This window comes from Anolis carolinensis, chromosome 5 (genome assembly GCF_035594765.1).
Source record: "Anolis carolinensis isolate JA03-04 chromosome 5, rAnoCar3.1.pri, whole genome shotgun sequence".
Taxonomy (NCBI): domain Eukaryota; kingdom Metazoa; phylum Chordata; class Lepidosauria; order Squamata; family Dactyloidae; genus Anolis; species Anolis carolinensis.
Window position 1 is genome coordinate 81554699 of NC_085845.1, and position 72089 is coordinate 81626787.

Consider the following 72089-nt stretch of genomic DNA (forward strand, 5'->3'; position numbering starts at 1 on the left):
TCCGGCAGCACTGGGATCTGGCGGGGTGAGGGGGGGGGAGAAATTTGGCTCAAATTGCCCGGACGCTCGGACGAGCGGGGCTCGATTTAGCGGGGTTTTACTGTATTATCAAATCTGCACATCATATTTTTGTGACAATTTGGCCAGCACAGCGGGAAGCTGTACGGTGATGCTTCCCCATGTGGATTAGGGAAGCGTCAGCTGCAGGTGAGGTGGGGTGCAGAGTACTGGGATTGCCCCACTGCCCTACTGATTAATCAGAGGGTGAATGAATTGCTCTGTGGGACCTCATCCATGTGATGAAGTCCTTTCTCAACCTCCAACAGCGGCAGTGGCAAACATTTTCCTGAATACTTCTTGCCAAGAAATCTTTAGAATTGGAGCTCCTTAAATCATGGTTGAACGCCTATAACAAAAGCAAAGCCCAATTTATCCCATGCATTTTGCCAACGTGTAGAAATGCATAGAGCTGCAACCTGAAGCTCACCTATTCAGTATGTCTGACAGTGAACACAATGAAATGTGCTTTGTTCCATTCCAGATGACAGGAAAAAGAAATGAAAGCAAGAGATAGCAGGCAGGGATTCTTTTCCCGTCACTTCTAGGCCAAACTACTCAATTGGTAAGGTTAATTTGTGATTTTTCTAATCTAGTTACAGAATAATACAATCAGTGCCCTTTGGCAAGAAGTGGGAATTGCATTGCTCAGAGCTAGATCTGGTAACTGGATTCTCTCTAATTCCTTACCGCCTCCAAAGAGTGACTGGAGGTATGATAGCTGTGCTGCATACCGTGTTTCCCCGAAAATAAGATAGTGTCTTATATTATTTTTTTGCTCCCAAAGATGTGCTAGGTCTTATTTTCAGGGGATGTCTTATTTTTCCTTGAAGAAGAATTCACATTTATAGTTGAACAAAAAATGAACATTTATTATATACTGTACAGTAGTTGTCATCACAAACCAGCATAACCAGACAAACTGAATCCTATCAAGAAATTCTTTCTTGTTACTACCATTATTTCCATGTACAACTGGTATGTACATTTCCAGTCCTGCATGCTCTGGTGTTCTGTTTGGCAGGCACTGGGCATGCTTCCAAACAAAAACTTTGCTAGGTCTTACTTTCAGGGGAGGCCTTATATTTAGCAATTCAGCAAAATTTCTACTAGGTCTTATTTTTCGGGGATGTCTTATTTTCGGGGAAACAGGGTATGAGAATCAGGGCTAGGAGGTGGCACAGATTTGAAAGGGAGAGATCAGCCATTCACATGAGCGAAAAGGGAGAGCTTCTAGCCTCCATGAAGAATATTCAGGGAATACATCTTTTCCATATGTGCTCCAGGTGTTTGGATTACTATTTCCAGTATTCCTTTTGGGGTGGGGATATCATAACTGGATAAAACTATCAGGATTTTAATCATGCAGCATCACCTCCCACCAAGTAGAAAACCTTCAGTTGCCCTTTGCGTGTACCTACACCCAAGGTAAAGGTAAAGGTTTGTCCCTGACTTTAAGTCTAGTCGTGTCCGACTCTGGGGGTTGGTGCTCATCTCCATTTTTAATCCAAAGAGCCGGCATTGTCCATAGACACCTCTAAGGTCATGTGGCTGGCATGACTACATGGAGCACTGTTACCTTCCCGCCAGAGCGGTAATAATAATAATAATAATAACAACAACAACAACAACAACTTTATTTTTATACCCTGACCCATCTCCCCAGTGGGGACTCGGAGCAGCTTACATGGGGACCGAGCCCGAAACATACAGCAATAAAACGAAAAAACAATTATTCCAACAATAAAACCATCATAAAAATCAACATACAGCATAAAATGTTAAAAACAAGAGACTAAAACAAGGATCTGGGCCAAAGTGTAGAATATATCAAAATGGGAGAGGTAATTTCTCAGTCAAAGTAGTCCATAAAGTGCAAAGTAGTAGTGACAGTACCTATTGATCTACTCATATTTACATATTTTCGAACTGCAAGGATGGCAGAAGCTGGAACTGACAGCAGGAGCTCACTTCCCAGATTTGAACCACCGACCTTTCGGTCAGCACGTTTAGCAGCTCAGCGGTTTAACCCATTGCACCACCAGGGGCAGCATACCCAAGCATGCCACCAAAATCAAAATCTTTCTAGAATTTGCGAAGGTTACTTTTTGGACAACTACCCCCAGAATACTCCAGACATCCTATTTCCCAAGCCCTGAACTTATCCAATTTGTCCTGCTTAGATTATAATATCCACTTGCAGCCTCCGCCATGCCATCTTGGCCATAGCAACCCATGCCTGGAAAGGGCATCTAAGTCTGCATGAACCAGAACAGGCTTGGAAGTTATTAATGACTGCACAATATGAGTGGTAAAACAAATCGATTCACATTTTTAGTAACACAACCTACCATTTCTGTGGGTTGAAAAGACGCAAACAATCCTGGTGTAGGAGGTTGAAATAATACCAAACAGCTCAGTAATTGTTCTATTCCCATCACTTACAAAGTAAAACAGGATTGGAAAGGGAGATGAGAGGCGGGGAAGAAGAGCATTGTATTGAATTGTCACAGTCCTGGGAGAAGCTATTTTAAGAACTATTTTTAAATACAACCGGCTTTTTAAAATTGAATTCACCCTAGGAAGATGTAGGAAGAAACTAGCTTTTATACAGCTCTTTTAGCATTCATGCATACAAATAGCATAGCCTTTTGGTGTTGTGCCATAATTAAATACTAGCTGTGCCCGGCCACGCGTTGCTGTGGCGAAGTCTGGTGGTCTGGGAAATAAAGTATTGGGGAATTGGTGGTAGTTAAGGTCAAGGGTCAAGGTTTTCCCCAGACATTAAGTCCAGTCGTGTCTGACTCTGGGGGTTGGTGCTCATCTCCATTTCTAAGCCGAAGAGCCGGCGTTGTCCGTAGACTCCTCCAAGGTCATGTGGGATGACTACATGGACCGGCGTTACCTTCCCGCCGGAGCAGTACCTATTGATGCACTCACATTTGCATGTTTTTGAACTTCTGGGTTGGCAGAAGCTGGGGCTAACAGTGGGGGCTCTCTCCGCTCCCCCAATTCAAACCTGCGGCCTTTCGGTCCAGAAGTTCAGCAGCTCAGCGCTTTAACACGCTGCGCCATCAGGGGATATTATTTCCTAAAGATTGTGAATATACAATGTTTCTGATTGGTTTTTTTTGTTTGTTGGAGGCAAGTATGAATGCTGCAATTAGGAAAAATGATTAGGATGTAATGGCCTTGCAGCTTTAAAGCCTGGCTGCTTCCTCCCTGAATTTTTTGTTGGGAGGTGTTAGCTGGCCCTGATTGTTTCCTGTCTGGAATTCCCTTGTTTTCAGAGTGGTGTTGTTTGCGATATTTTATGTGCTTCTACTGTCTGTGGCCCTGAGAAAACAGAGGATTTTCCAGACTTTGATGATGGGAATACTTTGTTGGGAGGTGTTAGCTGGCCCTGATTGTTTCCTGTCTGGAATTCCCCTGTTTATTTACTGTCCTGGTTTTAGAGATTATATTGTTCTGCATTATTCTATCCCAGTAATTATTTCATATTAAAGTAGAATCTCACTTATCCAACATTCACGTATATAATGTTCTGGATTATCCAACGCAGTCTGCCTTTTCATAATCAATGTTTTTGTAGTCAGTGTTTTAAATTCATTGTGATATTTTAGTGGTAAATTTGTAAATACAGTACAGTAGAGTCTCACTTATCCAACATAAACAGGCTGGCAGAATATTGGATAAGCGAATATGTTGGATAATAAGGAGGCATTAAGGATAAGCCTATTAAACATCAAATTAGGTTATGATTTTACAAATTAAGCACCAAAATATCATCTTAGACAACAAATTTGGCAGAAAAAGTAGTTCAATACACAGTAATGCTATGTAGTAATTACTGGATTTATGAATTTAGCACCAAAATATCACAATATATTGAAAACATTGACTACAAAAATGCGTTGGATAATCCAGAACGTTGGATAAGCGAGTGTTGGATAAGTGAGACTCTACTGTAAATACTACATAGCATTACTGCGCATGGAACTACTTTTTCTGTCAAATTTGTTGTATAATATGATGTTTTGGTGCTTAATTTGTATAACGATTACCTAATTTGATGTTTAATCGGCTTTTCCTGAATCCCTTCTTATTATCCAACATATTCACTTATCCTGCCGGCCTGTTTACGTTGGATAAGTGAGACTCTGCTGTATATTTCTAATCTTATATTATCTGCTCAGAACTGGATTATATGAGGCCCCTTCTTCACAGCTGTATAAAATGCACACTGAAGTGGATTATATGGCAGTGTGGAGTCAAGATAATCCAGTGCAAAGCAGATAATATAAGATTAGAAATGGGTTATAGAGCTGTGTGGAAGGGCCTTGAGTCTACACTGCCATATAATCCAGTGCAAATTAGATAATCTGTGGAAGAGGCCTAAGTGAGGCCTAAATCTGCCTGTCCCCTAACTGAAGCCTGGCTGTCCCTTGGCTGGTTGCTAGGCAACCAAGTGGGCAGAGATTAGCCCTCTAAACTGGCAGCAATTGGATAAAAAGAATTATTGCTCTCCCTCTAATTAGGACTTTATTTTTCTTTTCTTTTTGTTGTATCAACCTGGAGGCGTGGATGATGGGTTGTGTTGTCAAATTTCGAGGTTGCGGGGCCTGTACTTTTGTTGTTTTGTCCACTGCCCTGATGCCATCACTCTTTTATATATATAGATTAATTTCCATTCTTAAAGCAGAATGATTTACTTCCAGGTTTGAACTCTTGTTCATGTTTTTTATTGCAGTAGGGTCCACATATTACATGAGGGATTCGTTCCAAGACCCTTTGTGTCATGAGATTTTCATGTATACTCTGGAACCCCATTTTTCTTACCTGAAATGAGTGGTCAAAGCATACCATGGAATCACACGGGGGACCTAGTGATAACTATAGAAGAGTTCTCTCTATACCTCATTACGTTCTCCTGCACTATTCAATGATATTCAAAGCTATTTTGTATAACTGAAACCATATTCATTGAGCCTGCATTATATGTGAGCCTACAGCCCTGTACATACCGTATTCCCATTCCCCAGCCCTATTGCTTACAACCTGGCCATGTTTATATTACTTATCGCCATTGACGGATGAGCGCTGTTTTATTCAGAGTTTTATGCTGTTGTTACGTGTTTTATTCAATTGTATTTTATATTGTGTTTTATGTCATGTCATGCTTTTAGGCACCTTGTGCCTTGTGTAAACTGTCCTGATTCCCTTAGGGGAGATGGTGGCAGGATGCAATAATAAAGTTGTTGTTGTTGTTGTTGTTGTTGTTATTGTTGCTGCTGCTGCTGCTCTTCTTCTTCTTCTTCTTCTTCTTCTTCTTCTTCTTCTTCTTCTTCTTCTTCTTCTTCTTCTTCTTCTTCCTGTAAGTAAGGACCAAGGCAGTGACATCAGCCAGCATGCCAACATCTTAAATCAAGAAACAGTTTTCTACAGATCTACAGAGATACTCACAGGAACACTTCAGCAAGTGAGAGTCCAAAAATGGCAGGCTAAAACCCAGAACCTCAAGCCATGGCTGATACCGAATGGGAGATACAGAAAACTGGGTGACTTTGAAGGCACTGAATAGCCTGAACACTGGCACCATGAGATGCAGAGCCAACTTTAAGAAATGGGGCTACAAAGTGGAGTCCATGACATGCAAGTGTGGAGAAGAGCAAACTACATATCACCTACTACAATGCAGCCTAAGCCCTTTCATGTGCACAATGGAGGACCTCTTATAGCAACATCAGAGGCACTCCAAGTGGCCATCTACTGGTAAAAGGACATTTTAGTATAATGCCAAGTTTTTAATGTTTGTTTTTTTGAATACATTGCAACTGTACCCTTGGCCTGCTTCTGACACGATAAATAAAATTACTGTTAAGTCCAACTTTACCTGTATCAACAGATTTCTGAGTCATCTACAATCAGTAAATCTAGCATAAGTCATCTAAAACTATTCCATCAATTTAAAAAAAAGGTTTAATTGTAAATTGCTCTCAAAGCTTTTTTAAAGGATATTCAAAAGATTACTATACCTGGAATGGTCCAATGTGAAAAAGCAACTATCTCAAGCTCTGGTCAATCTCCCATAAAGGATTGCAATCTGTAAAGAACTGCTCCAGCAATAAAATCTAGGCACGCCAGGGACTGTATTAGATATGACTAGTAACAACAATAAAAATACTGGTTGGAGTTGTTAAAAATAAATGTTTTATTGTGCATTTCCTCCAAGGAATTCAAGATGGCTTCCTTGGATTTTATCGTTAGTCCTAGGCAGTTCATTTTTTCTGAAAGACGATGAACAGTCACAGCAGAGTGAGGATTCGAATCCCTATCCTCCCAGTCACATCATTGTGCTATATCAGTGAAACCAGTGGCTCTGCACATGTTCATCAGAGCCCTAGTTTGGTTCTACTTTGGGTTAACTTCTTGTTCCTTGGGCTTTGCCCCCATGTAAGCCGCCCCGAGTCCCTTCGGGGAGATGTAGGAGGGTTATAAGAAAAAAAAAATCTTATTATGATACAGCAAACAAGATAGATATGCTGGATTTCGTATCACAAAATCACAAGTCGAACACTTCCCAAGTGTCTAGGACTGTGTGATGCATTTTCGGATGATGCGCGCAGATCCCAGCAGGGTGGCCTTTTGCAGTTGACAGATCGTAATTTTGTCAATGTCTATTGTTTCCAAATGCCGGCTGAGATCTTTTGGCACGGCACCCAGTGTGCCCATCACCACCGGGACCACCTGCACTGGTTTCTGCCAGAGTCTTTGAAGTTCAATCTTGAGGTCCTGATAGTGGCTGAGTTTTTCCTGTTGTTTTTTGTCAATGTGACTGTCACCTGGAATGGCAACATCAATGATCCAAACCTTTTTCTTTTCCACAACTGTGATGTCTGGTGTGTTGTGTTCCAGAACTTTGTCAGTCTGGATTTGGAAGTCCCACAGTATCTTTGCATGCTCATTTTCCAATACTTTTGCAGGTTTGTGATCCCACCAGTTCTTTGCTGCTGGAAGGTGGTACTTGAGGCATAAGTTCCAATGAATCATTTGGGCCACATAATTGTGCCTCTGTTTGTAGTCAGTCTGTGCGATTTTCTTACAGCAGCTGAGGATATGATCAATGGTTTCGTTGGTTTCCTTGCACAGTCTGCATTTTGGGTCATCAGCTGATTTTTCGATCTTGGCCTTAATTGCATTTGTTCTGATGGCTTGCTCCTGGGCTGCAAGGATCAGGCCTTCTGTCTCCTTCGTCAGTGTCCCATTCGTGAGCCAGAGCCAGGTCTTCTCCTTATCAGCTTTTCCTTCAATTTTGTCAAGGAACCTTCTATGCAATGTTTTGTTGTGCCAGCTCTAGTTTGTAGTGTGGTTTTCTTGTACTGGTTTATTATTATTATTATTATTATTATTATTATTATTATTATTATTATTATTTTGACAGTCATAAAGAAGCAATAATTAGTGTTTTGCTAACACATAGGAAAAATTACTTTGTGGAGCCACAATCCCCAGCCAGTATTTTTAATGATCATATCAGCTGTGAATTTCTGAAGGTTGTAGTCCAGAAAAAGAACAAAGTTTCCAAGCTGTGCTGACTTCTATGTTCTTTTTAGATGAGTCTGGCATCTTATGGAAATATAGCACTAAAAATCCTATTATGGCCAATCAGTAATCATAGATCAGGAGGAGGAAACCTGGTCCTGAAGTGATGATTTTTAGAGTTCAGTTGATTTTTAAACATCAAGTAATGTGAAAAATAGGCAATGCCCTTTTATGATATTTCAAGTTAATCCATCATTTCAAGAACTTGGCATAAATCTGTACAGCCAATTCCTAGAGTCTTGCTTTCCCTCCATATCCCAGAAACGGTTGCTCTGCCTCTCACATCCCTAAATCACACCCCAAAGCACAGAGTGTAAAGAAGAATAAAGCTTTCATTTCCCAAGAAACAATGAAGGAAACATTCACATAAAACTGCATGGCTTAATGAACACTGCTTTTTTAAAATGGCAGGACCAGATCATATTAACTAACTGTGCCTTGGTAGCAGAAGAAATTTTCTCTCTCTCCCAGGGATGAGTGTGTGGGCTTAGTTTTTATTTAGCTTTTCTGTGTTTAATTACATAAAACAGCAAAAGAACAATAAGAAAATTGCCCTGCTCCCTTTCCTTGCTGCAAAATAAAATTTGGAAGGAGAATGTTGTAGTGGAAAAAGAAGTAAGTGGAAGGGAAGTTGTTTAATCCCTTTTTAAATGCCAAGATATCCCTACCCTACACTTGAAGCCCACGTCATGTGATGAACACAGTAGGTTGCCTTTTCTTAAGTAGCTGGCTCAGTAGTATTTAATGAATGTGATGTCTTTTGTGTTTCCAAAGGCACTGTTAGCTTCAGCAGGTAAGAATGCTGTTTCATCAGTTGCAGTTCTCTCTGGACAAAGTGGAATTGGTTTTAGTTACACCCCACCCCCACTTAGAAAGAGATTAGGGGCTTGTCTACACTCTTCATTGTGCTACTGTTCTGGGTCTGGTTCTGATGGCAACATGCCATTCTCCTCTGGCTCCTGAGTGACAGGATAGTCACAAGGGTCAGCGGGCTGGTGGCAGCAGCAGCAGCTAGAAGGGAGGACTATGCTAGTGGATGGACTGGGAGCCAACCCAGAAAAGAGACTAGGTGGGTTGTGATCCTCTACTCACACTTACTCACAAAAAAGGCAATGGCTTATGATTTTGGGAAAGCAGAAAAAAAACAGTGGTGATTCGAACTGGGATGTAGATAGCAATATGATTTCAGTGTGGTATATTACAAATGGGTGTGATACTAGCAAAGTAAGTACTTACTTACTTACTTACTTAGGCGATCCCTCGTCGTTCGAGGATGATAGTCTTCCAACCTTGGTATCTTGGGTGTGTGTTCTTAGGTGGCTGAAGAGACCGATTCTTGACCCGCATATTCTCCCGCAGTGAGGACATCGGTTTCCAGGTGGAAGGCGGTCCCGGTCGGGGTTAGCTTGACGCTCCTTCCTCTTGGCACGTTTCTCCCTTAAGCCCTCCGTTCGTGCCTCTTCGAACTCCACAGCACTGCTGGTCACAGCTGACCTCCAATTGGAGCACTCAAGGGCCAGGGCTTCCCAGTTCTCAGTGTCTATGCCACAGTTTTTAAGGTTGGCTTTGAGCCCATCTTTAAATCTCTTTTCCTGCCCACCAACATTCCGTTTCCCATTCTTGAGTTCGGAGTAGAGGAGCTGCTTTGGGAGACGGTGATCAGGCATTCGGACAACGTGGCCAGTCCAGCGGAGTTGATGGTGTAGGAGCATCGCTTCAATGCTGGTGGTCTTTGCTTCCTCAAGCACGCTGACATTTGTCTGCCTGTCTTCCCAAGAGATTTGCAGGATTTTCCTGAGGCAACGCTGATGGAAACACTCCAGGAGTTTGGTGTGACGTCTGTACACAGTCCACGTTTCGCAGGCGTAGAGCAGGGTTGGGAGGACAATGGCTTTATAAACAAGCACCTTGGTCTCTCTACGGATGTCCTGGTCATCAAACACTCTCTGCTTCATACGGAAAAATGCTGCACTCGCAGAGCTCAGGCGGTGTTGTATTTCAGTGTCGATGTTGACTTTTGTGGAGAGGTGGCTGCCAAGGTAGCGGAAATGGTCAACATTTTCTAATGTTACACCATTAAGCTGTATTCCTGGCTTTGCAGAGGGATTAGCTGGTGCCTGTTGGAAGAGCACTTTGGTTTTCTCGATGTTCAGTGAGAGGCCGAGCTTCTCGTATGCTTCTGCGAAGGTGTTTAGAGTGGCTTGTAGGTCTTCTTCTGAATGCGCACAGACTACGTTGTCATCAGCATATTGGAGTTCTATAACAGATGTTGTGGTGACCTTGGTTTTGGCTCTCAGTCTGCTGAGGTTAAATAGCTTGCCATCTGTCCGATAGATGATTTCCACTCCGGTGGGAAGCTTCCCATCAACAAGGTAAAGTATCATAGCGATGAAGATGGAAAATAAGGTGGGGGCAATAACACATCCCTGCTTGATACCTGATTCCACCTTAAATGGGTCACTTTGGGAGCCGTTGCTGTCCAAGACTGTTGCCATCATGTCATCATGGAGGAGCCGCAGGATGTTCACAAATTTGTCAGGGCACCCGATTTTTTGGAGGATGGTCCAGAGAGCGTTGCGGTTCACTGTGTCGAATGCCTTTGCAAGGTCAATGAATGCCATGTACAGAGGTTGGTTTTGTTCCCTGCATTTTTCTTGGAGCTGTCGAGCAGTGAAGATGATGTCCACTGTTCCTCTGGAGGGGCGGAAGCCATTCTGGGATTCTGGGAGGGTGTCTTCTGAGACAGGGAGAAGGTGGTTTGCAAGGATTCTTGCAAGGATTTTCCCGGCAGAGGTTAGAAGGGAGATACCACGATAGTTCCCGCAGTCTGTTCTGTCCCCTTTCTTGAAAAGGGTGATGATGGTGGCATCCTTGAAGTCTGCTGGGATTTTCTCGGTCATCCACACCTTTTCAATGTTCCTCAACATTTTCGGGGTGTTCTGTGGGTAGATGATCTTTGAGTGTTGTTTGGAGAAGGGCTCGTTTGGAGGGCTCCTGAAGGGCTTGGTTGTTCATTTTGCGCCTTGTTTTTCTTCCTTGGAGTCTGCGTTTGGGGACGATCTTGATAGCCATCGTGGATCAGATTAACCTGTGGTCTGTCCAGCAGTCATTAGTACCTGTCATGGCTCTTGTGAGAAGCACATCGCGGTGGTCTCTGGCACATGTGATAACATAGTCCAAGAGGTGCCAATGCTTTGACCGAGGGTGCTTCCATGATGTCTTGAACTTGTTTTTCTGGCGGAAGAGCGTGTTGGTGATGACAAGGTTGTGCTCTCCGCATTTGGTGAGAAGCAAGATGCCATTCGAGTTGCTGTTTCCGACCCCGTCTTTTCCTATGATCCCTGGCCAAAGGTCAGAGTTCTTTCCGACTCTTGCATTAAAGTCCCCCAGGAGGATGATTTTGTCCTCCTTAGGTATCTCCGATAGGATGGTGTCCAGCTGACAGTAAAATTTTTCCTTGATGTCTTCGTCAGCATCTAGAGTTGGTGCATAGGCGCATATGATGGTTGCCTGTTGGTTTTTGGCAAGGTTAATTCGGAGGGTTGAAAGTCGTTCATTGATGCCAGTGGGTGCTTCAGTCAGGTGCTTCACCAGGTCGTTTCTGATCGCAAAGCCAACTCCGTGTATTCTTCGCTCTTTTTCAGGCAGTCCCTTCGAGAAGAAGGTGTAGCCTCCCTTTTCTTCCTTCAGCTGCCCCTCTCCTGCTCTCCGGGTCTCCTGAAGGGCTATGTCAATCTTAAAGCGTCCCAGCTCCCTTGCAATGATAGCAGTCCTGCGTTCGGGGCGTTCGCTGTCAGTGTTATCTAACAATGTCCGTAAGTTCCATGTTCCAAAGTTCATTTTTCTTTTTTGGCCGCAGAGTGGTGACCCCTCTGGACGCGGCAGTCCAGTCAGGGTAGGAGAGGCAGACTATGTTTAGGGCACCTTTTCTAGCCCCTTCCCCATGTGGGGTGAGCAGAGCGGATCCTAAAAAGGGCTGCTCAGTCATGGATATAGCTGCCGGACTACTCAACTGCCTCGGTCCTTGAGGTAGAACGACTGAGTCCATATCCACCGCCCATGTGCCAGTCTGTGACGAGGGGCTTCCAGATTTCACAGTCCTGCCCCCGTCGCCATTCGCTGATCGCCATGGGACTTTTGTAGGTTTGTTTTTATTTTTGTTGGAAGACGCCTGTGCGTGATTTTTTTTAATGTGTGGAGATCGGTGCACGGCCGGTCAACACACAGTCTTCACAGAGTGAGGTTCCAGCAGTGGTGTGGTTGGCACAATGAAGAGTGGCTTCTCAGTCTGTTGCAGCCTTCTTCCGCCTTCACAGCCATTGTAACATGTACCATGTTATCCTCCGCCTGCTCCGCCGTTGAGGTCTTTGGGTCTTCGGATTGTGCTTGGTCTGGAACCTCCCCTGCGGCCACTCCTGGGAGTGCATCACTCCAGTGGTTGTGCCCACAGGTTCATCGGAACACGCAAGCCCCCTCACCACGGCAAGGTGACAATCCATTGAGGGGGAGCAAAGTAAGTAATCTGAATTACAATGTAGATATTATGGTGGTAACAATGATTACAGTAACAATGCTCTCAGGACACGGCTACTTTCAAAATTTTACATGGTACAAAATGCAACTACCTACATAGTTGTTCTCACCTTGTGGATCCCCAGGTGTTTTGGCTTACAACTCCCAGAAATCCAAGCCAGTTTTCAAGCTGTTAGGATTTCTGGGAGTTGAAGGCCAAAACATCTGGGGACCAGCAGGTTGAGTACCACTGACCTAGTACGTGGGGTGCAAGCAAGCTGTCTGCAAGTATCTCATGAGCTATTTGCGTTGCCTGCCTGCTTGTTCCTGAGTTCATTTTAAAGTAAGGGTTTTGATCGGGCAGGAGGGTTGGAGGTAAAAATTAAGAGGGAAAGAAACAACAGAGATGTCACTGTGGGGGTTTGCTATAGATCTCCAAGCTAGACTGAGGACCTAGATGCTGTCTTCCTAGAACAGATGACCACACAGTCAGACACCCCTTTACTATCAGATGTGATAGTAATGGAAGATTTTAACTACAGTAGAGTCTCACTTATCCAACATAAACGGGCCGGCAGAACCTTGGATAAGCGAATATGTTGGATAATAAGGAGAGATTAAGAAAAAGCCTATTAAACATCAAAATAGGTTATGATTTTACAAATGAAACACCAAAACATCATGTTATGCAACAAATTTGCCAGAAAAAGTAGTTCATTACACATTAATGCTATGTAGTAATTACTTTATTTACGAATTTAGCACCAAAATATCACGATATATTGAAAACATTGACACAAAAATGCATTGGATAATCCAGAACGTTGGATAAGCAAGTGTTGGATAAGTGAGACTCTACTGTATTCTGATATTTGTTGGAAAACAAACTGCCAGGAATATCAGGTCCAAAAAATTATCACTTGCCTTACCGACAATTTCATGGTCCAGAAGGTGGAAGAGTCAACAACTGGATCAGTTATTTTATATCTGATCCTAACAAACAGTGATGACCTGGTAAATGGGGTGGATAGAGTGAGTTCCTTAGGTGGGAGTGACCATGTTCTACTAAAGATTGCTATACAGTAAAAAGGGGAAGTCAAGTATAATTAGACACACACATTAGACTTTAAGAAAGCTGACTTCAGTCTCTTCCAGCTTTATGGTACTATGATTCTAAGCTTTAACCTGCTAGCACATCCTGGCTGAAGCAATCTGGAAAATATAGTCCAAAAATAACTTTTGTAAGTTCTAGTCTATGCACACTCATCTGAACTATCCTGGATATTGATACTGGTTTCAATGCTTCTACTCTCTAATATCCCAAATAAGAGAGATCAGCTTGGGTGATACCACTGACTGGAACTTTTCAGCAACAGACCCTCAACAATTGAATTCATTTCCTCTGAGGTTATGCATGGTCTTCTCGTTGTTTTTCTTCAAGTGTACTTTAAAATGCTTTTGATTCTTCTCTGCCTTTCAGTAAAAATTTAATTGGCTTTTAGTGCCTACTGTTTAAAAATGTTTTTGACTTTAATGTATTCTTTTTAATCTTTGGAAATATCTCCAGTCTGAACGTTGTAAGCTCTGCTATAAGAGTTCCCTTTGACAAGTGGGCTATACCTTAAATAAATATATAAATAAGTTATCTATGACTAAATAACATTTTATAATATGCAAATAGGGCTACTTGGAATTTTGGGCCTGAATTACTGGCACCCCCCCTCCCCACTGCCCCTAGGGGCTTCAAAATAGTTCGAGATGTCCCATTGCTAGGTATCTAGGGATGAACCTACTTCTGTGCCTGTAAATGTAGCATAATTTTTTCCACCTGTAACTCGGAGATAAGCTATAAATCTCTGCAGGGCCAGCTGGGTACCATACTGCTCTTTAGGCTTTTAACCACAACAGAGGCTCTTGAAATGTATTACTACATTCCATTTAGTCAGAGGTGTTCTGCCTTATTAACGGATGGCATATGAAACCCTCACTTTCACAGGACAAAATTGATTCCCACACCACTTAGGTAAGAGAATGCAATCCTAGAAAGGTCTTTATCAAACTATCCAAAACAATTTGCTTTTTGATTAGGACAAGGCATAAGAAATGTCAGCCTGAACGGTAATGCATAAAGAAAGTGACAGTCAATCTCAGGCCTGTAGGCGAGATTATAATATGATGCATCGCAACAGCCTGTCATTCAAAATGAAAATTTTATTGGAAATGTTATCAAAAGGGCTCCTGCCTTCTCAAGCATCCCATCCTTTTCCTGAAGCACGAAAGAGCTTCCTCTGGCAGAATAGTAACTGAAATATTACAGCAAAACAAGCCTGCATTTTGTAGATTTAGTAATACAGGCAAACCATACAAATTCCCCTTGGAAGGATATCAGGAGAGGGGCATGGTGCACTACTGTAAAACCAACAAAACTCAGCACATAGCTCAAAATAGCCCAAGCCAGACATATCAATTGTACCAGGATCCCATGTCGAAAGGTTGAAGAAAATGAGGACATAACAAGTCTGCAAGGCAAAGTGAAGCAATTGCCTCAAGGAGGCAAATTTTGCTGGGCATCAGTGGCCGCTTTTGGCCACTGAAGGCACTTGACCATTTTTCTTTCTTGGAGGAAATAATTGTGTGTGCCCCATGGCCTAGCCCATAATCCTTGAACTGTCTGCTGCTTTGTGTGTGGCAGAAAATAATACTGGTCAACTGCTTGCTCAGTCAGCTTTTGAAATGTAGTGGGCCACCATTGTGTCCTTTCCTTCACACATCAACATGTATTTGGCTACTCTTTAATCTGGAGAAGGGATTGTGAAAAGGTGATGTAATCACCAACTTCAAATATTTGAGGAGCTGTTACAAGAGCCCTGGTGGCAGAGTGTGTTAAAGCACTGAGCTGGAGACCGAAAGGTCCCAGGTTCAAACCCCGGGAGTGGCGTGAGCGGCCGCTGTTAGCTCCAGCTTCTGCCAACCTAGCAGTTGGAAAACATGCCAGTGTGAGTAGATCAATAGGTACCGTTCCGGCGGGAAGTTAACAGCGCTCCATGCAGTCATGCTGGCCACATGACCTTGGAGGTGTCTACGGACAACGCCGGCTCTTCGGCTTAGAAATGGAGATGAGCACCAACCTCCACAGTCAGACATGACTGGACTTAACGTCAGGGGAAAACCTTTACCTTTACTTGCATGAATAAACTGAGCAATGGAGGCTTCCAGTTTCGGCTGTGAAGGAGTGAGGTCCTGTCCTTACAACTCTCTGAGGAGAGGAAGCAAAACACAGTTGTCGTTGTAATAGCAACAATTGCTAAACAGTGAGAAATCGTCCCCTGATATGGGGCGGTTGCTGGGGACCAGCGTGAGCCTCCAAAATGGATGTAAAGTACTTATTCAAGGAGTACATGGAAAGTTGGAGGGAAACCCTGGAAAACAACATTGAATGAATTGTTTGAATTGCAGCAAGGCGGACACCTTGGAAACAAAGCTTCATTCAAAGCCAGAATTCCAGAGAAGAAACCAAACAGCAAGATTAACACAAGGAAGTCCTTTGAGGTAGGTGGTCTAATTATGGTACATTTTCCATCAAATAACAATTCTTTTTATTTTAAAAAAAATTGAATACAAGATAACATAATCTTTGAACAGATAATAAATGTCTATTGTGGGTTTAAAAGGTAAAAGTAAAGGTTTCCCCTGATGTTTAGTTCAGTCGTGACCGACTCTGGGGGTTGGTGCTCATCTCCATTTCTAAGCCGAAGATCCGGCGTTGTCCATAGACATCTCCAGGTCATGTGGCCGGCATGACTGCATGGAGCGCCATTACCTTCCCACTGGAGCAGTACCTATTGATCTACTCACATTTGCATGTTTTCAAACTGCTAGGTTGGCAGGAGCTGGGGCTAACAGCGGGCCCTCATTCCGATCCTGGGATTTGAACCAGGGACCTTTTGGTCTGCAAGTTCAGCAGCTCAGCGCTTTAACACACTGTGCCACCAGGGGATTAACAATGTGATAAAGTGTTTCTACGTTTCCTGTTCACCTTCTTTACAAGTTCATTCTCCTAACATGTTTATTTTTTCTCCCACCTCCCCCCGCCCCCAGCCACATTTTCCTCTATATCTTTATCTTTAACCAGGAACACAACTTTTTAAATCTTTGTGCAATATCTATGCTGGTTTCTCCTTCTTCTACTCATTTCAAATAAATTGCCAATTTCTCTTTAATTACAAAAAATGTTTGGGATAAAATAATTAGAAAAATCAAGAAACATCAAATAATAATTCTACTGGCAAGATAACAACAATGGGAATATAAGAAACTGGAGGAGAAGAACTAAAGATATTGTCGTGGCTTGTGAAGAATCTGATGCTTCAGAGGATGAGGAAGGGGATTTTGTGGGGTTTCAGGAGGGGTTTTGGGGGATGGAAGTGGCATGGAGAGATGTGTTAGTGATCCTGGGAGTTCTCAGGATCTTAGAGAAAGTAAAATCTGTTCCTATGAGAATCTGCCAGAGTTTGCTCCTGAGAGAAATGGGGGAGTGTGAGTCTTCTCCTAGGTCAGAATGGCTACAGCTGCGCCACAAGAATGTGAAAGAAAGACAGACTCGCTTTTCCCAGCAACTTCGAGATAAGTAGAGGAAAAACAGGTGTATGAGAAGTGCTGTCATGTTTTACGTGGGCTTCAAGCATACAGCTCTTTGTGAGAACAACGTTGCCGTCAAGTGGATGCAACTCCTAAATTCTATGGCCTTGCTCCAAGTGTCCAAGTTTCTGGATTGTATGTCTTGTTCATGTTTTCTTGGTTAAGTTTCAAGTTTCTTGATTATAATTCATGTTCAGGTCTTCATTGCTTTTGGTCTGGGTTATGCTCTGTTTTTGTTCCCAAGTTCTGGATATAATTTTGATCAAGTGTATGGATTTTGCCTTGTTTCCTTGCATCACCTCAAAGTGCAGTTTCAAGTTTTTGCAGTCCTGTGATTTGGTTCATAAAACTGAATGTCACCTATACTCAGCAACTGTGTGGTTTCTGGATTTGTCTTTTGGATTGTACTTTTTATTGTGCTTTTTCTTATCTTTTTATGTTTTTCTTAATAAACTTTACTTAGTGGATTCTCTCATCCCTGTGTGGTGTCTGGGTGAAAAGGTGTCCCACGGTTGGGATGCAACAGGTATCTTTTTCTTTATTTTGTACATTTTTGACCTGGACTGGGGTTTCTAAACATTACTCTCTCTGAGAAATATTAGTGTTGTTTAACCTTTGGACTGTTTCTTCTCCTGTTTTGATAATTAATATTATAAGGATTTAAATACAGTAGAGTCTCACTTATCCAACACTTGCTTATCCAACATTCTGGTTTATCCAACGCATTTTTGTAGACAATGTTTTCAATACATCATGATATTTTGGTACTAAATTTGTAAATACAGTAATTACTACATAGCATTACCATGAATTGAACTACTTTTTCTGTCAAATTTGTTGTATAACATGATGTTTTGGCGCTTAATTTGTGAAATCATAATCTAATTTGATGTGCAATAGGCTTTTCCTTAATCCCTCCTTATTATCCAACATATTCGCTTATCCAACATTCTGCCAGCCCGTTTATGTTGGATAAGTGAGACTCTACTGTATATAAATAGGCTATAAATGCTGGAGAATATTGAAATATTTCCATTATACAATTAACCTGTTTGGTTTACCATCAACATTATATGGAGCCAATAGACAACTTTATTTTGTAATATAAAACCAAGTGTTTTTTAGATTTATAGTTAAATAAAGGAAAGATCTTACTTGAAAAAAGATCTAAGCAGATAATCTTGCACTGTGGAGCTGAAGGCTAAAAGTTCAGCTTTTGATATTTAATGCATTTTGATCAGAAATGTCTTTAAAAGGCGGGTGCGATCACTAGTGTGGTGAACTATTGGTGGTCTCAACCAGGGCAGAATAATGGAAGTAGAAAATGATGACTCAACACTTAGGTACATCTCATTGATACATCTGGTTATTCTGAGACTCCCATTAGCAGGGGTGAGAATCAGGTAGGCCACCAGATATTACTGACCAACATTCTCACCAGCCTTGGTGAACGGTACTGGGAGTTGCAGTCCAAGGGCTGGAGGGCTGCAGAATTCTTCTCCTTGACTAACATGACCTTCAAGAGAAGACTTTCTGCAATTTTAGAAATTTGTAGACTGAAAGAAAATTTCATTGAAGTAGACAGTACTTATTTGAGACAAAATGATCTCACTCCCCACCCTATAGCTACGCTCTTCGATTCCATTTTAAAACATATATTTCTTGAAGATCTCCAGTGACACTTAAGATCACATCATGCAGAAGTAAATTATCTCTTCTTGCAATATATATGAGAAAACTGTAACTGCATTCATGACTGCGCTGAATCTGTGGAAGGCTAAACTCCATGCCTTCAGATCTGTCAATCTGAATTGGCACAGTGATAAATTTGCTTGACAAACAGAAAATCATTTCAAGCCACAGCCTGAATCAAGGATATACGAGAAGCTATAATAATGTGAGAGCTGAATTGCAAAACCAGCGGCATTGTCACTTAATGCTCTGCCTTCCTTGGCTCTGATGTTATCGTCTTCGGGGTTTACAGGATGCAAGTTCTCTTATCTTCTTATCTTATATTTTTCCTTCCTCTTTTTCTGTATATATCCTCTGTATACATTCTACCGTACTATAAAAATAAAAACCAACAACACACACACAGCAGGCGCAATAAGGTTGGGGCTCCCTTTTCTGGAAATCTAAAATCTGAAAGACTCCAAAACCAAAACTTTTTGCTGCCCCCAACACTTCCATCTTTGAAGAAAAGGGGCTAGTAACACATCCAAGGCCCACTGCATTCTCCTTCTGCCTGTCCAATGTGTGTGCCAGGGTGGGCACCCTGTTAATGGGACACAAAAGGCAAGTGCGCTGTAGATTTCCTGAGCAGTCAGAGCTTTCCAACATTTCCTGAGCCCAAGGCACTTTCCCCTACCTTGACATCTGCTTTTTACAGATGTGTTGTGTAAATTAATCCATAGGACCGAAACTCCCCTCTTCTCTTCCCCTTAACATTTCTGATAGTGATGGAACAAAAGCTCCTTGAAGAAAAACTCAGTAGGTGCTGGATGTGTAGCTAGCCCTCTTTCCCATACAGTGTTCCCTCACTACTTCACGGTTCACTTTTTGTGGATTCGCTGTTTCGCGGTTTTTCAATAAACTCTAAAAGACTATTATAAATCATAAAAAATTACAATTTACAGCCTAAGGAAGGGAGGAAGGAAAAGCCAAAGGGAGAGAAAAGGAGCCCAAGCGGCAACGGGAGGAGAAGGAGCCAATTTATCAACACACAATTGGTTGATAAAGACTTAAAATAGTGTATAACTACTAAAATATTGAAATAAATATAGTGTCCCTACTTCGCGGATTTTCACTTATTGCGGGTGGTCCTGGAACCTAACCCCAGCGATAAGTGAGGGAACACTGTATATCCCCTGTTCAATGTGTGTGTACAAATTCCAGTAGGAAGATGCAGTATTGTCTTAATTCCTCAGTTGATCCTGTTGGCTCTGCAGTTTGTCTTGAATAATACTATGTAACAAAATTTGAAAAAAAAATCTGTTCCTGGTTATAAAAGTCATTTTCTAATTGTTTCTATCATAAAAGCAATGATTTTTTTTAATTAAACTCCAAAAACTTTGTTTTTGCACGATATCCTGCGGCACATTTTGCTTTAGTTCTTCAATGAATATCTGATACAGTCTCAAGTAATTCAACATAGTTTGTGGCAGCCACAAAAATGAAGTTTCTGGAATATAACACCTGCTTTCAAAGTAAGTACCGCACAATTTGGAGCGAAATGTGCTGCAGGATGTTCAGCAAAAACAAAGTTTTTTGCAGTTTAATAAACTTTCCCCATGTTTTTATGATAGAACCAATTAGAAAATGACATTTATAACCTAGGAACAATAACTGTGTTACATAGTGTAATCCATGCTTGATGTATATTAGATTCACAGTTGAGATGAGCCCAAATACTAATGATCTATGGTGTGATGCCTCATGGGCCTTGTAGTCCTGTTCCTAGTACTATTGTGGCAGATGAAGATGAAAACATGGGGTTTTCGCCGGTTCAACAAGAGCTGGAGTCTCTTCACCTGCTGGATGTTGACGTTTGCCCTCAAGAATTCAGTAAACCAGGCCTTGGGCAGTACTCCCCTCCGTTTCCCAGGAAGGAATCTTATTCTAAAGACAGGGGAGTCGGAGAAGCTAGTCGGAGAAGTCTAAGAATCGCTGCCAAACAAATGGCTGATTAGGTCTGCTTCCCTTGGGAAATTCTAAGGAGTCTTGCATCTGGACAGAGTTGGGTTTCGCTTCTCGTTCTCTAGGGAAAGAGATTGTTGGCGGGAAACGAGACCCAATATAGGGGTTTGGCGCGAGAGATTCCTTGCGGAGTCAATTGATCAGCTTCAGGAGAGAGATCGTGTGTGGACTTCGTAATCCCAGTTCCTTGCTTCCCGGATCGAGTTTCAAGCCTTGCCCAGCCTTGCTGTTTAACCACGGACCCTGCTCCATGCTTCACGTTTTGCCTTGTCTCCAGTCTCGGACCTAGCCAAGAATCAAGTTTATTTCCAGCCTTGTTGTCAAGTTTCAATGGACTTCTAAGACTCTGACATTTCCCCACACTATTGCTTGGCAAGTGTGTGTGTTTCGGTCAAGTGGATTAAAACTTTGAACTCTAATATCATTTATTGGACAATACATTTTTGGACTATATTTCACCTCTTTTGAAAGGTCTGTTTCTGAACTATATTCTTCACTTGTTTTTATTGATTTTATATATTTCTTTAATAAAGATATTAGATAGAGACTGGCCTCTGTGTAAGGTTATTGGTGCCCAGCTGCCAGGGTTCTGACATATGGCATGAAACAGTTGCCATAGCATGTGTGTATAGCATAACTGTAGAAAGATTTGGCAGTGTTGTATTTTGGAGTCTGTTAACTATGAACCCACCTGTCATGTATTCAAACAAGGTTTTGTGTGGTGCACAGAACTCAGTTTTTGTGGCCTCAAAGAGCGTGCGGTTAGCATGGATGTTTGGTGTGGAATATAGAGACAATATGGGAGGGTCATAGTTAACATAGTGAGAAACAGTGTGGTGTAGTGGTTTACTGCTGTAGTTTGCTTTACTTCTCGGTATGGAAACCTGCTGGGTGACCTTGGTTGTGTCACACTCTCAGACCCAGAACACCCCATGATAGTCCTTCGGGTTGCCATCAATCGGAAATGACAGAAGGCACACGACAACAACCACAGTTAACACAGTGTCAGCTTACACACCAGTACTATGCATAGGTACAAAATGATTGCTTATAAAGGTGCACAGTGCCAATTAATGGAGCAATTCTTTATCACAAGAATCCTGCTGGAGGATTAACTGGAGATAGAAAACCACGGAAATCATTTACCTTGAAGCTGCCAGCAGGAAGGTTTCCAGACTGCCTTTTTGGTTACTACAGGGAACTAATTATTTAAGGCACATCACCACTTCGCTTTCCCCTTCTCTTTTTGTGCGGCCCAGCTCTTTGTTATATTTCTATTTTCTGCCATTATCTCCACAGCACTGTCTCTCAGATGACAGCTTTCAGCGTATTCCCCCCAGACTTCATTATTCTAAAAGGGAGTAGGGAAACATTTTGCTAGATCTTCCTTGGTATGTGGAGGGAAACGCATAGTCTGAGCCAAAAAAAACAAAAACATACTTAAGCAGAGCAATTGAGCAAAACGGAACAATGATGATACCGGAAAATATTAAACTGGGAAAATGACATTACAGTAAGTGACTTTGTAAACAAAATTAGTGAACTATTTAAAAATGGTACCATTAACATAACTGTCAGGAAAAGATAAGTTTCCAGAACTCTAGTTTAACATCATTGCAGTAAAATGCTCAGTTTTACAGTATATGGCTGGGAACTGACTATTAGGGTTGTGCACGGATCCCTTTTTCAAAACGGGATCCGGATGTTTTAGCTGTTTTGGCCCTTTCGGCCAGCCATAATGGTATGGGCGCAGTAATCATCTTTTTTCCAGCCATAACAGACCACGCAGCTGCTGTCCTTGGCTACTTTTGGTTTCATTTGGCTACACATGGCGAGCGGAGAGCCATGCACCCACATGAAGTTTCTCTGTGAGCCTTGTCTGTTGAGCCAATCAGGACAGAAGAAAGCCATGACGTGCCTTTCAGCCAAGCTGGGCCTCCATTTTTCTATTTGTGGTCTAGTCCGTTGCTGATCTAATTTTGCAGTGCCTCTTGCAGCTCTGCATTGCTTGGCTTGTTTTTTTTTTACTCCAATAGCAATAAATAAAAGTTTGCTTTCTACACACTTAAGGAACTGGCACCAATGGTGCCCTTCCTTTATTCCTTTATTCCTTTATTCCTTTATTCCTTTATTTATGGGATAGAGGTATCATGCCATTTCTAAAACTGCTATAAAATGAGGAGGTAATTTATATCTTTTTAAAAGAATGGCGGTGGTGTGGCTCCCACTGAAATAAGTGTTTGTAAAGGATGCTTTAACTCAGTTTCATTGAAAGGGTGTTGAGGAGAAACAATGCCAGAATGGGTGTTTTCTTAAGTCTAATGCCTTAAACCTAGGTCTTATTGAAGGATATAAGGGGAAAGGATCCCAGAAAGGGTGGTTTCCTAAGTTTGATGTCTTACCACCTCATCACACGGCCACTGGAGTTGCTCCACTTCGTTTGTGGGGAGGGAGACATGGGGAACCGATTTTAACCCCATATGAAGAGGTAGTTAAATCCAGTTCTAGTTGAAGTATATGAGGAGAAAAAAATGATAGAAAGAGGAGCCTGTGAAGTTACACCATTGCCACCATTGCCATCTCCCCGGATCTTTCAGCTGTTGAATCCAGTAACAGAATGTTGCCCACCAGAATTCAGAACACTCATGAAAAACGGATCAGGGTGGCCACTGAAATCTGGACACCAAAAACGGTGCAGGGTTTAACTGCATTGCAAACCCCTACAGACTATATCTTTTATGGTTTTGTTTTTAATTGTATTACTAATTTATCTGTATGCATATTGTGTTTTAATCAAGATTTTGTTTTTAATCAGCATTTGGCTATGGCTACCAATCCCCAATGGGTAATACACATAAAACGGTAATATGCATAAAGTAAAATAATGGTATTTACAATAGATCAAGATGAGAAATTCAAATAATTACATATTACTATAATAATGAGTAAAAGATAAGACAGGACTATTTTAAACAGTTGCCTGTAAAACATGTAGAAAACAAACAGAATGAAAGGTTTCTTGCTATGAAAAGGACCACTAGATCCCCTGCCCTATTTGAAATGCAGAAAATGGCTTTTGTTGGGGTGTTTAGGGAAATTAAGGGGCCATTATAATATGCAGTTAATCATGGATTTTTTTGCCCTTTGAGGTTTTATTTTGTTCACATTTTAAACATCTGTTCATGAGTAGAAAGTGGAAAAAGTAATTCTTTTGACTATAATCCTCAGAGTCCCAACTGCTAGAATCCAGCAAACAGCAAGGACACCAGCAAGGCTGGCTGAGCGATTCTGGAAATAGTTGTCCAAAAAAAGGGGAAAAAAAGAGCATTACAAGATATTTTTGTACATACAAGGTAATATATACACAATTTTAGTAGCACACACAATAGTCATATTTCTCTTTTTAGCTTTTGTGGTATTCCCTTCTCCCCTCTGTAGTGACCAAATCCACCAAATCCACCCTGTCGTATCTCTGTAGTTAGATGCAAAATGATGAATTACAGCATCCACTGAGACCTCTGGAAGACCTAGTGGACTTCAGCAGAGAAAATTTCACATCTGGCTGCAGATACGTAGGGTACATCTAGATTGTAGAATTAATGCACTTTAACTGCTATGGCTCAGTAGCTTTATTAGTTTTATAGGTTCTTTGGCTTTCTCTGTTATAGAGTGCTGGTGCTTCACCAAACTATAAATCTCAAAATTCCATAGCATTCAGCCATGGCAGTTAAAGTAGTATCACACTGCATTAATTCTACAGTGTAAAGCAGTGATGTCAAACTAATTTTCATCACGGGCCACCTTAGCTTTATGTTTGCCTTCAGAGGGCCGTTGAATCAATGGACGGTGAATCCATGGATACAGAGGGCCAACTCTCTCTCTCTCTCTCTCTCTCTCTCTCTATATATATATATATATATATACATACACACACACACACACACACACACACACACTAGCTGTGCCCAGCCATGCATTGCTGTGACTTATGGAAATCATTTCTTGGGCAGGTGGAATAGCAGTGAATAGCCTTGCAGTCTCAAAGCCTTGCAGTTTTCTTCTTATGCAAATCCTTGTTTGGTGAGCTGGAATACAATGGAATAGGCTTGCTGCTTAGAGGGTTGGGTACTTGCATTCTAGGGAAATAATTTTTTGGGCTGCTAGAATTGCACTGAATAGCCTCGCTGCTTCAAAGCCTGGCCGCTTTCTACATAGGGGCATCCTTTGTTGGCCAGGTTGAATGGGATGGTGTAGCCTTGTGGCTTCAAAGTCTGGGGGTTTTCTATCTAGAGGAAATCTTGGTTGGCCAAGTTGAACAGCACTGAATAGTCTCAGTGTGGCAAGTAGGAATGTGTACTCAAGATAATTCAGTTCAAAGCAGATACTGTATCTGGGTTACATAGGTGTGTGGAAGGGCCCTGAGTCTACACTGCCATATAATCCAGTTCAAATCAGATAATCTGTATTTTATAGGCAGTGTGGAAGAGGCCTGAGTGAAGAGGCCCTGGGCGCCATTCTGGCTGAGTGGGTTGCTAGGAGACGAAGTGGGCGGAACCTACCCTTCTAACTGCCAGCAAGGGAAAAAAACAGTTCTTCCTCTTCCTCTAATTTATTGCTTTATTTTTCTGTGTATTTTTTAGTTTGAAAGACATAGATTGGATGACTATGTCTTTTGTGGCCAAATTTGGTGTGATTTAGCTCAGTGGTTTTGTTGTTTACTCCATAATAAAATGTCACATTACACACACACACACACACACATATATGTAACATTACATAGTGGTCAGTTCTCTTTAGTTTTTACCCAACTAGGGTCCCCAGATGTGATTGAATGACAACTTTTGACTATCTGCCATGTGAGCTGAGGATAAAGGGAATTGGGGTTCTGAGATTGGGAAAAGGTTAAAGGACATTTTAAAGTCAGACATCATATTCTCAAGCGTTGTGCTCATAGTATCCTGACTAAACAGAACAAATTGTAGCCTTCCAGATGTTCCTGTATCACAGCTCCCATCAGCTCAAGTCATGATTTCTAATGATGGAGGAATACAGGAGTTGTAGTCCAGCAACTGAAGGGCCTTGACTTTGACAAATGTGGTGTAGATGCACACCCATAGTGAGGCATGAATTGGCTGACAACGGGGAATGCAGTACGTTCCAAATAAATGGCCAGCTGTGGTGTAGTTCTTCATGCAGAAATACCGTTATGCTAAGCTGTACAGGGTAATGGCCATAGTGTTTATTTAGATTCAACAAGGAAAGTCATGGACAAAGTCAACAGTAACAACAAATGTGTATACATGGACTGATTGTTATTTAATAGGATGGCAAATTTAGTCACATATTCCCCCAATAGCAATTTGAAGTGGAATGATCCAGACTCAGATTTGATATTACGTCGGCTGTTTGTGAGAACCAGACTGATGTTTGTCTAGGTTGTCCTATAATATTTGCATGCTAAGTGGCTATATTATGTTGTGATTAAAAATGAAGCTAAAGAGAAGAGCATCTGTGGTATTTCAGATCCAGTTCTCTCCTTCCTCCAAGTTAGAGAGCTTCCTTTGAAATAGCCGTCCTGTTATATGCAGTTATCAAATAAGGATAGTCCAAGATTAATTCCTTTTGGGGGTGTATTCATTATAATTGACAAGCTTTAGATCAGCAATAAATGCCAGGGCCAATGTACTAGCCTTACAGGGTAATCCTAACCCCCAAATGTCTATTACTGATTCATAGAGGCCAAAGTTAGGATAGCCCTAAGTAATCTCCAGCATCCCTAGCCTGAAAGGAGTTTAGATTCAATCTAGGTAGAGGCTGATGGAGTTCAACCTCACATTGCCCAAATATGCAGTCCTCAATAAGGAGTAGTTAGATAGCTTTAAAATAGGCCGAGGGTTTCCCTTCCCCCATGTCACCTGTATGACAGTTGGAACGTACAGTAGAGTCTCACTTATCCAACCTTCGTTTATCCAACGTTCTGCATTATCCGACGCACTTTGCCTTTTAGTAGTCAATATTTTTGTAGTCAATTTTTAATACATTGTGAAGTTTTGGTGTTAAATGCATAAATACAGTAATGGCTACATAACATTATCGTGTGCTGAACTGCTTTTTTTCTGTCCATTTGTTGTAAAACATGATGTTTTTGGTGCTTAATTTTTAAAATCATAATGTAATTTGACATTTAATAGGCTTTTCCTTAATCCTTATTATCCAATATTTTCACTTATCCAACATTCTGCCAGCCCATTTAGGTTGGATAAGCGAGACTCTAGTGTATCTAATTTCTTCTCTCCTCTCTGTTTCTACTCTCATTCTGCTTGGTTGTGTCGAATGGATACTTTTCTACTGCAAGCCTTGACTTCTACTTTTGCATCTGAGTGTGTGCTATGTGTGAGATCTCTTTCTGCTTGTGTGTCAGGAGAGATGTAGTGAATTGAGATTTTTCCCTCTCTTTTGAACCCTAGAAGAGATGGAGTTATAGAGCAGCTAGGATCCAGCGCTTTACTATGAAGAAATGTAGATATGTTTTTGTAAACAAACCTTATATAATCTTAAATATTGACCTCTGGATCTTTTCCTCCTAAGCTCTAAATACTTTACAGCCACATGGTACTTCATGCTCTGCTTTCTGTGAGCTGAATGCTCAACCATAAATATCCTGTGCTTTTATATTTTCTGATGTATTTTAGGGTAGTTTTCCCTAACATAAAGAAAATCCAAACAGAGGCCATTCTACTTCTTGGCCATGTGGGAGTCGGGGACAAGGGGCAATAAAACACAGGCATTTAAATTTTAATTCTATTAACAACACAAAAGTAACTTAGCTTGAGATCCAGGCTACCTGTCTTCTGTGAACAGCTCTTTCCTAGAGTCAACATAACTTCAGCTTGTCTTGTCTCACCTGAACTGATCCTCAACCATTTCTGTATCTTTGTGCTGAACTCTTCATCTTTCAATGGATGTGGCTTTCACTCACAACTGTCTGCACAAAGAGCTTGCATGAGGTATGTTTTGTCTAAATGAGAAAACAGATGCCACAATTAAAAATGAAACACGACATGGTTATTTTGAGCCAACATCGTTACTATTAACTGACACAGTAGCTCCCGCCCTCCACCTTTTCTTGGAGTCAAAAATATGTGTGGTAGAAAAGCAATATTATATCCCTGCTGTTTATGAACGGCTTATGAATCACGACCAAACACTCCACCACCTGCACACCTAATTTGAACGGTGTTTAAAATATGATAAGTTCCATCAATTTTAATGTCACTAACTTCCTACGAAAACATTTTTTCCAGAGATATATGCTACCGAACAGGTGCAAAATAAATGGCTTTTAAAAAGGAAGCAAGATTTTGGTTTGCAAATCATATACTCCAGAGTGTAGTCCCTTCAAAACCAATGATCATGCTTTTTTTCTGTAGTGGATTCCTTCTTTTAATCTATCCTCTGCATATTTACTATGTGGTTATTAACAAACTACAACAAAAAACAATCCTAGACATTAAAACAATATTTTTTTCACTGTCATTACTGATCGTCTTGAAATTCAGAGGAAGCCAGAACAGGTTAAGCTTCCTTTACCCAAAATCCAGAACACTCCAAAATTGTCCACATGGGTGACTGAGATAGTGATACCTTTGCTTCCCGATGGTTCAACATACACAAACTTAATTTCATGCACAACATTGTTAAAAATATTGTGTATTTCAAGCTATATGTACAGTGTTCCCTCACTTATCATGGGGGTTAAGTTCCAATAAGTGAAAATCCGTGAAGTAGGGACGCTGTATATTTATACATTATTTTAGTAGTTATACACTATTTTAAGTCTTTATCAACCAATCGTGTGTTGATAAATTGCCTCCTTCTCCTCTCGTTGCCGCTTGGGCTCCTTTTCTCTCCCTTTGACTTCTCCTTCCTCCTTTCCTTAGGCTGTAAATTGTAATTTTTTATGATTTATAATATTCTTTTAGAGTTTATTGAAAAACCGCGAAACAGCAAATACGCAAAAAGTGGACCGCGAAGTAGTGAGGGAACACTGTATAATAAGGTGTATACGAAACATACATAATTTTTGTGTTCAGATTTGGGTCCAATCTCCTATATATCTAATTATGTCTATTTATGTAAATACAGGTATTCCAAAATCTGGGGGTGGGGGAATCCAAAATCCAAAACACTTTTGGTCCCAGAAATACTCAATTTGTACCAAGAGAAAGTCAAAGATCTTTCAAGGAGAAAAAAATTGGGTATGAGACACCTAGAACAAAATTAATTTTATTTGTGCAGAAGTGGGGAGCATAACAAATGGTACATATGGCAACCTTTCAAGTACATTCACAAAGTCCCTAGCTCACAAGCCAAGGTTAGTCATAGGTAAAGTTGTTACATACTTCTGTTTAGGCATAGTTATCTGAAGATGAGGAGACAGAAGGATCCAACTACTATCAAGATCGTAGTCTGACTGTCCTAGTAGTGATTATTTTAATAGGCAGCTGGGCAAGTGGTAATTTGCTGGCTATGGTTCCATGGAAATGCATGGTCAAACTGCAGTGGCGAATCCTATCCTCAAGTAGCTGGATTTGGTTCATGTTTCCATTGTATTTTGCCACTGGTGCTATTGTTCTTCCTACTGATTATTTGGTTGAATATGCATTTAGACACACGAAAATAAGCTGGTAGAAAGAGAGAAGGATCATATTACAGGTGAAAAGACTCAGTCAGGGAAACCAAAAGACCTGAATTTGTAGAATTTAAGCATAGTAAAGGTAAAGGTTTCCCCTGACATTAAGTCCAGTCGTGTCTGACTCTGGGGGTTGGTGCTCATCTCCATTTCTAAGCCGAAGAGCCTGCATTGTCCGTAGACACCTCCAAGGTCATGTGGCCGGCATGACTACATGGAGCGCATAATTAAGCATAATTGAGGATTATTGATAACATAGGATCTTGTAGGTCTCTCATGCATAGGGTTATCATATGGTCAGCTGACTTAGGGCTTCATCACACAGGACTTTTCCCCGTGTCCTAGGATGCTGCTGAGATGCAGCCAGGATGAAGCCCACTGGAGCCCATCACATGGCGCAGGGCTACTTCTGGTGGGACTCTGTCTTGGATCCATCTCAGCAGCATGGTCAGAAGCAGTCCTGAGAACATGGGTAACTATCTATGCTCGCATTCACTAAATTGGGGACAGCGTGGGAGGAAGCCAGGGGCAGCCGGAAAACGTTGTGTGAAAGTAAGGGGATGAAGTGATGCGCTATCTCACAGATTCCCCCGCTGTCCTTCGGGGGACCATCTGATGAAAATGTATCTAGCCTCTCTTTCACTCCACCCTTAAATGTTAAATAAAGAGTTGCAGGAAACTCTTGCATGTAGTGCAGGAGGGATACCTTAAAACCTGGCAAAAACACCATCCATGAGCAGAGATCCACTTCTCCTTAATATTCAGAAATCCCCCTTCACCCTGCCTCACAACTTACACCATACAAGTATTTCTAGAAAGTATCTCTGGAAGTAAGTTGGATACAACTCAGCAGTGTGCCCCTTCAACATCTTACTCTTATCCTTCTTCCCAGAATATGGCTTGCAATTTTAAATTTTAACATACACTCACACACATTTAATCTCTTTTTAGATAGCTTTCAATGTAATTTTTTGTGTGTCAGGAGCGACATGAGAAAGTTGCTTCTGGTGTGAGAGATTGTCCGTCTGCAAGGCCATTGCCCAGGGGATGCCCGGATGTTTGACAGAACATACAGATTCTATGCAACTACATTGGATTTGCAAACAACCTACATTTTCACTCATCATTCACACACATGCACATTCATTCATCTTCATGCATCCAAAGATTATCATATCCCTTTCTCATTCCTTGGAAAAGCACCTTCTAAGGCAAGGCCCTGCTTTCCCTGCAGCCTGCCAACACCTAGTGCAAAGAACTCAGGCAGGGGGGAATCCTTTGAAATCCCACCGCTGCCACCAATTTGTGGAGATGTCAGGAAGGGGAGAAATCTTTTTTAAAAAATCCTGCCTCTGATACCAATTGCGGAGATGTGAATGAGTTTTTTATTAATTATATTTATATTGTTATTATATGTTTTATATCCGCTTAATGGTTACAGTAACTTCTTTTTAGAGGCACTTGGACTAACAGTTGCTAAGCTGTGTTAAGATGTTTCAAACTTTAAAATTCCACTTCTTTCTTGACTGCTTTAACTGCAGTCACCCTGTGAATTTCAGTCACAGACTATCTGTTCCTTATCGGGAAACAGACTACCTTAAAATAAGCCACCAAACTTATTTTAAACTGACTCAAAATCAAACATTTGAGTCTCCCTGATTCTCCAACTGAGAATCAGTCTTCACTGTAATTCCTCCAATTAGACTACCTTAAAATAAATCACCAAACTTATTTTAAATTGACTCAAAATCAAACATTTGAGCCACCCTGATTCCTTCACTGAGGATCAGCCTTCTCTGCACCTCAGAAGGGCACAGACTGAACTCTTTTTAAAACATTCCCTCTTTTTTCTCCAAATGGCGGTTGGCTCCGCCCTCGTTACTATGGCAACCTGCCTCAGAATGCTGAGCTGGCTACCATCCCCCACACACTGGGAACTCTAATACTTACCCTTTCAAACATAGTTAAACATGACTTTTAAAACGCAGTTAAACATGACATCTGTAAACTAAAATATTCACACTTCTTTACACATAGTTCCAAAACGTCAAAATGCAAAAACTTCAAATCTCCAAAAATAATATAACTCCAAAATGCACTCTTTCCTCTTTCCTTGAGAAAAGGAGGTCCCAAAGTGACCAGACTCCTGCTGTCCCATAGAAGATCTGACATTCTCCAAAGTACACCATCTCTCTCCTTCCCAATGGAGCAGAGCATGGCGTGTGAGCCAGACTCCTCTGGATTGTCATAAGGTCACTTATATAGCAATATTTTGCTGATGTTGTCCACTAGTAGTAAATGAATGATAGATGTCTTCCATCCTGGCTCCATCTCAGTTTCCTGGACCAGATGTTGACTCTTCTTGATTGGTGTTAGCAAACACAAGCAGCTCTGTGTTGACTTCCTTCTTAACCTTCCTTAACTTGATGTAAACATTTCTCTCATCACTGTCACAGTTCTTATCACAGTTTACTAGGCACATGAACCATTTCACTTTTCACAAGCAACTTTTAAATACAATTCAGCAAGCAGGCAGTTAGTCCTTGCAGGTCTTAATGTTTTAGAATGGTGTCTCCAAAATGATTAGCTCTCATTCATTCCTTCCATACAGTTCATTCAAGCCATACATATTAAATCCATATTTAACAAATCTGCACATCATATTTTTGTGACAGAGACACAAAGAAGGCTCTCAGCAGGATATCTCCTTGTCATTTCCAAGATTAAAGCTCATCATATTTTTACAAGTCCCATCTGTCCTTTCCTTCTTTTTATAATTTTTATTTAAAAATTTATTAATCAAAATGTATAAGTATACATTCTTTTCTCTTTTTACAATATCTTATACAAAGGAATATGTTGTATTGTATACAATCAGACAGTAAAAAAATCAAACACATCTTTAAGCATATTTCTTATCAGTTTTTAACTTTTCCATTACAACTTTACTACATATCTCTCTACTACAACCTTTCATCTACTTATACAAATTATTATTATTATTATTATTATTATTATTATTATTATTATTATTACTTTCCCCCCCTCTTCCCCTTCCCCTTATTTTGTGCCCCCTTAACCAGGACCAACCAACTCATATTATCCTTTCCTTCTAAAATATATATTTTGGTCCAAAAGTGGCTATGCTGGCTGGGGAAATTGGACTTGTGTTCTCTAAAAGTAATTTTTCCAAGCTCTCTGTATTTTTTACATGCTAACATATGCATGTATTCACACATACTAAATGTAAAGACTCCACCTAGAATAGCCAGTGTGGTTTGTGAAGGTATGCAGACAAATTAATGATGTTCCTGTTTTTTTGTGCTAAGAAACCTGATTCAGGATAAAATTCAGCACCTTGGATAGCTCCACTCAACTAATACGAAAGTTATGAAATGCCAAGACAAAATGATCCGTCTCACCCCCTACTATTATCATTGGCTTGCATCCTGTACTGCAGTTATAGATAGATAACCCAGAACAATGGCTCCTTAGCTGTTCCATATTCATTTGTACTACATATTCATGACCAAGGTATTATTGGCATGATCGTAAAGGTATCTGAAATCCCTTAAACCTTAAACTCCAGGAGGTTACTTGAAACAAAGGAGGTCTGTTCTGCTGTCAATTGGGGTCCATAAGATGATGTTTCCATCCCTTTTCTCCCAACGGGTGACACTGAAATAATTAGAAGCAGGATCCCTGACACAATTTCTCATTGTATCAGTTAGTTACACTTTCATAACTAAGGACTTTATCTCACACTGTCCTCAACCCTTTCTAAATGCTTAGAATCCATTGAGGGAATGATGTATGATGGAGCTCATCCCACGATGCAGGGGGCTTCCTGTCAATGCACATCATGCTTCAATAGAGAAAGTCTGAAACAGTCCTAAAAAAGGGACGGGGGAAAAGACAGTCAGATATTGTCTTCTGGACTCGGGAACCAGGATATTCTCATAAATGGAGAAAACATCAGAAAACATGTGGGATGTCCAATTTGCCAATGTTGAATCGCTTTAGTGATGTGGAATAAGGGGCATTCCTGTGGACACTGACATTTCTCTCCTAAAATCCTGCTCATGACCCTGGCATGGTAATTTTTGAAAATAATGTAATAACTCAAAATACTGAAATGTCAAAATATGAGGGTTGAATGAAAAGTAATCCCTCCACCTTCATAACTCCTCAGCAGATGACAATACTGGTATGCGGCAGATACTGGCTTGTTCAGTAGACTCTCCTTTACAGTTCCATTTGGCGGGAAGCCTTAGCATTGAATGGTTGTGTTGTTAAAATGCAAAGTATGGAACCCTGCTCAGATGGCCGGTCAATGCGACTTAAGCAACATGCAGTCATTGAATTCTTGACAGCAGAAGGTGTCACCCCAAAGGAGAAAGGCGTCACCTTCATTCTCTTAATGCAAGAGGAGTTCCTGGCAAATTTCAAGTCTGTGCGCTTTCATTTCAGGCGTCAGCATCCTGGGTACCCATCATGCACAGATCTTCCAATAGCCAAGCAAAGCAGTAATGTGACCCACACGTTCTTGTGAAATACCGATTATGCTTGAAATTTCTCTCTGAGTGATATGACGATCATCCTGAATCAATCTGTCAACCTTTTGCTTATGAAACTCGGTGGTTGCTTTTACAGGACGTCTGACTCTTTGTTTGCCAGGCAAGTCAGATGTTCCCACCTCAACATCTGTAAACTTACTCGCCCAATGGAGCACAGTACTCACATCAAAACAATCACCATAAACAGCTTGTATTCTCCGATGAATCTCCTTTAGGGTGACACCTTTTGCCGTCAAGAATTCAATGACTGCACGTTGCTTAAGTCGCATTGACCGACCGTCTGCGCAGGGTTCCATACTTCGCACTTTAACAACACAACCGTTCAATGCTAAGGCTTCCTGCCAAATGGAACTATAGAGGAGAGTCTACTGAACAAGCCAGTACCTGCTGCATACCAGTATTGTCATCTGCTGAGGAGTTACGAAGGTGGAGGCATAACTTTTCATTCAACCCTCGTATATTTGTTTTTCCTATCTGTACTTCTAGCTTTTTAAGTTTTGAACTTATGCAATGGAGAGTACTAAGATTGAGAGGACAGCCCAGTATCCCCGGAGTGTTGTCTTTAAGATCAGTACCTTGGGTCTACTCCAGAGCAGCAGGATTGGAAAGAGGGAAAGCCCAATATGTCAGGAGGTTTTTCCCAAGGTTTTCTTTTTTTTTTAATGAATCGGGTGAGAATTAGACTCATTTGTGTGATAAATCTGAAAATGGATAATTTTGGGAGGAAAGGCAAGAAAGAACAACATGTGATAAGGAATGACAAATTTGACTATGTGTTTTGTAATGCTTTGGGACTAAATGCCATGGTGATATGACTCCCTCCCCGAAACATGGGATAAACTATGCTATGTAAGATTTCAGCCATTTTTTCAAATCACAACATTTGACCCTAGGAAAGGCAGATGTGGAGGGTGGTGGAGATGGTAGTAAAGAGAAAGTAAACACCTCGATCTTAGTTGTAGCCTCATTATGAATCAAACGGTGCCCTCCTGACTCCAATTTGCAGAGGAGAAGCAGCAAGTGGGCGTTGAAGACACAGTGTAGTTCTGACATCAGCCTCAAAGAAATCCACCAGATTTTTCAAAGAACATATTTTAAAGAAGCTCAACACGTCAGAGGTCTTATATGCTGTGTTTCTTGTAACTTGAAAATCTATGTTGCCACTCCCCCCTCCCCACAATAGAAACCTGCAGAAATATGGCAGCCTTTTCCTGGGGGGAGGGAGAGCAAAGACACACAACATTTCCTCCTCCGTGAAAACTGCATAGTATACAGCATTCTTATGCCCAATGGCGAAGTCACTTCTTCATGGTTAATTGGGGCTGTTCTGTGTGCAACGGCATGAAAATGAGCCAATTAAAATTCCAGGCAGATGCAGGGCATCCATTCCATGCTTCATAAAGTTCAGAGAAAGTGCCCTTGTTATCACTTGGTCACATTTTATGGGTCTGTGAGAAGTTGTGTGTGTGGTTTTTTTTGCGGGGGACAGGGATATAAATACTTGGTACAACTCGTTATTTCACAACAGTCCTTTTCAGATTAAATTGTAAAAATAATGCAGTTGTTTTAGCTAAGCAGAACCAGTCAGTATGAATGTTGGAGGAATTTTTCATCTAAGGTGCTGGGGCTGTGTCTGTGTGGGGCACGAAGGTGCTGCAAACCCCAAATGAGATAATAATAATAATAACTTTATTTTTATAACCTGCCTTCATCTCCCTGAAGGGACTCGGAGAGGCTAACATGGGGACCAAGCCCAAGGGTCAACAGTTAAAATTAAAACCACAACAGTATAATTAAAACAGAACAATACAATGAAACATCACAACGTCGTACATCAACAGGCATCATGGCAAAAATGGGGCAATTAGAGTTACAAGGGAGGGCATGTGCAAAACACAAGACTGAAGAATTAGGGATGGGAGTAAAGTGTTGGAGATCAGGGCAGTAAACAATAGGGACTGGGCGGTAGCGATTTCAACCAATCTATTGTTCAAAAGCACGTTGGTACATCAGTGTCTTCAGACCTTTGCAGAATGTGGACAGGGTGGGGGTTCCCTGGGGGGAGAGTTCCTGTTACACCCCAAGGCCGCGAGGGCACCCTGAAAACCACATTGGAGCCAGTAGCACAAGCGAAGCAGTTTATTGAGGAATATATATATATATATATGCAAGCAAGTAGCATAAAGTCAATATAAAGAATAGTCCAAAGTTTAAAGTCTTTAACTGTTCAAAACAAGTCCAGTAAAGTCTCTCAATTGTAATCCGCAAATGGAACTCGTTAGTTCCAACAAGAAGTCAGAGTTAGTCCATAAATGCCGTCCAAACAGAGTCAGCCAGAAGTTGCAAGGAACAGGGACAGGACGCTGTAAATCCACAAACTGTAATCCACATGAGAAACAGCCACTGAGAAATTGTGGAATCGAGGTTAGCAAGGCAAGGTTTACCGAGAGTCACAAGGCACAAACACAACTTGGAGATCCCGAAACCAGGCACGGGAACAAGGCAGGGAACAAGGCAAGGAGCAAGATACTGGAACATAGAGTCCTCTCCCAAGGATAGCAAAGTTGACATTGCAAACAGAGCAGGGAGAGAGGCACCTTTAAGGAGTTCTCAAGGCTACAAGTCAATGAGAGTTGGGACGCGCAAAACTTCACATGGGAAAGTTAGTCATTAATGCGCCTGAGAGCCAACCTTCGACTCTGTCTCACCCCCTCCCTTTGACTTCTTTCCTTCGCAAAAGATTCCCTCTGATTAAAAGCGGTATCCTTCTCTGCGTCAACAACATCTGGTAAAACCAACCTTGACTGAGGATCGGAATGTTCGCCAATTAGTGGATTCCTTGGCTCTGCAACTTCAGGCACCTGCAAAGACATTGGGCTTTGATCCAAGTCCTGGATGGGTCCAAAATCTGAATCAGATTCTGAATCAAACTCTAACTCCTGCTGAAGAACAGGCTGTGACAGCTGAGTTACAACAATTCCAGAGTCAGGGGGACACCACTGAGAAGGCCCTCTCCCTTGTCCCCACCAACCGTGCTTGTGACAGTGGTGGAAGCACGAAGAGGGCCTCCCTGGAAGATCTAAGTGCTTGCAACGGTTCGTAGGGGGAGATACGGTCGCAAAGATAAGCAGGACCCGCACCGTTAAGGGCTTTGTAGATCATAACCTACAAAATTTTATTTTGGTTCCTCAATTGTCTAGTATTGAAGTATCTTAAAACTTCATCCAATTATTTAGAAATACAGTTTAGGCATCCAAACAAAAGGGACAGACAGAGGGGCAGAAAAATATGGCAAATAGAAAAATTCTCTGTGTTAACAGTTTTCATTGACTCATTTTCGGCAATGTTAGAAATATGGGGACTGAAGGGAAAGAGCATTTGAGCATAAAATTTCCAATTTAGTCAGCAGCTCCTTCATCCCACTCCGAAATATCCTTGCAAATGTGTGAGCTCTATTTGCAACAATTACAAACACATCTATTAGCAAGTTAAAATCTCCATCACCACTGGCTTTTGTCCCTTCTCTTTCTCTGCTAGTATATTGCCCACATAAAATAAAAAGAAAGAACATGTGTATCTTAATGCATGTGTGCATGCATATCATTATTTTAAATCAATTCCCTCTCCCCAATAAATTCCCTGTTGCTAGGGCATCCAAGTGCATCCCACACTTGCTTGCTATGCAAATATGGTTACCATGATGGTCAGACTGATAAATGAATCACAATTCAGTAAAAATACGATATTATGGAGCAATTATTGTGTGCTCATTTTGTAACATGGCAGGGTCTGAACTCGAAGTCATTCCTTTAAACTCAAAATCCTGGGAGAGGCAATTTTTTGACAACTGGACATGATTACTCAATGTAAATTGAATTGTTAAGAGAATGCTCTTATTATCATATCATGCAGTCCATGAGATTGTATGGGCACAGTTCTTTTATCAGACATATTTTCTAATGAAGTTATATAGTATTGAATCACTTCTGTACAATGGAGGTAAGATGCTATTTTCCTCCATGGATACAGTTAGATATGGCTTCCATTTGTCCAAAATGGCATCTCTGAAAAAAAGTGAAACATCTATACACATAATAAAAGTGAAAATGTGTATGTGTATATCTGTAGGAGGTGTCCACAGACAACCTCCTGCCACAATAAACAGCTATAGTTCTCACTGAGCAGGAGACATCCATGGCCCTCCCTCCACTGACATGCAGATTATAGTGAATGCCATGAACATGTAGCCCAAACCCTGTCAGTATCCTCTACAAACACCATTTTGCCCCCCACCCAAGTGAAGGCTTTTATACCAGGACAATTTCATCCTAGATATTCTGTTTTTCCTCCAGAATGGGGATCCCAGGGTTCCTTAATTTACATGACCCCACCCACTGCCTCTACCTTAACCCTTTCCTATGGCACACAGTTAACAGAGGAATTGATCAGCAACTGAACAAGAGTTTTGGAGAGATTTCAACATGATTTACAAGAGTTATACTTGACCTACATCCAGAGAGCACTGTTAACGTAACCAATGATGGGTCTGGACCAAACCTGCCATGGATGATGGGACTTGCAGTACCTTCACTGATATTCTGATCCCTACCAGCAATGGACTGGGATCGAACTTGGCACAGAGAAACCCCATGACCAACTGAACATACTGAACGGGTTTAGGGGAATGGACTTTGGTTTTGGGAGTTGTAGTTCACCTGCGTCCGGAAAGCACTGAACCCAGCTGATGCCAGATCTGGACCAAACTTGGCACACAGATCCAACATGGCCAAGTGGGAATACAGGCCTGGTTTGTAGGTGACTGACCTCAGATGCGAGCTGTAGTTCACCCTTATCCAAACAGCACTGAATCCAGCCAACAACAGATCTGGACCAAACTTCAGTGATATTACCTAACATCCCAATACAAACAATGACTTCTATAAACCTGGGCACCGCCGGGTCCCCAAGCTAGTTGGGAATAAGCTGAGTGCTAATGCTGGACTCAGCTGTAGCAGAGCTGACATGTACGTTTTGCCAGAACACTTGTTATCTTCAAAGATGCAGCTTTCTCCATTCCATCAATGCTTGTTTGTAGAGGTGTGCAAAAAAATTGGGTGAGTCCGAATTTATAAGAAAATCAGAAGTTTTGTAAGTCGGATGCCATTTTGAAGCATTTACATGGCCCTCGCCAAAAACTGAGATATTGAAACTGACCCCATTCTTTTTAGTTTAAATTTTGTAAAGCTTGGAAGGGTCCCAAGTCAGTTTCATTCAGTGGAAGGCAAGAAAGCAAGGTAAGCTAGTGATAGGATGCATAAGGAAAGCTAACTGCCTCCTTGGCCATCTCTCTCCCTGTAAATTAAGGAGGACTTGACTTAATGGTTTCTCGGCATGAAGACAGGGAGCATTGCATTTTGGGAACAGCATGGAACTTGGGAAATGTAGTTTGGGAAGGGGAGTAGCCCTATGCCAAAGAATTCAAATGGCTCTGCCCTATACTACATTTCCCAGTATGCATCAGAATCAGAAAGCTCCAATCAGGAGAGGAGAGGAGAGGAGAGGAGAGGAGAGGAGAGAGAGAGAGAGAGAGAGAGAGAGAGAGAGATTTATCCCTCTCTAAACAGTAGGTTTTTATCAGAACTTAAAAAAATCCCTAAAATGAGCAGATATGAGTATTTCTGAAAGTTGGTGAGAATGATCCCCTGTTATCTTGTGCTAGCTCTTGTAGTTTTTTTTTTAAATGTTGTTTATAAAAACTTTGAAAATTTCCCAAAAATCTGTGGATAAGTGAAACATTATGAAATTTTCACTCCAATAACTTTAAAAATGAGGGAGATAGGAGCCCCTGAAATTTCCACATTTATAGTAATTTAATTATGTGCATGTGCAATTACTATAACAAAATAGTAATGTCACTAAGTATACTTTAGAAATGCTTTAGAAATGCCAGTGCCCCCCAGTTTTCTAAGTACTTTTGAACCATTTTTAATGGATTGCACGTGCCTACTTGTTTGTTTGTTTATCTGTCTTCTTCAAATATTGGGATCCAAGGTAGCTTACAACGGTTAAAGAACATCCAGTTAAGAACACTTACAAAAAGAAAAAAACATATTTACAAGTTATTAAAATAAAATTTCAAGATAGGCAGAATTACCACTTTTTCAAATACATGAAGATGAAAGATCAAATTAAAGGATAAAATATCAGCAGGACAACATGCTATAAAACAGCATACCATTAAGATCCCTCACATCTAAGTCTTCAAAAGCTAGTCCAAACAGTAAAGTTTTTACATGCCAACAGACTGACAATAAGAAAAGGAGACATATTAACTTGCTTAGAGAGTGTTTTCCAAAGCCTAGGAACAGAGATTGAGAAGACCTTGCTTTGGGCTCCTGTTGAATAAAACTGAGATCATGGGACTGAGAGAAGGACCTCCCTTGAAGATCTTAGAGCTGGTTCATGTTGGTAATGACAGTACTATTCCTACAGCTGAATCTAGGAAAGATGCCATCTCAAATCTTTCTTTAATCCCTGAAGAAAGATGGGCCAGTCAAGGAGTATACTACTACCCCTGGATCGGTGGGGGATACATTCCTGAACTTACCATGGAAACAGGAAACTATTTATAATAGCAAACCCTATTGAAATGAATGACTTCTGCTGGAAGTTACCATAAGAGTCACCCTGAAGGACCTAGGACCATCTCTGGGTCCTTTAGAGCAGTGGTTCTCAACCTGGGATCCCCAGATGTTTTTGGCTTATTACTCCCAGAACTCCCAGCCAGCTTACCAAAAATAAGGCCAAAAATATCTGGGGATCCCAGGTTGAGAACCACTGCTTTAGACCAACTCTATAGTAACCTCCAGCTGAAGCATACCATAGAACAAGCATGGGCAAACTTCAGCCCTCCAGGTCTTAAACTTCAACTCACATAATCCCTAAGAGCCAGTAAACTGGCTGGGATTTATGGGAGTTGAACTCCAAAATACCTGGAGGGCCAATGTTTGCCCATGCCAGTCATAGAATCACCCAGAAGACCTAAAAATGCTTAGAAAAGGATGTGTTCTGTCAAATGCAGGTAGATGAAAACAGGGGTACTAAGGGATCATATTGTATAGGCAAATCACATGAGACAGACATTACTTATTTCACGCGATCTACCACTTAAGACAACGGGCTTGGTGTGTTTCGTGAGAGATCCATGTCTATGGTCAATAGTAGTCAAGTCAAGTTCACTTTATTACATTCAGTGACCAGTGTGAGAGAAGACGGACATAGTCCCATACAAGCATATCAGAGTTAAGGGTGAAGAGATTTAAAACTTTAAAATGGTAGGGAAAGACACTGAGAAGTTCAGATCACAATGTCACATTTCTTCTGTATATTTCCAGAGAAAGTCTGTCAACTATAACACTAATGAAACCTGCACTGGAAAATGGTACCAAAAGCTGTGAAGCTTAATGCCAGAAAACTGAGATCTTGGCACAATTATATTAGCTGTTGGGCAATGGAGGTCACATATTAGAAATAGGCTGGTGGTTGTTTTTAACTTTTTGTTCAGATGAGCTGCCGTATAAGCTTAAAATAAACCCACAAAACCCTGGAAATGTCTCACTTATTTTCCAATTTACACCTATGAGACATTGCACAGAGGTTCAAAAGTCCTCCACAGCCACTGTGTTAATGACTTTCTTTGTGAAAAGAAAAGATTGTTAGAGGAAGACAGCAACCTTTCAGAGGTGCAATAATAAAACTGGGGGTGGGATGAGGGAACTGGAGGACCTGTCTCAAGATTTGCACAGTTGAAAAGAAACTGCAGTGACAATGGCTGCGCTTCAATGGGGTGATAAAACGAACTCCACTGAAGCCAGCTTGGATTAATAGTTGTTTTGTTAGGTACACTTCAACACAAAGTCCATACATGGTTTAATCAGAAATAACAATGTTATTGAGCCACAGTAACCTCCCCCCCCCCCCCCAGGAGTTATAGTTCACCATAAATATATGCTTTTCCTATTTAAAATACCCTTTTTGGACCTGTGCAAGTTCAAAGCATCAGAAGATCGAGACCGAACCACCACCAGCTGTAAACCCCTAAACTCTACAATATCTAACCCTTTAATAAATAGTACCAATTCCTCAAGACTTTCTATATATAGTAGAGTCTCGCATATCCAACATAAACAGGCCAGCAGAACACTGGATAAGCAAAAATGTTGGATAATAAGGAGGGATTCAGGAAAAGCCTATTAAACATCAAATTACATTCTGATTTTACAAATTAAGCACCAAAACATCATGTTTTACAACAAATTGACAGAAAAAGCAGTTCAATACATAGTAACGTTACGTAGTAAAAGCTGTATTTACGAATTTAGTACCAAAACTTCACAATGTATTGAAAAATTGACTACAAAAACACTGACTACTAAAAGGCAAACTGCGTTGGATAATACAGAACGTTGGATAAGTGAAGGTTGGATAAGTGAGACTCTATTGTAACATATATTTCTGGTTACTGTATCTATTTCGTATGTATACAATGTATACACTGCTTTAGAAAATGTATCAAGACATAGCCTAGAGACAGTCAACTCTACATGACCCTGCAAAGTAATCCCCTGAGAAGAGGATGACTGAGCAAGCCCCTCTGGCTGTTTCTCAGCCAGATAACCACCCAAATTCATTGTTCATGTGTATGCAGAAATAGGTGGCTTCCCTGTCAGCCCAGATAAACCCAAACCTGTTTGTCTAGTTATATGGTTCACTTGAAGCTGAGAGATTTCTGCCCATAGTGACAGAAGCTCAGAGTATGTGCATTTGTTAAACTTCTTTTATTGACGGCTAAGCCCTTGAATAGCCAAGATCAGCACCTTTTGTCCATTGAGTTTAGCACCTTTGTTTCCTATGATCCATACTTCTTTGTTGGACACAGAACCAGACATTTAAGCTAATTAAAAACCCATCAACATGTCTTTACCATTTGTTTTTCCTGGACTATGTCCTCTGCAGCTGATTGGTCCTTCACGCTGACAAATCTCCGCCTGCCATTCTCCCTTCCAGCCAATCCCAGCATGGATCCTAGCCAGCTTCTTTTCTGGCCAATGAGGGGAGGGGAGGGGAAGTCTGAATATTTGTCAGAACTGTATAAGATGTCTTGTATTTCTCTGTATGCTTATGCTTGTACATTTTGAAGCAATTGCTGCACTTGCACCCTTTTTGGCCAAATAGTAATAGTAAGAAACCTTTGTGGCTTGTCTTCAACCTGCTGAGTTTGTTCTCTATCCTGGCCTATCTGGTTTAGCATACGCTCACTAGGCACGGATCCTCTTATACCTAGTGATCCACTACAACTAGGTGCCCTTCCACACAGCCATATAGCTCAGAATACCAAAGCAGATAATCCACAATATCTGCTTTGAACTGGATTATCTGAGTCCACACTGCCATATAATCCAGTTCAATATAGATTTTATACAACTGTGTGGAAGGGGCCTAAATTACTTAAAGACCAGAGATTATAAAAGCGTATTTTGGTGACTACTTCACCCAGAATATCCATGGCCACTGGGCAGGGGATTCATAGAAAGGCAGTCCCAAAAATTAATTGCATCTAGAAGGGTTAACATGATTATTAAGAGTTAATCTATTTTTTTCTTAATGCAACTGGTTATCCTTTCCATCTGGAAACAGTCTCAGAATTAGAATAGGAATTATTTTCCTGATGACAAGTTTGTAGAGATCAAAAAACATTGATCTTTGTTGTTTTATTTAAAATAAAAACTATAAATGCATCACATTTTCTTCAGACTAAATTAAGTCCTGTCTCACCAAAGTCTTTGGTTCTAATGCATCAACACAAAAATTTAATCTTAACTAAAACAAATCCCAGGACTACAGCAGGAACTCAGTTCAACTAATGGAGCCTGAATGAAACCCATTGTTGTAGCCTCATTTCAGCTTTAGGCTAAAAGACAAATGACAGAGGATTCTTAAAATGGTTGTCTCACTCATTATTTTTAAATATCAAAATCAGCCTCCTCAATCTCTCCAGTCACATTGAGTGATGCACTCATCATACCCGCCAAAGGTCAATGGCCATGCTAGTTTGGGATGAGAATGATTTCCATTGAGTGAATCTAGAGAGTGGCAGGTTGGAAGAGATTAATGCAGTTTGACAGAACTTTAACTGCCATGGCTCAATGTTATGGGGAATCATGGAAGCTGTAGTTTACAAAGCCTTAAGCCTTCTTTGTCAAAGGGTGCTGCTGACTTACCAAATCACAACTGATAGAATTCCGTAGTATTGAGCCATGGCAGTTAATGTTCTGTCAAATTGCATAGATTTTACAGTGTAGATATACCCTAAGGCCCACTTAAACCAGTCCCACTTATTTCTGAGGTCAGATATACATTATAGTGCCGTTATATGAAAAAGCACGAGGTGACAACAGTAACTCTCATTGCTGACACTTTTTAACACACACACACACCTATATCATGGAAATATTAGTTGAAAAACTACATGGACTTGAATTAAAAGGGATTCCACCCCCTACCTCATAAGTAGAATTTAGTAAAATATTAAAGAGAGTTTGTACTAAAAGGTCACATTTTAAAATATTAAATGATGTGTTTCTCTTATACACATCCCCGAAAGAACTTTTTAAAATCTGGGATCGAGAAGATGTACCTTTAAAATGTGTGCATCAGTGCCCATGCATGTATGTGAGCACACACACAAACACATCTATTTTCCTTTCAAAACAGCCCACTACCTCATCCTTATGACACTACAGCTTATATTTTTGAGCTGTGACAAGGATTTATTTGTGACAGCATTCTGTTCATCATCATGTAACAACGTATTGATTTTGGAAGGAACATTCCCCCTTTTATGCCACAGTTACAGTGTGAGGCTCCATGTCTGAAAGATCGACAGAGAAGAAATACTGGAGAAAATTCCTCAAGGTTTTGCATTGACATCTATCACTTTGCTCTACTGTCTAGGTGTTCCATTAAGGGGGTAGGGACAAAGAAACAATTATTTAGACTTTTTCTAAATATATTGTTGCAGCAGGATCTGATCCTTCCATCCTCCTGCTAGTATAACTGTTAGAGTAGTATAATGGTTTGAACATGGGACTAAGATATTAGGAGACCAGGGTTCAAATTCTTGTTTGGCTTCATTACTTAGCCTCAGATGAAGGTAATGGCAAATAATGAATAAATCTTGCCAAGAAAACCCCAACTAGATTGGAATCAGTGGAATTTCTTTTTGTGTTGACTCACCAATCAGTTATTGATTTAATGGCTCTAATTGGATCTATGGTTGCCTTAGAGTCACAGTAACTCTGAATTCATTTTTTTATTTTTTACAATTGTATTGCAGAGATTTATCAAGGATAAAGATGGTAAAATATTGAGCAACACTCAATCCATCCTATAAAGTGTCAGGGTATTGTGAATTGTGTGAAATATTAAAATCAATCTAGGCTTTTAGAAATGCCTTCTGTGTGAGTTTTCGGCAAGGCATTTCAGTAACTATCGAGTTAATAAGAACCTGCTTTGATTGACGTATCACAGGACCAATGGGGTCAAGTTTGTTTGACCGGGACTTCCTTCATGGTCTGTGGAATGCAGGGTAGTGTCATCTGTTAGTGCGTGTGTTCAGCGTTGAGCATTCGCTGGAGATGGACTATGAATGCTATGCTCTGAAGCCGAGAAATGCAACAGTAAATAGATATGTAAATGAAGTTTAACAACAGTTGATTTTCAACTGACCCCTTCACCTGCTGGAGTGTTTGTTGACCAGTGCTGATTCTCCGCATGGAAAGACAGTCTGGAGAAAGAGGTGAGACCGGGATGATGAATTTTGGAACCCACTCTGCACCCCATCATCCACTGTCATAAAGATGGTCTATTTGTCCAACATTAGTAATATAGAATTTCCCCACGTCCCAATGATAAGCCCTGCTCAAGTCTTTGACACAGTACCAGCTATCACAGCCCCTGAAGTAAAGGCAGCCATACAAAAAATTAAGAATGGAAAGGCCACCGGCCCAGATGACATAGCAGCAGAAATTTGAAAAATGCTCAAAGACTGTGGGGCTACCTTTCTAGCATCACTATTCAACAAAATCATAATAGAAAAATCACCCCCCAAGTACTGGACTACCAGATTAACCATACCAGTTTGGAAGGGCAAAGGAAAAAAATCTGCAATTGCTCAACATATTATTATTATTATTATTATTATTATTATTATTATTATTATTATTATTATTATTATTTTATGACACAGCAAACAAGATAGATATGCTGGATTTCATATTATTATTATTATTATTATTTGCATTTCTATATTATAGAAATTATATTACCTGATACACCTATTGTGTCATGCACTATAGGTGTGGAATATAAATAAAGTATTATTATTATTATTATTATTATTATTATTATTATTATTATGCTTGAAACTATCTGAAAGTATTTGAAAAAATACTGGATGAAAGGCTAAGAAGTCACATCAAATCAGTGTGGCTTTGTTAGGGTGTGTGGAACAATAGATGCAATATATGCATCTCATGGAAAAGCATTGGGAAAAGAAGAAACCACTGCACTTTGCATTCCTTGATCTCGAAAAAGCATTTGACTGGATCTGGTGAACACTATGGTCACATGGAATGCCAGAAGACTATGTAACATGGATAAACCTTTTATATAACAATACAAGTATGGTCCACTGCCATGCAGGGATTTCACCACCCTTCAACATCACCATTGCTGTGCATCAGGGATCAGCACTCTCACCGTTACTATTCATATTCCGCATGGACACTGCTACAGTGGATTTGCAGACTATGCATCCCTGGGCACTCCTATATGCAGATGACATTGCACACAGCCACCAAAAACTTTCAGCCTTCCAACAACAGCAGCAGACATGGAGCGATTTGGGGGTCTCCCTGGGAGAGGAGACCTGTGCCAGCCCCAAAGAGAGGGTTCAACAGTACCTGGCGAGCTTGCGAGAAGCAACAAATAAAGATTTCCCTATTCCTAATAAAAGGCTCATCAAAGTTTGAAGCAGAGATCACAGACATTTTATTCTGTCCAGCTGGAGCAGGATGACGGCAGCAATAAGTTGCAAGAAGAACCGGCATGCCATTACATAGAAAAATACACATTTTATACTTTTTCCTTTTGAATTTCCAGCTCCCGCCCACCAAGCTGACTCCTTGCTGATTGGTCAGGGGAGCCCTTGATGTCAGGAGGCAGGAGGGATGATCTGGGAGGCCCGCGCGTCTCATCCAATGGGAGCGAGAGCCCCGCTTGTGACATCATTTCCTCAGCAGCCAATGGGGGAGATGGAGGCATAGCAACAGGAAAAACAAAGGCAAACTTATGTTGATGATGGGATTATGAGTGACTCTATGGCTAGTCCTTTGTTCAAGTGATCTGGCAAAAGCCTTTGGGCTCTCCAACTGGACCTGGCTATGGATTCATTGATTTATTTAACATTTCTCATGGATGAGATTCTAACACATGCATACCAGTCCATTGTGAAAAGAGCAGAAGCAGCGGAGATCTTGATGGGATTATGTATGATTCAGAGTCCAAGGAAGGAGGTGGCTGATCACTGTTGACTTCTTGTCTCCTTAGCAGGAGAATGTCTTTTATGATGAGTGATTTAGAATGTCCAAAGGTTCCTTCCTTCCTTGATGTCCTGGAATCTGTGCCTCCAAGATCCAGAAAGGAAGTCCATTGTTTCTTCTTCAGAGGGTGATTTCTGGTAACCCATATTAGTAATCCATAGCCTTAGGCATCCTGATGGTGTCTGGCTGGAGTGTGCTAGTCAGAGTTCATGTCAGGGTCACAATGCCTCATTCATAAGGATTAAGATATAATAGGAAGTAATAAAGATTAAATAATAATAAAAATAATAAAAATGATAGGAGACACATATGGGACCCACTTGTGGGGAGAATCATGAGATCCAGAATCCCATGGGTTGGGGAAACAAACACAGTCAGTCCTATGGGCGTTTAAAAGGGCTTTGATCTCCTTTTGCATTTTCCATAGGGGAAAAAGGGGGGATCCCAGAGGTTCCCCATCAGCCCAGGCAGGCAAGAGGGCTTACTGGGGTTTACTCTAAGACTAGGAGAAGGTGCAAGGAATACATGGAGTTTCATGCAGGAGAGGAGAAAAGGGGTCCCTGATACCCAAAAGTTCATAAAAAAATAGAAAAAACATTTTAGCTCACGTTGCCTATGCTCATTCATAAAAAGGCAAAACTCATTCATAAAAAAAATGTGTGTGGAGGTGAATCAGGGCCACTGCGGCAAAAACTGAGATGGCAGTTTAGTTTAGAAAATGGTCCGGGGTAAAATGAAATTGGTCAGGAGGGAATCCGTTAAGTCGTGGATACCAGGGCTTGATGGGTTTCAGTATCTGCGATTGAAAGAACTATATTTCCTTGCTCCTGAGGTGGTCCTGGGATCAGCGGCTCGGAAAGGGGTCCCTTATGGATTTTTTGGTTATAGAGAGCTGCCTGCAGAAGGGCTGCTTTTGCAGGCGAGGAAGTGAAAGCGAATCGGATACAATTTATTATTCTGCGTTAATGTCTAATGAGAGACAATGGAGTCTCAATGGAGAGAGACTGCCTGAGGTTTTGCTACCGTAAGAAAGGAAACAATGTATCGGTGAGGCTGAAGTCTCTTTAAAAAGGGAAAAACCAAGGTTCCTATGGGCCTGTGGAACTCCTGGCAGAGATCAGCTGTGTGTCAGAGCAATGTGAGTGTGGGGGCTTGCATGTTCGACATCATGTATGTCGGACTTACTGCTTCATTTGTCACCAACAGCCTGCCAGCCAATATCTTACGATTGTAGGTGAATGGGAAGATGGGCCAAGTTGCAACAAGAACAGGATTTGCTGTGGATATTGTATACCTTGTCCCAAATGAGTGTGTGATTTGGATATGATGGGGGATTCATTTTCTGTGCTTCGAGCAGCAAAACGTCTTGGGCCAGGTCATCTTGCCAACATTAAAAATATATATACTAAAGCATCTTTAGCAGAAAAGTGTTGGGGGTGGGGATATGAGCCAAGATGAAAACATGACTCTGATGTGGTGCGCAAAGTTACAGAAGAAAGAAAAGAAAACAAATGCCCCCAGTAAGCTCCTTTTTATGCTTCAATGATCTCTTCTCCTGAGCAGCGCCAGCTGTACCTCCTTGAATTCAACAACTGGCAGGTGTTCATGCTCATATGAACCCACCTTTGTTAATACGCTTAGGCAGTTCACAAAGAAAAAACTCCCACACACATCCCCTAAGGACACTTTAACAACATCTGGAGTTTTCAAAAAAACAGAAAAGAATGCCAAAGTACAGGAGGAGGAGAAGGAAAGAGAAGTTAAAAAGAAGAAGCTGTCGCTAAGGTCCCTTCTACACTGCCCTATATCCCAGGATCTGATCCCAGATTATCTGATGCTCATACCAGATTATCTGGCAGTGTAGACTCATATAATCCAGTTCAAAGCAGATAATCTGGGATCAGATCCTGGGATATAAAGCATCATAGAAGGAGACTTAGAGCCCTTCCATAAAGCCATATAACCCAAAATATCAAGGCAGATAATCCACAATAGTATTAAGTAAACACAGCTGTCTATTCTAAACAATGTAATGAACTGTATAACACAATAGTGGTTCAACACATAAGTAGTACACAATATGTATATTGGAGCATCATATACATATAACATTCACAGAAACAATACTCAGTCCTGAGGTATATAACTCAAAAGTAACTCAGTATTATAAATCAAACAAAATCAAACAAAATGATATAATTCTCTGCAGTCCTAAAAGGATTGGATTGGCTTAAAGGCAAACCAATTCAGAGTCTCTGCAGTTCTGGAAGGATTCCTCAAGACTCCACAGGTTTTGGAACAATAGTAAAGCCAAGTAGACAGAGTCAAAGTTGATGTAGCTCCTGAGTAGCTGGTAACATATCCATTCACGCTGTTTACACGCAGTTTACACGCCGTTTACAACTGGTTCCCGGGTTTTATCCCAGTTTCGGTAACCCTTCTTCTGGTAAGCGGCAAAAGCTTTATTATTTCTTTATTGATGGCTCTGCATCAGGTATTCTTAATTCTTAACAGAAATAAAAATAAAAGGAAATTTGTCTAATGTTGTGCTCTTTATAACATATAAATCATCAATTGTATAGACCTTGTGAAAATAGACATGTCAAAGCACCCCAAGATATGCGGTATTCTAAGTTACAAACAAGGAATTATCTTTTTCCCAGATATAGTAGTAAACATATCTACTCACATGTTCGCAGTATCAATATGCTGCTGTGGATTTTGTGGTGCGAGCAGCCATTCATGGTCCCCTAGTGATTTAAATACCTGATTACAGGAAGCAGGTGAGGTCCAATTTGTCATTTAGACCATGAGGGGTAATGGTCCTCAGTTTGTAAATCCAGAAGGCTTCCCTTCTGAGGAGACTAGTTTTGATGTCTGTGTAGCCAGCAGCACAAACCTTCTCTAGAGCAAGAAATTTAAAACTGTTATATGGGTGAGATTTTTGTTGGAAATGAGTGTACAGGGTGGAGTCTAAACTTCCTCTTTTAATTTTTGAACGATGCTCTTGTATTCTGATTTTCAGGGATCTGCTGGTCATACCTATGTATAATAAATCACAAGGGCATCTAATAACATAGATTACGTTTTCTGATGAACAAGTCATGTAGTTTTTCAAATTGATCTTGATGGGCAATGATGGATGTTGAAATTGCTTAATATTGGACGTGAGACCACAAACGTCACAATGTCCACACTTAAAATTCTCTGTGATAATATTCCTGGGTTCTGAATTGGATATTTTGAAATCAGAATGGATGAGAATATCTTTTAAATTTTTAGATCTTTTGTGTGCTATAATAGGTGCATCTTTGCACCCTGGGATCTCCTGTACAAGATGCCAATGCTTATTGATAATTCTGCGGATATGTGGGGTCTGTGAGGTAAGTGTTAGTGGACAGATAATCCTGTTTAGTTGCTGTTTGGGTTTGTATTTCAATAAGGTACTCCTATCTATCTGTTGTGACTTCTGAAAAGCCTGTTTCAGTATCTTAGCTGGATAGCCTCTAGCTTTAAGCTTGTTGTTAAGGGAATGGGCTGCTGCAAAATAATGATCTGGTTTACTAATAAATCCACAATATCTGCTTTTAACTGGGTTATCTCAGTCCACACTGTCATATTATCCAGTTCAAAGCAGATAATGTGGAATTTTATACAATTGTGTAGAAGAAGCCCAAGTAACCTAATTTTGTCACTAATAACCAATTTGGGTTAATCAGTTTTTTGACCATCCAGGGCACCCTATGTACTTTAGTGTCCACCAGTTATGTTGGACTACAATTCCCACCACACTGCTAGCAAAGTATTGCATCTGTGCATAACCGATGGCAGGGCCTGCGCATCCCCCAAGGCATTAACAGTGTCACTAGCTGTACACATCACAAAATCATCTAGTGGTGGAATGTGTCACGTTTCTTTCCGATTCTGCTGAAGCTGTTTGTCACATTGAACCTCTTTGCTGGCAGAGGAATGGATGTATCATCGTTCAGGGTCCTGCTCTCGAACACCTTGGAAATCCTTGGTGGCAGGCTGTATGGCTTCAAAGGTAGATGTTAGCAAATAACATTGGGAGATTTAGCTAAGATGACACATTGTAGCAACGTCTCCTGTTGTAAGGTCTCAGCCACTGTTAAAAAATACAATTGGTTTAATTCTGCAACTAGTTTAATTGCATTTTAATGTTTCCTCTTTTGTGTGTGTTTTAGCTGTATTGTTCATTTAAAATGGTAAGTTCCACGTTTGGAAAAAAAAGTCCAAATTACATGTAGGACTTTATTGCATGATGCTGCTATCCCATGTCATTTGTTACTCCTTTCCACCAAAAGCCAAGGATGCCATTCTGATACGGAACCAATGCCTGTCATGAGTGATGGAGTGGATGAGGGCCAACAAACTGAATCTAAATCCAGACAAGACAGAAGTACTCCTGGTCAGTCGAAAGGCGGCCCAGGGTGTGGGATTACAACCTGTGTTGGATGGGGTCCCTATCCCACTGACTGCACTGGGTGAGAGTCATAACTCTGTAAAACCGCTTTGCTGCTTTTCCTGATTTTAAAAAAGGGTTTTAAATACACTTTGCAGTTTCATGAAGTGAAAATTAAAAAAGAAAAGACATAATTAAATCTTTCCTTTAATGGTGAGAAGGAAGTAGGCGAGGAGGACAATGCCACTTCCTAATGTCACTACAATGCAGTCACAGGAGAGCCTGTGATTATCACAGAAGGTGGGTTGTGGCACTGTGGCACAATCAGGGGTTATCAATAGCAGAGGATGGCTTTGTAATGGTGAGTTGGCACTTTGGTAACACATCGCCAACAGATACCACGTGGCATCATGTGATAGGGACCATCACCAAAGATGATGATTCTGCTTTTATACTGATTTGCCACCTCCGTGAGATATATTTCATTGCTGCCGCTGCTGCTGTTGTTGGTTTTGTTATTGTCATCATCTCTGGATCTCATGTAGTTGGCCACCCCTACTGTATTTCAACTCCCTGTTCATCTTTGTACCTGTAACTTTCTCTTACTTCACCCTGGGCCCTATTTCCCACACTTCTAACTTTGTACCAAATTGCAGAAACAGTAGTCCAGCAAGCCCTTGGTTAGAGACACCCTTAAGATGAAAGGCTGGGCTATAGATCTAAAACTAATGCAATGCCTCTCTTCTTAAAGGTGCCTGGGCTCTCTGCTATTGATTCCAATTATAGAACTGTCAGGCATCTGGCTACCCTCATCCTTCTCTCAGTACAACACACACAAATAGCTCCTTCGATTAAATTGGCCAGTGTTTATGATATGCTTCGGAGATGAAGCTCTATATAAATGCTAATTATTACCAACACAACCTGTCAAATAGCGAGTGGAAAAATGAATAAAAACAAAGAGGGATTGAGGGGAGAATCAGGGAGCATCAAAAGAAAATACTAAACAACTTTCAATTAGAAAAGCTCACTGAAGTCAAATATTTTTCTCCAGCAAATATGTCTCTGCATTAATTCCTCCTGAAAAGATGAAAATCTTAAAGAATGCCAGATATGCAGAAAATGCTAAATGGTCCTTTGTTGATGGTGAGGATTATACTCGATTTAGAAAAGACACAGAAAGATTTCACACTCATGTGTTTTATGAATTTTGGATAATAATAATAATAATAATAATAATAATAATAATAATAATAATACACAGTCCTAAACACTTGGGAAGTGTTTAACTTGCAATTTTGTGATATGAAATCCAGCATATCTATCTTGTTTGCTGTGTCATACTATGTTGTTGTGTCAACAATAATAATAATTTATTTGTATTTTGCCCTATTTCCCCAAGGGGACTCAGGGCAGATTCCAGCATACATAAACACAAAGGCAAACATTCAATGCCTAGAAACAATGTGTGGTGAAGTGTAAATTTTGGTTTACAGTTGTTATGTTTAATTATAGGTATATGTTTGGAATAGGTAAGTATTAGAGTTATCAGTGCATGGGGGATGGTAGCCAGCTCAGCATTCTGAGGCAGGTTGCCATAGAAATGTAGGCGGAGCCAACTGCCATTTGGTAAAAGAGAGTAGAATTTGAAAGAAGAGTTCAGTCTGTGGTCAGGGAACCACAGGGAAGGCTGGTTCTAAGGTAGTGAGAACCAGGAAGTTCAGATGTCTTGTTTGAGTCGGTTTAAATAAGTCAAGTGACTTATTTGAGTTAGCAGTGGAGTCTGAGTAATAAAGGGAAAGAAATCCCAGTTGGGTCTGTAGTGATCAGTTGATTTAAGAACATCAGTTGGAAGGAAAAAAAAAGTTTTAACTGCTCAAGGGAAGAAATAATCCTTATGAGAGTTGTATCATCACATGTTATCATTGTAATTATTGAAGATGTGTACCTCTAAGTGAGAAGCAACATTGAAACCGCTAAGCTTATGTACCTGAATAAACTTGTTACTGTTTTTCAACATCCAAGCCTCTGTTACATACATTCCAAGCCAAGTTATGCTACCCTTTAAAGTAAAAGTAAACATCTCCCTGCATCTTTGGTGGTTGCATCGCCCCACAATGAAACACAGATAAAAGTAAAGGCTTCCCTTTCTGGCTCTGAGGGGTGGTGCTCATCTCCATTTCTAAGCTGAAGAGCCTGCATTGTCTGTAGACACATCCTAGATCATGTGGCTGGCATGACTGCATGGAGTGCCGTTTACCTTCCCGCCAAGGTGTTACCTATTGATCTATTCACATTTGCATGTTTTCTAACTGCTAGCTTGGCCAAAGCTGGGGCTAACAGCAGGAGCTCACTCCATCCCATGGATTTGAACTACCAACCTTCCAGTCAGCAAGTTTAGCAGCTCAGCGGTTTGATCTGCTGCGCCACCATGGATAACTCTGCAATTAAAAAAAAAATTCTTGGTGTAAAATAGATTCATTTAGTTTGACCTCTTAACATCATACATCATTCCATTTTGGAAATTTTGGCCCCTTTGGCCCATCCCTAATTTCCTATCCCCTTGTTCTTACATCTGCTTGTTGAAGGCCATTGTCTGGAAGGGAACACAAGACCCCAACAGCTACTCCCATGCAGAAGATCTATGCAAGTAAGACATCTGGCTGTGACAGTGTCCTTTTAACATAAAGCCCTCACATTGGGTTTCCATCGAAGGCAACCACTCCCGTTATGTAGATTTCAAAAGAAAGACAACCAACATTGGGGCAGAGTTAAAATATTCCACATTTGGACAGCATACAAGCTGCCTAATATGAAACATTGTAATCTACAAATTGTGAAACATCTAAAACCAGTGGTGCAGCAGGTTAAACTGCTGAGCTGCTGACCTTGCTGACCGAAAGGTCAGCGCTTCGAATCCGGGGAGTAGGGTGAGCTCCTGCTGTGAGCCTCAGCTTCTGCCAACCTAGCAGTTCAAAAACATGCAAATGTGAGTAGATCAATAGATACCGCTCCGGCGGGAAGGTAACAGCGAATCATGCAGTCATGCCTGCAACATGACTTTAGAGGTTTCTACAGACTACGCCGGCTCTTCAGCTTAGAAATGGAGATGAGCACCAAGCCCCAGAGTCGGACATGACTGGACTTAATGTCAGGGGAAAACCTTTACCTTTACCTTTTACCAGGGAAGGTGACTTTTTTTAATTGGGATCCTGAAACTCACTTGGTCAGTATGGTCAGCATAGTCCACAGAGCAGAACCTTGGTATCTAGTGGGATTTGATTTCAGTACCGCCAGGGGACACCATAATCTATGGATGCTCAGGCCCCATTATATACAATGCATAGTAAAAAGGTTTCCCTTTTATAACATGGCAAAATTAAGGTTCCCGTTTCGAGTTTTTAAATATATATATTTTCAAGCCATGAATAGTTGAATCTGCGGCTATAGATTCTGTAAATATGGAAGGCTGGTCATACTCCAAAAAGTCATTTTCTCTAAGCCCTAGAAAGATTACACATTCTGTTCTGTCAGATATCAAGTGCCGTAAGGCAAATAGATGCCTGTAATATCAGATATCTAATCTTCAGCTAGCACTCAGCCTCTTAATTTGGGGCAGAAGATATAAAGGCCTCAAGGCACCAGGGACACTCTGTCGGAATTTCTCTTATTCAGGAATTTCTTTCATCCACGGTGATGTGTTTTGAAATGCGTGTTTACATAAACTACAAGATGCAATCTTTCTGACTTCCTCTGATGCTTATTAAGTGGTGAATTTAGTTATAATGTCTTGCTTAAGAGCCCCACCTCTCCCATTTTCCAGCCCATTTGATTCCATTAACTCAGCAGCATGTCAGATTGCCTTGCCACAGCATCTCACTCCTCCTGCCTCATGATTACCTACACTGACCTTGACATTTCTGTAACACCTACAGCTCACTTGGAGATGTCTTTGCACTAACAGCTTCCACCTCACTTGTCAGCTTTGGGCATCTGAGTGTGCCTACCTGTTACCTTGGCATTCAGTTATATTATACAGTTCATAACAACACTCTTATACATCCCTCCAATCCTTTCACAGTGCCAATGGGAAGCCTTCTGAATGTTTCTTCCTGAAAATTTTCCAGACTTGCAGTTTCTAGCATTACCCTGTTATTGTTCTTTGGTTGTAAACAATGAATTGGATCCATATTTAAGGATTCCTGAGGGCATTGATTCCAATGAATCTGCTGTAAGCATGACTAAATTTGGACCCAAGACAAAATGAGCATGCGGAGAAGACAAGAGGGCAATCACTAAATTCATGTATATTGTCCATTAAAATGAACAAAGCAATCTATATATATAAAAGAGTGATGGCATCACGGCAGCGGACAAAACAACAAAAGTAAACACCCCACAACCTCGAAAATTGACAGCACAACCCCTCATCCATTCCTCTAGGTTGATACAACAAAAAGAAAAAAAATAAAGTCCTAATTAGAGGGAGAAGAATAATTGTTTTTATCCAATTGCTGCCAGTAAGAAGGCTAAGCTCCACTCACTTGGTCTCCTAGCAACTCACTTAGCCCAGGGGACCCTTTACCTTAACTACCACCAATTCCTCAATACTTTATTTCCCATAGCACCATACTTCGCCACAGCAACGCGTGGCCGGGCACAGCTAGTAATCGATATTTCACTTACCAATTGCAAAATTGAGAAGAGGCCATTCCTCTTAGTGTGTTGCTTCTCAGTGTTAATCTTTGCTCTCAAGGATGTGCTAGGTCCTATTTTCAGGGGATGCCTTATTTTTTCACGATTCCTTTCTTGTACTCAATGGCTCCCTCCTCCTTTCCCTCCTTCTCCTTCACACCGCTCCCGCCTTCCTCGGCAGTAGCTCCCTCCTTCTAGGTCTTACTTTCGGGGGAAGTCTTAATAAGACTCTACTAGGTCTTATTTTCAGGGGATGTCTTATTTTTTCAAGATTCCTTTCTTGTACTCAACAGCTCCCTTCTCCTTTCCCTCCTTCTCCTTCACACCGCTCCCGCCTTCCTCGGCAGTGGCTCCGTCCTCCTAGGTTTTACTTTCAGGGGAAGTCTTAATAAGACTCTACTAGGTCTTATTTTCAAGGGATGTCTTATTTTTGAGGAAACACGATAGGACTTGGCTTTTGCTTGTAGTGTGGGCAGCTTGGGATGAAGACTGAAATGGCTAGGAAATAGTCTATTGCACCCAGTTGAGTATGTGTATATCCCTATACACTCTCTCCTTTCTGCCTGCTTCAACCTCATCAGATGGATTGCTGGAATTTCTACACATCATGGCAAATCCTTTGGTGCCCAGCATGGGGAACCCATTGCCCCATGCCCCACATCACTGGGTTCCCCCCTCACCTCATCACATGGAGGGAAGCATCCATTGCTTCCCCCCGTTGACTGCAATTGAACATGGGAAGTGTCCAGTCACAGCATGCACTGGTTCCTCTCTGGTTTTACCACAGAGCCCCACTGGAGGTAGTTCTATGTTTTGGGATGGGAGCCAATAGGCTCCATCATAAAACTATAGAACAACTGGTGTATGCTGCTGAAAAGTACCCTGACCGATGAGGTTGTTTGTCTGTCTGTCTCACAAAGACATAATTCCCCATCTTTCTTTCTTCACATACAATACACATCCATAGCCTTGCTGTCATATACATGAAGACACATACACACACAGATATATAAACATACACAACATAGGCCTTCACTCTGGTCTCTGTCAGCTCCTGGAGTAAGTAAGTGTCCTCTTTGACTGGACTGGACTGAGTAAGAGTCCTCTTTGAGCAAGTGAAGTCCTCATGACAGATGTCCCACCCAATTCCAGCTCTTGGGTTCCTCTCACTCAGCTTGATCTTGCACTTTCAGGATTCTTCTTTGGATCTCCAGGTGACTGTTATTCTGGAAAAGTGACTGCGCTGATCAGTTTGTTTGACTTACAGCCTCATCAGATGGGGCTTACTTCAGTGGCATACACCGGTTCATCCCTAGATGACCCACAAAGCCTGCTGACTCTCATCTCACGGTGCAGATGAACTTCTGGCAGGGCTCCATGGATCAACTAAAGTGGAACCAGTATATGCTGATGCTGCGGCAACAAAGGAGGCTTCCTGTATTGCACAGGAAGCAAAGGGGAGAAGTTCTGTGGTCAACACTTTCCCCCATGGGATCAGCTTTCTGGTAAGCCAGGCAATGCAGGATATGGGGTGACGGGTTCCCCACGCTCCCTGACGGTGGCCACTGGGTTTGCCACGACACGTGGAGATACCGGTGGCCTGTGTGAAGAGATTGCAAGGGACTAGAATGGGACAGTCAGGTACAGATACGATTCTTATAGATTCATAGCATCATAGAGTTGGAAAAAACCCAAAGGGATATCCAGTTCAACTTTCTGCAATGCAGGAACACACACTCAAAGCCCTTTCAATAGATGGCAGTTTACTTGCTGTTTAAAAGCCTCCAGAGAAGAAGACCCCACTGCTCTTCTAGGTAGCATATTCTATTTTTGAATAGCTCTAAACATCAGGAAGGTCTTCCTAATGTTAGGTGGGATCTCTTTTCCTGCAATTGTGGTAAACAAAACTAGTAAAAGGTATTATATGAAAATTAAGTTAAAGATGAACTCTCTGAACTTTTTCTACATTTCCAACTCCTCAGCCCCTATTCAAATTTTATCAATTCCCCTCTTCTTAACTGGGCATCACACTGTCTCTGGACCCTTCAAAATAAACAGATGTCCCATCTCTAATTAGATTGTCGAAAAGAGAGTGGGATGGGAGCTATGCTACCCCTCATTGTCAGTGTGGGTTTTGATTTAGAGGTTTCTGCCTATAATTTTTCTGTGCTTCCCATCTTGTCCCATATAAAAATGCAGCTCTATATGTACTTATGAAGGGAAATCCAGGGCCCACAGTTTTCCTGCCTCTTCTAATACAACTAGTAGGATCTCTACTTGAAGACTCCATCACAACAATAACAGTCCAAAGATTTGGCCAAAGCTGAGACCCCCCTCTTGAGGTATACTGATGAGCACTCCTGAGATCATATGATTCATTGTTGCTGCTTGGCTCACAGGGTTGAATATCTCTAAAATCAAAAGCGTTTTGTTGCCAAGCTCTGTTAAAAAAAAAAGGAAAGGAAGGAAAAAAAGAGGGAGAGTGATTGAGGAGAAAGCAAAGCAGAAGATTAAAAGGAGGCAAACCTTTGGTGATTTTTCCCTCAACTGCAGTTTCAAAAACAAGATTCAAGGACCATCTGTGACTTGTAACTCTGTGAGCTTGTTAAGATACATTTCTGTTACCAAAGGACATTCCTCCAACACACACACACAAACACATGCACAGAGTTACTAACAGATCAGTGCATTTACATGGAGGACCCGCAGAGTACAAGTTATATTACTGTATCCTAAGCAGCTCCATAAGTAAATCCAGTCACAAAAATTCTATTTTTGTTCAGATGGACTTCCCTTCTCTGTTTTCTTTCACTCAAGAAACACTTGGGATTCAGTCAATTCCCAAAAATGCCAGTTGTGTGCATTCTCCTGCATCCACAAGGAAAGTGAAATGAGATAACATGCCAGCTAGAGAGTTTATAGCTAGTTCTTTGATCAGGGACCTGGACATGGCAGTTGTTTAGTCAGTGGCAGCTGGAGCCCCCAGAGTTGCTAGAGTGAAACTGGAATGAACCTTTGTACCTTTAATTATTGCCCCCCCCCCCCCCCAAAAAAAAGGGAATCTCAGCAGTTGTTGCTTGTCATGTGGCCAGGTAACAAATGTTACAAGAGCTATCCAAGGTACTGAACTCATATTCAGAGTAGGATTTTGGGACCTTGGACAGTTCTTCAAAGTTGAGAACCTAGTATAGACTCAGCACCCCATTAATATCAGATAGGTTTGGGCCCTAATCAGTTTGAATGATAATGAGTTGTCGTTTCTGGTGGGTCATTTTGTATAATATCCGAAAACAGAATGGGGAGGAGGGAGATGAAAAGCCCTGTAAAACGCATAGAGAGAGTCAGATCTCTACAGTTCTGCAGAGGAAGGAGTTAAGTCTGCAATATACCTGAGGCAGGGATCTGCCGTGTTCCCCAGCAAAAGCAGCGTCCTCCATTTTTTCTTGGAAAGTTCCTCCCTCTTCCAGAGAGGGCCCTGGGAGCTCACTTTCCCAGCAGCACTTGCATAAGGCAGGCATTGAAAACTTCCTTTCGGAACGTTATTTATTTATTTTCCATACTTGTATACCGCCCTTCACACCCAAAGGGGACTCAGGGCGGCCTCATGATGGGAGTTGAAGTTTTTTCTCTCTCTGTGTTTCTCAGTCAATGAAAATCTCCTACAAATCATTTTCATTCAAAATTATTAGGGCCCAAACCTATCTAATATTAATGGGGTGCTGAGTCTATGCTAGGTTCTCATCTTTGAAGAGCTGTCCAAAATCCCAAAATCCTACTCTGAATATGAGGTCAGTACCTTGGATAGCTCTTGTAACATTTTTTTACCTGGCCGCATGACAAGCAACAGTTGCTGAGATTCCTTTTTTTTTTTCAGAACAAAAAAGGTACAAGGGTCCATTCCAGTTTTCACTCTGGCAACTCTGGGGGCTCCAGCTGCCATTGAACAAATGTTCTGATTGGCTGAGAATGGACACAACCAACAACTACAATTCCCAGAATGCTCTCTTGCAGTTTGTCTTATTTTAAAAAATGTTATGGTTAAAACTTAAAATAATTCTAAAAAATTAGTAGATTGGTGAATTGTTTTGAAGTTGTAAATGGGGTCTAAAACTGAGGTAGGTTTCATGCAGATAGGCCTTAAAATGGTTGAGCATTCAGCCTTTAATATTTCCCATTGTAGCCAATGGGCAGATTCTTTGCTGGATGAAAATGGAAACACCTCTCACCTTTCAAGTAACTTCCCAGTAAATAGAATTAGGGGTCATCTGACAATGGACCCCAAAATGGCTTGCCTTTTGGTTGAATTGCACACCTCTAATATCAAAGTCTCTAGACAGGCCTGGGCTTCATCACACCCCTGATCTCATGTAGTGTGGGGTGGAAGGATGGGATGATCAGGTCCTCATCCTAGAAAACTCCCCCCAACTTTGCTTAATCAAAACTCGCCTCTTTCTTTTAGGATGGTCTCTGTCATGTGACCACCACCATTCCATGTTCTTAAGGCAGATAATTACATAAACTGGGGAAAGCATTCATATATAGGCATTAATCCCATTTGTCATTCCTGCCTCGTTCTCCTGCCAAGGAATAATTATTTACCTAACAGCAAACAACTAAATACCACACTCCACACACATCTATTCCAGAAAATAATGAGAGCTGCCATGGTAAAGAAAAGACCATCACTGTGGAATGAGGTTTGAAAGATGAGTTGGATAATGAAGCTGTTTCTTGCCTCGCTGACTCACAGGAGCAACACAAAGCCGAGTGCAGGGGGAAGATGGAAGAGGTTCTGTGTTGTGAAGTGGAATTAATCAAAGTGAGACTCAGCACCAACCATGTGTCAAAATACTTTTTTTCTTTGATAATAGTAATAATGATGAAAATTTTACCCCGAAGCCTGCAAAAATAGGTAATTTCTACTACTAGCTTAGATATACAGGAAGGTGTGATCGCCTCTCCCCTGCGTCAAACAAAGAAACAAACAAAAAACATTGGCTTGATGCATGAGAACAATGAGCAAGCATAGTAAGAGCATTTTACATTCTTTTTTCTACTTCAGCAAAAAGGGACCCAAAGGAGCTTTAGAGCTAAAGGGCATTCTGTGATCAGGCTCCGGTTGGTGATTTATATTGTTGTAAATCTTACCGTTTAAAGCATTGCAAGAGGTATCACATACCTCTACTGTACTTATTTACTTAAGTGATCCCTCGTTGTCTGAGTATGATGGCCCTCCAAGTGTAGTGTCTTGGCGGTGGATACGTAAGTGACTGTGGAGTCCTATTCTCGACCCGCATGTTCTTCTACAGTGAGGTCATCTATTTCCAGGTGGAAGGTCCTGGTCAGGGTTGGCTTGACACGCCTTCCTCTTGGCACATTTCTCCCTTTTGCTCTCCATTCCTGCCTCTTCAAATTCCACTGCACTGCCGGTCACAGCTGACCTCCAAATGGTGCCCTCAAGGGCCAGGGCTTCCCAGTTCTCGGTATCTATGCCACAGTTTTTGAGATTAGCTTTAAGTCTATCTTTAAATCTCTTTTCCTGTCCACCAACATTACATTTTCTGTTTTTGAGTTAGGAGTACAGTAACTGCTTTGGGAATCGGTAATTGGGCATTTGGACAACATGACTAGTCCAGTGGAGTTGATGGCATAGGAGCTTCACTTCAGTGCTGGTGGTCTTTGCTTCTTCCAGCACACTGGCATTTATCTGCCTATCTTCCCAAGAGATTTGCAGGATTTTTCAAATCCAACGCTGATGGATTCGTTCCAGAAGATAAGTGTGACTTCTGTAGACAGTCCATGTTTCGCAGGCGTATAACAAGGTTGGGAGGACAATAGCTTTTAACCAAGCACCTTGGTATCCTTATGTATGTCCCAATCCTCAAACACTCTCTGCTTCATTCGGAAGAATGCTGCACTCACAGAGCTCAGGCAGTGTTGTATTTCAGTGTCAATGTTGACTTTTGTGAGGAGGTGGCTGCCAAGGTAGTGGAAATGGTCAACATTTTCTAATGTCACACCATTAAGCTGTATTCCTGGCATTGCAGACGGATTGGCTGGTGCCAATCCTGGTGCCTGCTGGAAGAGCACTTTGGTTTTCTCAATGTTCAATGAGAGGCCGAGCTTCTCGTATGCTTCTGCAAAGGTGTTTACAGTGGCTTGGAGGTCTTATGAATGGGCACAGAAAATGTTATCATCGGCATATTGGAGTTTTATAACAGATGTTGTGACCTTGGTTTTGGCTTTCAATCTGTTGAGGTTAAATAGCTTGCCATCTGTCCGACAGATGTTTTGTCCGACAGAGAATCTTCCCATCAACAAAATGAAGTATCATAGCGATAAATATGGAAAATAAGGTTGGGACAATAACACATCCCTGTTTAACACCTGATTCCACCTTAAATGGATCACTTTAGGAGCCATTGCTGTCCAAGACTGTTGCCATCATGTCATCATAGAGGAGCCACAGGATGTTCACAAATTTGTCAGGGCACCCGATTTTTTGGAGGATGGTCCAGAGAGCTCTGCGATTCACTGTGTCAAATGCATTTGCAAGGTCAATGAATGCCATGTACAGAGGTTGGTTTTGTTCCCTGCATTTTTCTTGGAGCTGTTATGCAGTGAAGATCATGTCCACTGTTCCTCTGGAAGGGCGGAAGTCATTTTGGGATTCTGAGAGGGTGTCTTCTGAGACAGGTAGAAGGCGGTTTGCAGGGATTCTACTGTATGTATGACTCAGATGTGCAAGGACTGTCCTGCAGGTCCTAGATAGATACACCTCTACTCTGCATCTGATTTGGTCAAAGGGGGTGTCTAGAAACTATCTATAAGTTAGTTATCCAAAAGCAGATTATTTAAAAGCTGGTTTACGTCACGGACAAAACAGCAATCTTGCAATGGAGGGCAATTGCAGGTTTTCCAGCTGTGAAATGGCACCAGAGAAGCACCTAGATACAGGCAAAAGTTCAAATCGCCGGGGGGTGTAACTGGAAGCCATCAGGATATTATTTCATAAACAGGAAAGGAATTTTGCCTTTGCCCTCTAGGCCAGAAGCAGAAAATTTCATTCTGCCATTACTCTCAATGACATTTTCAAATCTTGGCTATGTTACTATGTTGACAATGTATTCAGACAATCTGAACATTTTGATTTCATGGAGCAGTTGGCCAGTTACTTCTGGGTAAACAGAACGTCATCCGTGCATTGGGAGAGTTAGCTTGTGGCTGCTATGTGGTCCAATTTTAGCATTCTGTCTTTTTCGTCTCCTTCCTCCCCCTCCTCTTCCTCCTCCTCCCTCCTGTGTGCAAGTGCATGACCTGCTGGAAGAGACTTGACGGATAAACAAGCTGCCAGAATTTAAAACAATTAAAAGCCCATCTCTTCCAGCACATCTACCCAGTCAATTTTAAACTACAAACTTTAAATTTACATTTTATTAGTACTGGTGATTTAATTTTTGTTTGCGCCATGAGGAGAGGCAAGTAACAAATATAAGGCATCATTATTGATGAGATCAAAGGATATTTTAAGGTATATATGTATGGGTTAGTGTAGTAATATAATTGTAAGACACTCAGGAGGGCAGGGAGGGCACTGTTTACTCATGGAAACCCACTGGACAAGTCATGCTCTTTTAGCCTTAGTTGAAAGCAAAGACAAACCCTTCCCGATGGCGTAGTGGACTAAAGCCTCATGACTTGAAGGTTGAGTTGCTGACCTGAAAGCTGCCAGGTTCGAATCCCACCCGGGGAGAGTGCAGATGAGCTCCCTCTATCAGCTCCAGCTTCATGCGGGGACATGAGAAAAACCTCCCACAAGGATGGTAAAAACATCAAAACATCCAGGTGTCCCCTGGGCAATGTCCTTGCAGACGGCCAATTCTCTCACTCCAGAAGCGACTCAAGTTGCTCCTGACACGGATATATATATATCAGGCAACCTTATGAGAGGTTGCCAAAAATCAGAGGGCTTGTCCACAATGGCACCAAACCATGAAAAATCCACACTGTTCCCACATTCCACAGCAGCTTCCAGTTGGGAGATACTCTTGAATTTTCTGGAAAGTCTGGACTATCCTGGGACTTCTGGGAAGTCTGGATGCCACAATCAGGTCTGATTCATCTAATCCATTGTCTAGAATGGAAAATGTAGACATGCTTCTTCCTCTGTGCTGATCATGATAATAATACTTATTAAAATGAATGCCTTCCACCAGAAGTTATCATAGAGTTGTCCTTCAGGACCTACAATATTCATCAAGAGGTATCATATAATCTACAGGAATTTTCTAGGTCTTCCAGGGCAAGGCTATAGTCATTTCTGGTGGAAGCATACCATAGAATCATCAGGAGGACAGACAAAATTCCAAGAAAGGACATAATTTGCCAAACATGGGTAGGTGAAGCCTGCAGGTACAGGGGTCATACTCTTTTGTAAGTAATGAGATCAATGGTTACATGCTAGGAGCCATTTGTTACAGTTCTTACAACATTTAATGGTCGGCTTCTATCCTGCACACTGGTTGATTAGAAACAGCAGTGAAAAAAGGAAGAAACAAAATTTGATATTATTTACAGACAGCTATACCTGAAAACTGTAGTCTATTTCTGGATCAAATGCTCCTATTTAGCAAAATTCCTGTAAGAATCAATCTTTCATCCTTGCTCTCTTTGTACGGATCAGGAAGTCTTTGTTTGCCATTTACATAAACCGCCTCCTTATAAAAATGCATTATAAATCAAGTTCTGGTTACTGGAAGCCTTCACCTCCCAGCATGTTGCATTACTCTTTTTGACTTGTGTTTACTAGGAAGACATTTTAAAGCTGCCCTATAAAGCCAAATTCTCATTATCTGTGCATGTTCTCCTGTCCACAGGGGAAGCATTCAGTGGTTGAATAAAACATTCCATGCAAAACCCACTGATGCAAAAGCTCACCAAGCCAGTTCACATTGTCATCTAATTAGATGTGTCGATTCGTAGTGACAGGGCACCTTTAAACAATAACAAGAAAAATGGGATAAGAGTCTTTGGAACTGGTATTTTTTAGTGTGCGGTACCAATGGCCTCCTCATATTTCCCTATATATATCATAAGAATTGGATGGATATGTGGGAAAAAAATCTCAGCAGACAAGTTTTGCCCATTTCTTAGGAGTCTAAGGACCTCATCACACTGAGGTTCAGAAGCTGGGGGACAGCGGTGGAAACTGTGGGGCAGTGTAAAGCTTTGTGCCTTTACCATCGTTGGTCATGGGAACCCTTCCCATAATGTTTTCCTGCTGTCCCTAGATTCCTCTCGCATCCTCCCCAGCTTCTTCTGGGTTTCACTTCTCAGTGCTGCCAACATGTTGCCAACATGGAACCCAATGGAGCCCTGTCAAAAGTAGCCTTGTGTCATTTTATGGGCTCCAAGGGACTCCATGCCGGCAGCATGCTGGCAGCACAGAGAAGTGCAGAAAAGACTCCATGTGATGAGGTGGTATAAAATTCAAATTTAAGGCTGAAGATTTCTTTAAAAAAGAAATTAAACAATAATTCAATGTCTTCTGAGATATTTTCTGTTCCCTTACTGCAGCTAAACTGTATGAGAAATTGGCTAGAAAATGAATCCCACTCGCATAGATTCAAGGCACTGCATAAGGTTCATTATATTATTATTTCAGGCATGATGTGATACAGGTTATTATGACACAGGGACTCAGAGATAGCTATCACTATCTGTGTTGTTAGGGCAATGAATCTGCTTCAGATTTTATTCAGAACTTGAAAGGGACTATCTATTAGACATGTGCGGGTTGATAAAAAAAGTTTCAAAAGTCATAATAAAATTAGGAGGTGCTGACGTTTTGTTTCTAAAGTGTTTCTAAACTAAAGTTAGTGAAAATTTTGTTACTATAACGAGAATAATGAAATTTCATTACTTTTCATTACAGTAATTGCGCATAATTACTATAATTGGGGAAAATTCAGGGACTCCTTTCTTCCTCATTTTTACAGCTATTGGGGTGAAACTTGTTACAATGTTAGAACACATTGAACACTGTTGGATATCGTGTTGAATCTAACAAATTTGATACGATTTACAATGGCTTACAAAAAAATGCACACCCCTACTACCTATGAAATACATAATGTGTGTTAAAATTATACAGGCACTCAACTGAAATGTCCTTGAAAGAATGGGCATATTGTCCTCCTTTTATATAATAGCATACTTATAACCTTTATATAAAGAAGGCTTGCCAGGCTCTTGTATAAAGAGTGATAGAAAACAAAGACTGGCATGAAAGTTTGGGATGTATGATTTCAAATGGGTTTCCACACCTTGAATTTTCTGACCCAGGCCTCAGTTACATCCTCAGCCTTAATGCAAGTCAGCCTTTCCCTTCTTCAGCCCAATAACATTATTTAAAATGCTCTCCTTCCACAAACCACTTAGAGGTCTAGTGTGAAAGCAATAGTCTTTTAAACCAATGATTATTGGATTATTTCACATGCAGGACCAACAATTTATTTTTCTTGTTGTGCCACAAACCGGTACCATATTTGTTCACATTGATTACAATTGCTATTTTCTCCCTTTGAAATTCTCTAGGAACTGGTTCTGATCCATGAACCATTTTGAGTAGTACTATTTTAAGCTACAGGAGACAGTCAATTTTCATCATGCCTGTCTAGGTCTGGATTAACAGCAATTCAATTCTACAATTGCTCTAGGTCCCTCGCTGCCGAGGGGCAAATGCTGAAGCAGGGGAAAATTTCCTTTGCTTCTTTTTCTTCCCCATTAAGCTCATAGCTCATCCAATATTCTTCTTATTAACCATATTTTGATGCCATTTGAGTGAGTATCAGCTGCATGAGGCTAGATTTGTTAAACTCATCCAAGCTGCAGGGCTAAAAACAGGTTCAAACCTCAATATTTTGTGCTGCTCTCTTTTCTGCTTTGCAATATATTTTTGATTATTTATTTTTCTTTCACATCAGAATTTTTCCTCCATGTGGTACAAAAGGCCCCCCATTTTGGAACTGCTCCAGGATCCCAAACACTTTCACCCATCCTTGCCCTAGTTTGGTTACTGCATTTTAAACTTTTCCATGACTTTCTATCCTCCCCTTTTACATGTTTGTAGCAACTAAGCAAAAGAACGATACAAAAATACCATAAATTGAACAGAGTATTTGAGTAATAATATTAAAATAGTAGTAGTAGTAGTAGTAGTAGTAGTAGTAGATGACTTCCAGTAAAGAAAATGGAGCTATTAGCAGTGTCTCAGTGAGCTAATAACCCTTGGGGGTTTATCAACTGTATGGAGTCAAGAACTACTTTTTCAGAAAGAAAAAGGACAAACACAAAGGATCTCACCTTCCCCATTGAAATAGGGGAGGAAGACATCACACACCCCAGAGACATTGTCGTGCAAGCAGACACAGACAAAAACAGTTCCAATTCACTTCTTAAAATACCATATTTACACAAGGCTAAAAAATGATCTAAAAGATGCCCTTAAATCTGTTGTATGTCTCCCAACTTTGTGGACAAAAATATCTCTGAGAGGTAAACTGTATTTCTCCTCCATTGGAAATTGTAGAGATATTACTAAAAAAGGACAGTAAAAATCTAACTATCTGAACTATTCTTCAAGAATTGCCGAAGTCTATCTGATGAAACTATCTGGTTAGACCAATTACAAAGGGTGAAAGTGAATTAATTTGTTAAATATTACACTAAAAGGACTGTGAAAATTAATTTTTTTAAACATACTTAAGAACTTGATGGCCATAATATCCTGGGACTGCATGGAACATTTGGAATGATTCCAAACAGGAAATAAGACAGGAAGTGACCATAGAGATAAAATCATAGTATAAAGTATAGAGAAAACCACAGAGCTTGAAAAACAGCTCGAAATATAGAAAACAGGGAAACAACTAAAAGGGCTGTAAGCAACAGCATACTAAAAGTGAAAGTGGCTGAAAATGGAGCTATTAGCAGTGTCTCAGTGAGCTAATAACCCTTGGGGGTTTATCAACTGTATGGAGTCAAGAACTACTTTTTCAGAAAGAAAAAGGACAAACACAAAGGATCTCACCTTCCCCATTGAAATAGGGGAGGAAGACATCACACACCCCAGAGACATTGTCGTGCAAGCAGACACAGACAAAAACAGTTCCAATTCACTTCTTAAAATACCATATTTACACAAGGCTAAAAAATGAACTAAAAGATGCCCTTAAATCTGTTGTATGTCTCCCAACTTTGTGGACAAAAATATCTCTGAGAGGTAAACTGTATTTCTCCTCCATTGGAAATTGTAGAGATATTACTAAAAAAGGACAGTAAAAATCTAACTATCTGAACTATTCTTCAAGAATTGCCGAAGTCTATCTGATGAAACTATCTGGTAAACCAATTACAAAGGGTGAAAGTGAATTAATTTGTTAAATATTACACTAAAAGGACTGTGAAAATTAATTTTTTTAAACATACTTAAGAACTTGATGGCCATAATATCCTGGGACTGCATGGAACATTTGGAATGATTCCAAACAGGAAATAAGACAGGAAGTGACCATAGAGATAAAATCATAGTATAAAGTATAGAGAAAACCACAGAGCTTGAAAAACAGCTCGAAATATAGAAAACAGGGAAACAACTAAAAGGGCTGTAAGCAACAGCATACTAAAAGTGAAAGTGGCTGAATGAGGCACCATTACAAATCTTCAAAAATTAGATATCTGTTTTTTAAAGACAGCTTGATTACAGAAATGACTGCAATGTCAAGAAGATTCAAGGATCAGAAAGATCAGAAAAGAATCTTCCAGGAGCGGATCTCTTCCACAATAAGACAATTCAATGAGGGAAATCCTGACTCAATTAAAGATGAGATCAAACATTTGGAGGCCAGAATTGACAAGAGAATTACACAGGCTGAAGATTATTTAGATAAAGGACAACAAGAGATGAAGAAAGATATGCAACAGATGGCAGATACAATGAGTGGTATTTTGAAGCAGCACGAACAGCAAAAAAATAAAAATAAAGATAATTTATTTAGCTAAATAAAGATAAAGAATAGAAGATGCAAATGGATGTCCAAATCTAACTCCAAAGATTAGAGTACTCACAAAGAGAATACTCTTTGAAGTTGAGAGGAATACTGGAATTTGTACTGGAACTTGATATGGCAATAACAGAAGTTTTGGCTGGAATCCTTGGTAGAGCAGAGAAAGTGGTCAACACTCAAACTGACAGGACATTTAGGGTTCAATCCCAATATGCAATAAGGAATAAATGTCCAAGAGATGTGATTGTGTTGTTATAAGAAAGAAAGTAGCTAAGAGCTAATCAATAAAATTTATTTAAGAAAGAAAGTACAAGACTAAGTTTTTGCAAGCTCATGCCAAAAATCTGATTGAAATAGAAAATACCAGGATTACAGCATTAAGAGAAAGTCCACCTCAGAGAATAAAGAAAAGAAGAGATTACTTTTTCTTGTCAGATAAACTTAAGAGCAGAGCCAGCCCTAGGTATTTTTCAAGTGTAGGCGAACAGAATTTTGGCGCGCCCCCCCCAAGCCAATCACTGAAAAATAAAAGCATTGGATAAGTGAAAATGTTTGATAATAAGGAGGGATTACGGAAAAGCCTTTTAAACATCAAATTACATTAAGATTTTACAAATTAAGCACTAAAACATAATGTTTTACAACAAATCAACAAAAAAAGCAGTTCAATACATTGCGGAGGCAGGCCGCAGGAGACAGGAGTTGCCTCGATGGCGCCCCCAACAAGATGGCGCCACAGGCAACCGTCTAGTTGGCCTGGTGGTTGAACCGCCTCTGCTTAAGAGGAAAGGTTACAGATTCAGATGGGAAACCCCAGAAGGAGTGATACTATCTTATAAAGGACAAAGGTATTGGTTAACATCAGTCATGAATGCCCATGAGTTGTATGAGAAATTTAAAGAAGTCCTAGATTCAGAAGACCAAGGAGAAAGAGAACATCCAAGAAGGCAAGAAGAGATGGCAACGTCGAAAGAAAAGCTCATGTGTTTTAAATGTATACCAAAACACAAAGGGATAGGCAATATTCCAAGCCTGATTGAAGGACTCATTTGGAAACTAGAGAACCTATCACAAGGTTTTCTTGGCAAGATTTGTTCAAAAGAGGTTTACCATTGCTTTCATCTAACGCTAAGAGAGTGTGGCAATGGGGGCATTGACTTAAAACATGGTGAAAATATTCCCCATATTCTGTAGATAATGTTTGAGAGTGGGGGATGATGGGAGGATGCACCTCATGAAGCTTCCTAGCATCCCATAGTTACTCAAACTTACCTTAATGAATAGGATGTGGGCTCACAGTTTTCTCCCTTAAAGGGATGATGAGAATTTCTGTCTGCTTTGGCTATTCATGACAATAGGTACACTAACATAGTATATCAACAGGATTTCACCTTAACAATTCTCCTTTACATGTAAAAACACAAGAGTCTGCACCAACATTTTCCACTTTTGTCCAAAATAATCAGATTTAATGAAAATTAAGAGCCTTTCCTGCTTATCTCTTCTCCTATACTTGAAACATTCAGTTCCAATCTTCTTGAAAATCTGCCCTCTCCCAGAATCCTAAGATTTTTTAAAAAAAACAATTAATTAAAAATGGTTTTTTAAAACTCACAAACAGAATGAATTATGCAAAGTCAGGGAAGATATCTTCTTTTACTTAGCATAATTTATGCTGATTTGGTTTCTTTGGCACACAATATTAATTATTTTGTTTGTAGAAGAGAATAAATTAAAACTAGAGAAAAATCAAATATGCTGACTGAACAGACAAAACTCTACAAAATCCTAAGCTTTGTGTTCATATATGGAGGATACTAGAAAAGAAAAGGGGGGGGGGTCTTAGAAAAACTTCAAAGAGTTGAAAAACTGTGGAAAAACAATTCAGAGTGCTGTGACTGAAGCTTTCAAGTTTATTGAATAGAAGATTCTGAAGCAACTGCAATACGCAGAAGATTGTCCAGGTCTAGAGAACATCTATTACATTACACATCTGCAAATGAGGAGAGAGAAAGAAAGAAGGAAGGAATTAAAGGGAAGGAAAGAAAGAAATATGGAGTAACTGGTTTTATTTTTGCCATCAGATGCCCACTTTTGTCTTTGAGGAAAGGGGGTTAGTCACAGCAGTGCTCAGCAATAGCAATATATTGTGAGGTGGACATTCCTGGAAAGGGGTATGAGTGTGGGGTGACTTCATTGCCTATCCAGCCCAGAGAGAACAAAAAAGACTCGGGGGGGGGGGGGGGAGGTTTACTCTTCCTTTCTTCCTATTGTGTTACTTTTTTGCAGATGTTTTGCATAAGCAGAGTCCTCTTACTTTCTTCCTCTTGTCTTTCCCATTTGGGTTTATGTCATTGGTGGAGTGGGGAATCTTAGAGAAGTGGGGTTATCAATTTCTGGACATGCATCTAGCCCCCTTTCCCCTCTATTCTGCTATATATATATATATATATATATATATATATATAT

The 72089-nt window shown here is 40.8% G+C and overlaps 2 long non-coding RNA genes across 2 annotated transcripts; both read right to left on the minus strand.

Annotated features, from left to right (window-relative positions):
• Positions 1-5172: 5172 nt before the first annotated feature.
• LOC134299296 (uncharacterized) lies at positions 5173-23107 on the minus strand. Its single transcript, XR_010006480.1, has 2 exons — positions 22908-23107; positions 5173-5429 (listed from the first exon to the last, which is right to left on the minus strand). It is a non-coding gene; the product is annotated as an uncharacterized LOC134299296 (long non-coding RNA).
• Positions 23108-46866: 23759 nt separating this feature from the next.
• LOC134299297 (uncharacterized) lies at positions 46867-51773 on the minus strand. Its single transcript, XR_010006481.1, has 2 exons — positions 50125-51773; positions 46867-49941 (listed from the first exon to the last, which is right to left on the minus strand). It is a non-coding gene; the product is annotated as an uncharacterized LOC134299297 (long non-coding RNA).
• Positions 51774-72089: the final 20316 nt, after the last annotated feature.